Here is a 72,089-nt window from a genome sequence, read left to right on the forward strand (position 1 = left end):
ACAAATGATATCCCTTTGTTTTACCCATGCTGATGTGTATTGAGGTATACCGCCCATTTGAAATGGCGCTCACTGCTAGAGATTCGATATTTTCAGACAGATAAATCATGTTCGATGCCTGCACTTTGGAAACTTTCGGTGGGAAAGTGGGTATCAAGAGAGACCTTTTCAAAATGTACCCTTTATTAATTATCAGTCGTTCGCCGAATTCGAAAGGCGATTACTGGTCAAGATTAGTTTTGTAAAACAAACTTCAGGTTAAATTCTTACGTTTTGCAACGACAATTAACCTGCGTTTTATGAACATCTAAATGTCCTTTAAATATAAATTGAATAAAATGCATTTTTTCATTTGGATCTGAAAATACAGGCGTTGTAGTTTGTTGCAACTAAAGAAAATAATGACAATATTTGTAAAATATCAAAGTACGGATTTCTGAGACATCCAGTGTATCTGTTGACTTATACCATTTAAACATAAATAATTTTAATTTGCGCATTTATGAAATCTTGACTAATTCAAAAAGAATCAAGACACTCTATAATCAAAGATGTCAATAGTTCAATTAGCGGTCAGTTATTAGGATAAAATATCTTTTTGTAAAGATTTCTTCTATCTGATAGGTCAATGAATGGACATTGTAACTTTAACCCAACTATAATTAAATAATTGGACATGGTCAGTCAAATCTTTTAATAAAATTATGCACTAAATAATCTGTATATTCCAAAAATGTGTACAATAAGAGAGAAGTACACTAACTTTTATCATTCAGGTTCGTCTAGCGGTCAGTTCCAACAGTAGAGTATATCCCATTGTTCTAAACTGTCAAAAATTAGAACGACCTAAGTGCATATGCTCGTATCTCTAAACACAAAAAAAAGCTACATGTAATTTTCCTGTAAATGAAAAGTCATTATAAATCTTATTAAGTCATTTTTCATTTTATATTCCAATTATAAACGATCCGATTAAGAAAACATTTTGTTTCAAAGAGCTCAATTTTACTACTTTTCGTGTTAAAGGTATAGATAATTAAAAAGATGACGTATTCTTTATTAAACTAAAATAAGATTTAAATGATATGGTTAATCATATTATTTTTTGATGACAGTCGATTATTATTTTGACACCCTAGAAGGGGTAAACATCCAGACATGAACTCAAATTTCTAACATTTTAATTTAAAGATGAAAAATTCATAATTAATTTTTCTCCCATAAGTCGATTACCACAAGTCGCCAAGTTTTTCGTGAGAAGATAGATTTGAGAACGGGCATCATGCTTGTAGGGAAAATATAACAGCGGTGAAAATGAAAATATATTTGGGAATTATTTTCACATTTCATTTACAATTTGTCGACGGTAGGTACATTACAGTAATTAATAAACGTAGGTGTCAGTACACAAAGTTTGCGTGCGGCCGAAAATTGTTAGATTTATTCAATTTTTAAGGTTTTTTTATACTCAAGATTTGACTTTTTGTATATCCTCTAGATTAGTCCATGTTAATAGTATAAATACAATTTTACCCACTAACCCTTACTTTTCTTTTCATAATTTTTGTTACATATTGTTAAAAGGACATGTTTGAAAATCTTAAATAAACCTTGTTATTTGAACATAGTTTTAGAAGGGAAAAAAGGTGTCAATGCTAAATATAAGAAAAATCAGAGGAAAAATAGTTCCCGCCAAATTTCCGAGAGAGATTTTATTGTTTTTCATTTTCTTTAGATTGGTTGTATGTTTTTTGTTTGTTTTAACTACATATTTGAGCGTATGACATTTGCGTCAATGTTAAAAAGATTCGATCTTTCATTTGCGCCGATTTTTCACAGTTAAATTACAATTGAATGTTACTTTTTATTTATCAAATATTATACAAATCTCTTCTGTTAGCCAGTTGTTCATATGTTATGAACTGTTAATTATATCATGTACATGTACATGTATATAACTGTTGTCACCTGCACATAGATTGTTGCTGCCTTCATCTTGCCCAGAACTGATAGAGGAAAATCTAAGAACCGAGAATAAAGTGACACTGGAAAATGGCTTTTGCAATTTTTCTGGCTACCATAAAATCGAGGACTGCTTCACGTTTGTAAGAGGACAAATGACGGTCTAGAATCGTGTCTTTCTCATCACAATAACATACCATATATTTTGCGTAAAGGGGGGTCGGAATATCTTCTATTGATGTTAAATCCTGCATTGATATTTTTTTATGATTTGTTACATTTGTTCTTTAAATGAAAGGCCGGGAATAGTAATTTTTAGGGCCCTGTACTCCATGTTAAATACCGTACTTTGACCTATAATGGTTTAATTTTGTGACTTGGATTGAGAGTTGTTTCATTGACACTCATACTACATCTCCTTATATCTATACATGGATTGATTGATTAATTGTATGTGTTCGGCGCCACCTTCTCCTGTCTTGTCTATATTATCGTGGTAAGTTGTTTATATGTTGAGAAAACCGGAGCACCCGGATCTAACCACCGACCTACAGCAAGAAAACTAGCAATCCCAGTCAATAAATATCGAAATTGAACGCACGTACGTACCACTGACATGTTATATATGTTTTACATTATTTGATAGGCCAGAGATCGCTGTAGATGTAACATATAAAGCACTATCTGGCACTATCTGGACGATCTATTATAACTCATCTTGAGCTGACCATATTGTATCGCCAGTTGCCGGTTGTTGCAGACTATATAGTTCTTTGAACTCTTATGCACTTCGGTTATTTGCATTGATGGTTTGCTGTCTCTTTGACACATAACCAAAAACTCATTTTATTCGTATCAATTAAATTTAAATCTAAGATTTTAACGTGTATTCCTATCTAGTTATTTTCTTTAGTTTTTTTTTCTTATCATTAATTAGTATATTATTTGAAAACTTAAATGATTATTCAAAGCCGTGTTCACGTATGATGATCTTGAAACACAAATATATGTATATCACCGTGTATATTTACATCGAAAAATTTATAGCAGTACTACGAAGTTTAGATGAGTATCATGACAAATTCTAATGCAACAACGTTTGTAACGTTCATTTTGATTGGATAACGTCACTTTCTTACATGGCATCAATTGACAATTTGATGCTATTGGACGTACGCGCAAGCGCAGACGGAATATGACAGATTTTAAATACATGTTTTAACGTTGTTTTCTGTCAGTTTCATTAGAATGGAGATAACAATATTGTATTTTAAGCTCCGACGGCATCAATTTGGGATTTGATGGTCGCAAATACCCGTTTACTGTCTCCGCTAACGCGTCGCCAGTAAACTTAATTTGCGACCATCAAATCCCCAATTGATGCCGTCGGAGCTTAAAATACAATACAGTTATCTCCTAAATATATAAACAATAATAGTGCATTGACTTGACATATCAACGATATAAGGATGAGGCTTAGAAACGGGGAAATGCGAGGCTGTGCCGAGCTTTTTCCCCGTTTCGGGCCGAATCCTTATATCGTTGATATGTCAAGTCAATGCACTATTATTGTCTTTATACTACAATCTAAAAATTTCCAATTGTTGTTTAGTGCGTTAATGTTATTTATTTGATTTAAATATTGGGGGAAATCCCCCTTTAAAAAGGCCTCTTATCACACAGCCGGAGAAATATACAACACGATGAAATGTACATCATTACCTGCTGAAAACCGCAATCAATGGTGAACGAATTCGTTTGTTTATAGACAAAAATATCAACAATAAACATAAAACATAATGATTTATAGGTTGCAAACAAAAAATACTAACACGTAAAATATGTTTTTTTTCAAAAATTGTAAAAGAAACAAGTGTAAGTCGTTAAACGCATCGTTGTTTACATTGGAAACAAGAACAGGTTGTAGAGGTCGTATGAGTAAATAAATATAATTTCGACAATTTCTATTTTTAAAATATTCATGCGGAAAAGTGATATCAGGTCAGTGACTGTATATGACATAGAAATATACGGTCAACGCATTTTGACTGCTCAAATAAAACGAGTGCAGTATAAATTGAATTTCAATATTTACTACAACAATGGTTACACAGTTTTTGTTCACATTCAAAATAATTGATTTCAATTTTAACTTAAAAATATGTCTTATGAAAACCGATAGTTGTTAAAAGTAAAGTGTAAATTAATTTATTGATTGATTTGGTGTTCAGCCCCAGTCCCACTAGACCACGATTGCACTACGCTCACCGATATCTGAAATAAATTCAGATCGTGGTGAGCTCGCGGTATGAGCGGCATAATAATGTAAATTTTCGTTGCTTTCACGTTGCTACTACGTCCTCATTACGCTTCTACAACGTACCCTCTACGATTATACCATGTTCTCACCGCGCTTATTCTACGACCTCACTACGCTTATCAAGATCTTTCGACGCTCATCACGTTTACCAAGAGTTATCCGATTGCAACACGATCTTACCACGCTTTTACTGCGATTATAGTATGCTCTTACCACGATTATACTCATTTGTACGTTCATACCGCGATCTTCAAATGATATTACTACGTTGTCAGTAATAACGTCAATATCGTGTTACATATCAATACAATTCCATTTCTTCTATTTCTGATTGATACATAGGTTTCTCATATAACAATACAGTCATGCCATCAAAATCTTCTATAACACGTGGGCGTGGTGGTAGGGGTTGAGGTAAAGGCAGAGGGATCTTTGCTTGTAACGAATCCTGATCAAACAGAGATTGCGGACCGACCAGTCCAATCAAATTACAACCTTTTGCTGGTCCATAAAGCTCAGATGACAATATTTTTATGAACGATAGAAGAGATGACACAAATGTGTCAATAGATTTAGTAAGATGTGGTATGAGTGCCAATAAGACAAATCTCCATCAAAGTAACAATTTCTAAAAATAAACCATCATAGACCAAGGTGCGGCCTTCAACACGGAGCCTTGGCTCACACCGAACAGCAAACTATAAAGGGCCCCAAAATTACTACTGTAAAACCAGTCAAACGGGAAAACCAACGGTCTAATCTATATAAACGAGAAGCGTGGTTGAGAAAATGGACAAGAACTACATACATGTACAGACAAACAAAACCTGGAGATATATAATATATTTTATGTGAAAATGACAATAAGAATAATGGTCGTGGTTTGAACGCAGTCAGGTCGTAAGAAGAGCGTGACGAGGACGGCAATGGCGTACTAGAATCGTACTATGTACTATGGTCTTGCACAGCGTGGTGAAAACATGGTATAGTCGTAGCGGAAGAGTAGTTGGGTCGCGGTGAGAACGTGATGGTTCTAGTGAGGTCGTAATAACGTAGCTGTGAGATCGTAGTGCAGTCTCTCCGAATAGAATCACGCTTTCGCTACGATGGTACAGCCAGCGACCTTTACGATCTTACTGCGACCTTATTTTGCTCTCACTACGCTTTTACTACAACCTGATTTCGCCAAGACCGCACCACGACTGTTTTGAACATGTTCAAAGTTGGCCACGCTCATCACGATGTTGAAGACCCCACTACGAACGTGATACGACCTTACTGTAATCTACACGATCGTACTACGATAATCAAAATTTGCATTTTTTTCACAGATCGTAGTGCGATCGTAGCCTAGTGGGACTGCGGTATTAAACGTCACTTATGGCTATTGCGTGGTGGTCAGTTCTTTTTTTTTGTGTGAAGATACAGGAAAAGTGCGCGGAGACAACCCCTGATCTCTGACAGAAATACCCGGGTACTCGAAGGTATCAAAATTGAGTCATTTAAAGCGCCTTTACTATGTGCGAAGTTTAAACTTAAAACTTCAGTGTTGACAGGCCAATGCTACAGTAGTTGGAATACTTAGATCACTCTGCTACCAAGGTCCCTTAAAAGGTGCCAGCAATATAACTACATCTCTGATGTCTTACTAAAAGAGTGATATCAAGACGCTGTCAACTTGAAACAAATTGAAAGTATCAGAAATATAACATAATTATTATAATAAATCATATATATAAATTGGAAGATATGGTATGATTGCCAATGAGACAATTTTCAACCAGACACGAAATGACACAGAAGTCAGCAACTAGTTCCCTGTTATAGTCTATAACTGGCTATCAGTAAATCAGGTAAACTGAGATCAAGGTCCCTGATTTCGAATAAACAATAATTTAATACCGTCTATTGTAGTTTCCGATGGAATTTTATACAAATATATCATGCTTACAGGGGGTATTTGCCAAAAATACCGGTTGAGAGGTACAAATTTCCAGAGCCGTTAGGTTGTAGTAAAAGCGTAGTGAGAGCGTACTGAGGTCGCAGTAAGATCGCAAAGGTCGATGTATCATCGTAGCGAAAGCGTGATTCTATTCGGTGAGACTGCACTACGATCTTACAGCGACGTTATTACGACCTCACTATGACCATCACATTAACACCGCTCTGGAAATGTGTACCTCTCAACCGGTATTTTTGGCAAATACCCCTTGTAAGCATGATATAATTGTTTAATTCCACAGAATGTTTCACCTCAGAAAGTTTATTATAATCAGGTATCATATGAAATTTCGACTTGAATGTATAATTTTTGTATACACTGTAGCTGTGCTCTTTGCGCAGACAAACAAAACCTGGAGATATATAATATATTTTATGTGAAAATGACAATAAGAATGATGGTCGTGGTATGAACGCAGTCAGGTCGTAAGCAGCGCGTGATGAGGACGGCAATGGCGTACAAGAATCGTACTATGGTCTTGAATGGTTACAGCGTGGTGTAAACGTGGTATAGTCGTAGTAGAAGCGTAGTTGGGTCGCGGTGTTACGAGACTCGTGTTGACTCGATATAATTTAGCTAAGTCTTGTTGTATTCTGATCTTTAGTCGGATTTTTTTTCTCTTTGATATATTCCTCTTTCCATTCTCAATTTTATTTTTATTTCTATGATTTTTTAATTTAGGTTACACACAGTGTACAAGTACTGATTATGCGGGTGTTGGTGACCCTGCAAGTAGGACACAAAAATACAATGACAAGATTGGTATGTTAAGTTTCAACTAAATGGTGAAAGCTTTAAATTTGTGGTATACAGATGATGCTCCCGGTTGCATGTAATGTTATAAAGGGGCATAACTGTATACTAGTACTTTTTGTAAGTGAGGACATCTGAATTAGAACTTGATCTGTGTTTTATGTTTGATCATGTTCTGTATTACTATAGTACAAATTGTGTGTCAAAAAATTGGCTGAGGCAACTACCTACAGTATGAGAATGGACACTGATATTGGGACGTACGAACAAACAGGCGAACAAGGGTTAAACGTAATGTATCCTCCGCTGCAGTACCGGTGGAACATAACAAGGGCTCACCAAAGATAATAGATATGTAATCTTGTACACCGGGTGTGTATTTTGTCAACAAAAACTCATCCTTGACGCTTGAATAAAAAAAACTGAAAGGTTAAATACAGTAGGAAGCTGACGATCATTGTACCAAAAATTCCATACAAGCGGGAGGTTCAATCTACCATTATTTTCTTATCCTGTACCAAGTCAGGAATATTGCAGTTGTTACCAAAAAGTCCGTTTCTGTGTATGTTTATTTGCATTTTTAAGTGTTTAGGCACCTCAGAGGTTCTGTAATGTCGTTGATTTTCTCGTATAGATGACGTGTTTCTCTCAGTTTTTATTTGTTACCCAGTTTTGTTTTCTCTCATGCAATCGATTTATGACTTTTGAACAGCAGTTTGTTATTTATAAAACACGGATAAGTGGTGCATATGGTGAAACTACACGTACATGTAAGAAACAAAAAAAAAAAACATAATTCAACGTTATCACTTCATATACATTTTTTTTGTACATTGTAGCAGAAAAAAGGGTTGGGAACGATGCATATTAAATCCATCATGTACATGTATACCAGGCATAAAATTTTGACACACTCGCGTTTTGTCTACAAAAAGAACTAATCGACTAGCTCGAATAAAAAAACAGTAAAAAAGGCTAAAAAAGCATGAATATGAAGAGCACTGAAGACACAAGACACACATATATGTGTGTCCGTGTTATTTGTATGACGATATTCATTTCTTCTACCAGGACTGACAATGGAACTAAGATTCAATAATAAAGAATTGAGATATGCCCAAATGTGTATGCAAATTTGCATTTCTGTAACATTCATACTACACAAAAAAATAATAATTAGAATGAAACGAACAGATGAAAGTCTATTTTGTGTCTAACACTTTCTATTTCTGCTTCAATCTAATTAAAATATAGTTCTCTGAATTTGTTATACATGTACCCATATGTATTTACGAGCACGTTTTTAGAGGTCTGAATTTCAATTTTTTAAAGCTTTTATACGTTTTATTCTAACTCTTCTATAACGTTGAAAGGCTGGGGCTATGTGATACGTCTGCCAGATTTTGTATTTCCTTGTTGTGGAGTTGTTGAAAACTGGGAAGTTTTCGTCGAAGATGCGGGTGATCTGCAGATGCAAGTATGGCGTACTTCCGGTTCACAAGAACAGCTAATTGGAGAGAATGTGCTAGCTGCTACAATAGGTATGTATTATTCACGTATAATACGGTATCTGGAATACACTAGTTCTTGATATAATGGTTATCAAAAGCGTTAACAAAGTTTAAAAAAAAATATACATATATCGCCCAGAAAGAAAATATGTCATCATTTTTCGTGGAATATGTAAATCTTGGTAAATAAGCTCTTTCAATCGGTTGAGCTACTAGTGATTGCTTAATAGGACATTGGATTAATTTCAATATAGGCTTATAGCATTTAATGAATAAAAACTTCAAACTTTAAAAATAAGATAATTTAAAACTTACGTTTCTATTTTGACATCATATTTGCATACATTCGTGTACATATAATTATAGACATTCAATTCGCGTGTAATGCTGATTCAAATGGTAATTTGGTCAGATGGAGGGAGAACTTCGTGTTTAAATTCATTATCAATTGTCTATTCATCTGTATTATGTTTTAGTTTGCAATAACCATCTTTTAGTGAGGACATGTATTTTGGCATTTTTAACATCAGCATTGTTTTACGTTTTCAAGACTCGCAAATTTAGTTTTAAGATGTTTTATTTCAATTTGTAAGAAAAGATTTGCAGCAACATGTACATGCAGTTGATAACTTTACAAAATTTGTATCTGCATGTCTAGTCGTTTCAGCTTTTTTCATGGTTCAGTCTTATATGATGTTCAAAATAACAGCTGTATGAAGACTGTAATATTTTTTAATACAGGAACATGTGTTTGCTCAACATCAGCCGAGTGTAGATTATGTAGGTTAAATGCAATTCCAAATATATTTTCATTGCTTCTTAGTACATACTATAATATACATTGTATGTTAGAAATTAGAATACGTCGAGATCTTTGCATATTTATTTTTATTGTAAGATGAAAGTAACTCCCGTGTAAAAAAAAAAGATTCGAACATTCATTTTGACTATGTTGGATAGCTGTCTCATTGACATTCATTTCACATCTCTACATTTTATGCAAAGATTCGAGTTCTCCGCTAGCTTAATGCGTATTCCATAATACTATCTTATCAAAAGAAATGTGTTAAAATCAAAAGGATTTTCCTATAACGATGTGTCTCGAAAAATTCACTGCTGTGCCTATACAGTAGAACAAATCCAAGGTAACAAAAACACACTGCACAGATTGGTCGGCTGCAATTTCATAGGCGGATCCAGGGAAGGGGGGGGGGGGGGGGGCGCCCCTTACGTGAAAAAAAAATCGATTGATTATTGATTATATATGGAATCACTGAAGCGTGACTGGAGCGCCCCTCCACCCTTACAAAAAGTTCTGGATCCGCCACTGATTATTTGCTTAAAAAAATAATACATATCAATTAGTGGAATTAGACGGTTTTCTGGAATACCATTAAAATTCAATTAACTAATGCAATTGACAATTTAGTGGTATACATTTTAGAACATTCATTTGGAAAATATTACAAAGTGGATTCAACCTTATCTGCTTACAGTGACACACCTGCAGTAGTTTATCCTTCCTTATGTACATGTACAAAGAATTTAAATATACCATTGAAACTTCACCCTTTGATTAAAAATCACCGAATTTGCGATGCAAATTTCAAATTTCCGAAACTGATTCACCATGTATGTCACTGGTTAATTGTTTCGCGGCAGCAGTAGTTCAACCATGTCAAATATGAATTCGTAGGAATAAGTTACATTGAAGTAACGTGTGATTTTTAGTTAGCTGATGGACTTTCAATGGTTCAAAACTACTGCTTGTATAGAATTTAGAAATATGCCAAAATATAGTGTTGTTTGTTCAACTTTCTGCGTTTTAAATTGTTCTAACCATGCATGTATGTTGTATCGTAGCAGTTGCTTTTATTGTTTCCTCTGTTTTGTCGGATTATTGAAAGAAGCATTACCAGTATATTAACTGTATGATGGACTGTTCGTAAACTAAATGTATCGAAATATTATTCAATTTACACCAATGATGATTATGTATTCATTCTTTATTATACAAAACAATTACTTCATCTTTGTTGCAAAATATCCAAGCAATATCATTAATTAGGAAGAACTGTTTGAGGTTTTCAGCTACGATAGAATTGAGAATGTAAAAGGGGAATGTGTGAAAGAGACAGCAACCCGAGCACACTTCAAACAATAGTCGAAAGCCACCAATGGGGTTTCAATACAGCGAAAAATGTACATTTGATACTTAATATGCAGGGGCGGATCCAGGATTTTGGAAAGGGGGGCGAAGTTTTGAAAAATTTTTGGGACCTTTTTGGGGCTAAAAACATAAAATAAGTGTAATATGCACTTTTTAAACGGTTACTGGCGTGGGGCATGTATATTTTGTAATTTTTGTAAAGTGTAAGGGTTCATATAAGGATACCTACATCTAATGTAATTATATTGATATAATTAACAGGTTCTACTGCCAACGAATTATTGTTCAATATTGCTGTTCCAGAACAAATAACTGTAGTACCAGGAGATGCTATTGGTTGGTATGTAACGAAACTTAATGATGTTCACTTCTCTTTTTGAAATTAATAGGCTTTTAAAAAGACTTTAATAAATTGGAAGAAAAAAGAGGTACTTAAAAAGCATGAAAATGAAAGGTCCGTTGCCTTGTTCTTGAATTATTATTAATTGAAAAATTGGCGGGAAATCATTATCTCTTAAATTTTCAAACATATTTTACATTGGCACTTTTTCTTTTAAAAACTTTTAGATTTTTGCATCGTATTTTGCATCGGTTATAATAATTTTTAACCGCCTGTCTGTCCGTCCGTCAGTATACCAGTCCTGTTCTGGTAATCGCAACTACCCTCAAACCACATAACAAATGTTCATGATTCTTTATAGACAATAAGGACATACTAAGCAGATGTACATGTACATATCTACAGAAAATTATGATTCAATTTATAGTAATGCCCAATTGCATTTATGTGGGGAAATGGGGTATGTGAGCTCACAAAGGTTATTTGATTAAATATAATTTGCGCTGTGTCTTGAAAGATGTGATCAGTTTATTATGATGTTTAATATATACATTAAGCTACAAATGTTAGGCAGTTGAATTAAAAAAAATAAGAAAAAGTTATGCAATAAAGTATAGCATTTAGAGAAGTTGTACGTGATAACAAACACACTACTTGTAATATGTGATCACAGCGCACGTCCTTCTATGGGCATCAGAAGTAAATTAACTATGCATTGTTGGTTTTGAAAAGCATTTTCTGTCTATATTAGAGGTGAGTCTAGGGGCGGGATGTCCCCCTTATGGAACTACATTTATGCTTAATCCAGACATATCAACTCCAAACTTTGAATAGTTTAGGTTCCCCGTCCCCTTTTCCTTTCTTAAAAATCCTGGATCCGCATTTATATATATTTAATATATGTTCTCACCAGGCAGACAGCAGGAGTAGAAGTGTTAACATATGAAGACACAGAAACACCAGATGAAATGATTTGGCACGATGAATCCATGCCTGATGTTCCAGTTCCTGGGAAACATATGTTCCCTAAAAATTCTTTGAGAAAAAGAATGTACGCTGTCAAGGCTTATCTATCAGCAGGTAATGTAAAGAGGAAAACACATCTTTTAATTACGATTGAAATATGAACTGATTAAAATCACTACAACATTGTAATCATGTATTAGCTGCTGTAGATGTAGTAATATAATGCTTTAGAGTCTGTCAGACTCCGCCTGCATGAGAACAGTATATTTACTGGCATCTATGTATATATACAATGGCAAACTGTATCTGTACCATTAGTTAGTCTTAACACAGAAGTTTTAGGCTTTAGTTATATCTAAAAATACAAGTACATGAATATAAAATTATGATAATGGAGAATTTAGAAATCCGGATCAGGCACAGATTCAGGCGGGGGCTTGGTGGGCATGCACCCATTGCCCTAAAATTTGTAAAGCATTGGTTGTCCTCAGCTTAGTATTAAAAGAATATTTGGATAATTTTACCTCATGAAAAAGTTGCGCCCCTGCAGCCGTCGGCTATAAGTTGTGTAACTGCTTCGGTCTCACGAAATGTAATAAATTTAAAGTAATTTTGATTTGAAACAGTATTCAATTTGGGTTATCTCCCTTTAAACATAAAAAACACAACTGAAAAATTGTAAAACAGAAAAAAAAATCCGGGTAGAATTACATGCATCTAATGCTACGCAGCATGTCAGACAAGAACAAAAAACACATATCACTGAAAGATGCATATGCTTGTATGGCCGACCATACGGCATGGATTATTCTCATTGTTGAAGGTCGCACTGTTGCCTATAATTGCTCACATCCATGTCAATTTGAACTTCGATCGGTGGATAGTTCTCTCATTGGCAAATCACATCTCCTTATTTTTATATTAAACATACTTGACGTTAAATGGAATATTTTGATTTGTCAAAGTGGGAGAGACTTTTTACTCTACCCCTATCCAAATTGCCATGACTTCGCCTTCGTGCCGACGATTGGTCGCTTGACTTTATTGCCGGCTAACCATTGTACACTTAAATCAAATATGAATTGTTGTTGTACATGAAATGATTAGATTATTACTTTCAATTCAAAATATAACGATAACAGAATATTTAGTATACGTTAAAAATCACACAGCTGAGAGTGTGATAAAGCAGATTGTTACCAATGAAAAAAAAAACCGTGTCAACGTTGACTTCGCCTCGGATTGCAATGGTTTTATTTTTTTTGCCGGCTAACTATTGTACATTTAATCAAATATGAATTGTTATGTACATGACATGATATATTGTTATTTTCAATTCAAAATACAACGATAACAGAATATTTAGTATAAATTAAAAATCACATAGCTGAGAGTGTGTTAAAGCAAATTGTTACCCATGAAAAAAACTTGACTTTAGAGGAGGATTTAGGGGGGGGGGCAGGGGGCCCCCTTTTTTGGAAAACATTTGGTTGCTTATATAGGGAATCACTGAAGCGTGACTGGAGCGGGCCCCTCTTAGGTCAGTCAGTGGGCTCCCACTTATGAAAATTTCTGGATCCGCCACTGGACTTCGCCTCGAATGACAATGATCTCTCCGGTTGACAATCTGATCTGTCACCCTTACAGCTACGTGGTTGTGATATTCATATAATAATGCAATAAAACATTTACAAATATATCGTGAAGATGCAGATGCATTGATGTCATTGATACATGTATGTAAACTATATTATATTTGCTTTAGCCGTTTTGTTCTAATTAATCAATTCATATATATTATATATATTTACAGGTACATGTAAGATCTAAATATGCTTGTAAATTTGAAGTACTAAATGTATTTGAACAAATTTCAGGAACACCTCCGCAGTTCACTAATCTGCCAGCATCACTCTCAATCACAGACGCGGTCTTTCCTGGAGCTACCGTGTTCGTCCCAACAGTGTCTGATGTTAATGTTGGTGATACGCATAATTACACGCATGCCGGAAGTTTGTCGACTTACTTTTCCATCGATCCAACATCAGGTAAAAAAACCAATTCAAAACACATAAGTGTGTGAAATAGTTGGATAAGAAAATTACTGAATGAATACATTGATGAAACAAAAGGACGCTTTTATTTTAAGTCAGTTGGCTATTAGAGCTTATTGTGTTATTTCTTTACTATTCGACCCTCTGGTCGTCTGTCCAATTTTAGTCGTTTCATCCTATTTTGTACATCATTGCGATGTCTCTGTTTTATGTCTTGTTTTTCTATTTGTTATCCTCTTTTTATAAATTTTAATCACAACATGTGTCATGAAAATAAATGCGTAAAGAAAGTTACTTGATGACGCCTGTAAAAATGATTTAATCAATTGCCATTAAAATTGATTGTTCTTCTTAAAAAAATAGTCTGGGTAATTTCATTCTTTTTAAAGGTGTCGTGAAAGTGGCGAAGGCGTTGGTACCAGCAACTTTTAATATATATATGGTTGTAACTGATGTATGTGGACTGGAAGATATACAACAATTAACTGTAACAGTAATAGGCCCTAACCATGTAAGTAATATAATAATTAATAAATCTCCCTCCTCCCCCCCCCCCCCAAAAAAAAAATATAAATCATTATTGTAGTTTAGTTACTGCGAATAATTTGACGATTAATAGCCTTCAGGTAAAAATGAACTCACAAAAACTTACAAAAAGAAAGTTTGTGCGAAACATAACAAAGCGAGACCAAATAAGAATTTTAAGACTTACATGTAGTCGGTGAATTTACGTATTCTGACTGCTAAATGGCTAAAGAACGTACTACTACCTATCGAGGGAATAGCATCAACACATTTATCCTTTTGTTGAATATTACATTGACAGTTCTTACTAAGATTGAAAAATAAACAATATTATGCATGCTAACATATTGAATCCTTGTTAATTGACAGTAATTTACAATTTTTATTTCTAATAGGCTCCAACACTTGAAAACATGCCAGGCATAGCCCACGTGGTGGAGGATGCGGTTATAGAAACACTAGTATATAATCTGACCGTTACTGATAGCGATCCTATCACTTGTTCAATTACTGATACAGTTCCAAGCAATGCACCCTTTCTATTCAAGATACATGGTACAGCGTCAGGTAGGACACTGCTGGAATCAAAATGTTTATTTGCTATCCCCTTTTTTAAATGAAGAAATGACGAAATAGCAAAATACATTCTTCAAACTTATCTATGTTCGAAAATTTGTTTACATGTAAAACAAAGGCATTTTTGTTTTATTACTGAAATTTCGAATGCAAATTGGGAATGTGTCAACGAGACAACAACCCGACCAAAGGCCAGAAAACAGTCATTGGCCACCAATTGGTCTTTAACACAGTGATAAATCCCTCACATGGAGGCGGGTGTAAGCTGTTCCCTAACAAAAGTGTGTACCAGTTCAGTTAAAATGGACGTCACGTCACATTAAACTCCGAAACATATAAATAAACTAAGATTTAAAAAACAAACAAGACTAACAAAGGCAAGAGGCTCATTGATTAAAACAGGCGCAAACACGGGTACATTTACGTATAATTCACATCTAACTCCAGTTGATATTATAGAAGTCGTAATTTGCCATGTCTACTCGAAACACAACATTTCGAGAGGAAGAAGTTATACGTTGATTAAGGGTGATTAAAAAAACGGACGGGATATAGGTTTTAATTAGGTCTCTAATTCCAAAGATACTGATTAATATAATCACTGAGGGAATGTTTCGTATGAAATTGAACCATTTACACCAGAATTGTGTGAAGCAGATTCTGCTTACCTTTCCGGAGCACCTGAGATCACCCCTAGTTTTTGGTGGGGTTCGAGTTGTTTTCTTTAGTTTTCTATGTTATTTCATGTGTATTATTGATTGTCTTTTTTGTCTTTTAATTTTTAGCTATGGCGTTGTCAGTTTATTTTCGATTTATGAGTTTGACTGTCCCTCTGGTATCTTTCGTCCCTTTTTTACCCTATGTTTGTTCTCATGTGGAAATGTTTTAATGTGGATGTTTCAAAAATTTCCTGAAATTGATAAAAGATAAGAAGGAGACAGAAGATAACAAAAGGAAAATAGAAGAAAACCCGACAACGACATTACGGCAAACGACGGGATAAAACCAAACACCGTATGTACATGAACATCTAAAGACTATAAAAGAAAGTACCGATTAACATGTGACAACAACCGCATTGCTCGTTTCAGATACACATTCAATGATGAATATCATCTGGTTAATATGTAAACATAGAGAAGTCTATTTTCGTCTGTGACACAAAGATTTAACCCATTTAGAAAAACCAAATCTGATCATGTTGATGGCGTTCCGTATATTCTGGAAGGTTATAACAGGGTAACAACAAGAAGTTTTGTTTTTCTAGGGAGGGAGACTTGTATCGGGTATTTTTGTTATGTTATATAAAATGGCTGTTATCTTGAATTTACTGCACTTGCTTTATTTGAAATCATATGTTTATAGTGGTAATAAACTCAACAACCCAGTACACTTATGGTAAGTGATTCCAAGCTTCAATAACTGCTTTATAAGCGTGGATTCTAAACTATTGCAATAATCATGTGTGGATTTCTACAGAGTTTTGTCTTTATACACATGTTGCACAATTGCACTGACTAATAATGCCTGTTTGACTTCATATACGACACTAATGTATTTTCTATCTTATGTATTGTTTACATCAATTTATTCACCAATCCTATATTTTCATTGATTGATCAAATATATATCATCGTAGTTCAATTGTTAGTGTGTGGATCTTTCTCTCAAGTTTTTTTTTATGAAAAAAAAATCTGTTACTTTGCATTTTGAATCTTTACAATGCTCCTTCTTGCGAGTATTTTGTCTTACGTACATGAATTTTTCTTATTTCAAATACATGAACATTTTCCGAAGATGTCCCACGTTCCACAAAAATAAAAGATAATATAAAATCATAGCTATGCATGTATGCATGTAAATACTCTGCTCATAATGGAATATAATCAATAAGCATAATTTATTCTTTTAAACCACTAAATACAGATAATTTTAATTTGCAATCCAAGTAAAGTAGCAGCACATATGGAATGAATATGATCAAGATTAAACAATAATTAAATATTATTACATGCTGTTATGATAACTTTGAATTGTTTTACAGAATATGGCATTTACCTGCAAGGTGGAGCCAATCTCTCATACAGTTTACAAAACTCGTACGAATTGAACATCACGTGTGACGACAGTACGTTATGGTCTTGGGGCGTAGTTTATGTTTATGTACAACCAAACAGTCCTCCAGTATTTACTAACTTACCAGGTAACGTTAGGTAGTAACAATTTAACTTCAAGAGGTGGGGATAGGTTTTTAGCTCACCGGGCCCGAAGCTCCAAGTGAGCTATTCTCATCACTTGGCATCCGCCGTCATCGTCATTAACTTTTTACATTTTGAACATCTCCATTGAAGGGAATAGAGCCAAACATGACATGAATGTTCCTTATGATGTGCTGACCAAATGTTATAACTTTCACGCTGATCCATCATCCAAACTTAAGATGGCCGCCAGCGGCGGACTTAGTTTAACATAGGACCCTATGGGAAATACATACAAATGTCTTCGTTTAGAGAACCACTGAAGGGAATAAAACCAATCATAGCATGCATGTTCCTTGTGAGGTGCTTACTAAGTGCTGTTACTTTGAAGCCGATCCATCATCCAAGATGACTGCCAGTGGTGGACTAAGTATCTAAATAGAACCCTACGGAAAATGCATACAAATGTCTTCTTTTAGAGATCCACAAAATGGAATGAAACAAAACATTGCATGAATGTTCCTTATGACGTGCTGACCAAGTGTTGTTACTTATAAGCCGATCCATCATCCAAAATGGCCACAAGAGGGGACTTAGTATTACATAGGACCCTATGTGAAATGCATACAAATGTCTTCTTTTAAAGAACCAATGAATGGAATTCAGTTTAACATGGGACGAATGTTCCTTATGAGGTGCTTACCAAGTGTTGTTACTTTGACACTAATCCATCTTCCAAGATTGCTGCCAGTGTGGACTTAGTTCAACATAGGACCCTATGGGAAATAAATACAAATGTCTTCTTCTTTTAGAGAACCACGGAATGGAAGGGATGCAACCAATCATAACATAAATGTTCTTTTAGTTTCTTGTGTACAATTTGGAAATTAGTATGGCGTTCATTATCACTGAACTAGTATATATTTGTTTAGGGGCCAGCTGAAGGACGCCTCCGGGTGCGGGAGTTTCTCGCTACATTGAAGACCTGTTGGTGACCTTCTGCTGTTGTTTTTTTTTATGGTTGGGTTGTTGTCTCTTTGGCACATTCCCCATTTCCATTCTCAATGTTCTTTACAAGGTGTTTACCAAGTGTTGTTACTATGATGCTGATTTAGCATTCAAGATTGCCGCCCGGGGGATACTTAGTTGAACATTGTAACCTATAGGAAATACATACAAATGTCTTCTTGTCAGAACCACTGAATGGAATGAAACCAAACATGTCATAAATGTTTCTCATGAGATGCTGATGAAGTGTTGCTATTTTCTTGTTCATTTACTGTTCAAGATGGCAACAAGGATTATATTTTTATTAAATTACGGGGCCAATATACTTCGTCCCTCTTTTAAACCAAATTTTGCCTCAATCATTATTTGGGTATCTGTTATGATCTTTATCTATTTTTACATGATTTTCAAAACCAAAGAAGAGTCAGTTGAGCGATACAGACGCTTGAGAGCATCTAGTTTTTGTCCTAGTCAGAACCTTTTTTTAATTTTTCGATGCTTTCAACCAGTTTTGTTTTCTTCAAAATTCAACACTATAAGGCAGAAGGAAAATATGGATTCAGAATATTTTTTTATTTATTCATCTGCTTGATCACAATTTTTGTTTTCATTAAATATAGGATCAGAATATTTTGTTAGGAAAAATACACACCCTTTCTTTCGAGTTAAATTGTCGTTCCATTAAAAGGTGCAATTTTTTCTATGATATAAATATCGTAGACTAAGTCTAGTTCATAAGGAAGTATTCTGATGTTGTTAGCTGTTTTCCAGGGCAATGTATTTTAACTAAGTTTCCTCGTTGATTTTAGAAAGATGTAAGACCAGAAAATCTTTGACGACAAGATAAGACTCACTGAACATATGTTTCAAATGGCAAGACACAATGCAAGAATTCCTTTAATGTGCACGTGATCATAGTCTGGCTTGTTAATTCATTATCATTTTTTTTCTTAATTCTGAATTTAAGTCATCATGTGTTAGTAAAACAAAACATAAATACACGATGAGATGCTTTAATGTGGAATTTTAAAGTAGCTCTGATCGTTAATAACAGTTTACATGAACAACTCGCGTATTGTGTACGTACAAAAATGATATTATTGAATATTATTTTCTTGAAGTTAAATTTCTTCACAAACATGAGAATAATTATTATATTCCTCCTTTGTAGGAAATACAACAGTATCTGCCCTCCTAGCTACAGGAACACCGTTCTTCGACGTGGTTGCTTCAGATGCAGAGGATACGTATTTGATATATACAATGACTTGTGGATCATCATCATGCCCATTTTCTATTTCAAGCGGTGAGATTATTTTGTTAAACAACTAAAATTGTACAAATATCACTACATCAATTAATATAAAATATATTTATTATATATAATGAATACACATACGATATATGTGTCAGCTGAAGTTGGAGTTTAACTAGAGTTGAACATAAAACTGGAATATACATCAACCATATAATAAAATTATGAAAATAGTATGATATAATTTAGATTTCAACAACGCACTTTTCTTGATAAACTTTTATCAATCGTATGATCAAAACGTAATCATGTTATAACCATTGATGTATACATGTACAAAATGAATCCAAAATATTTGGAGAATTATACGACCAAAAAGGGCAAATAAATAAAAGTCAAATTCAAAGACCTATGGTCAACGCTGTCTGATGGAGATGATATCTTATTTCTTAATTATTTCTTAATTTTTCAATGCTCAAAAGACTTAACAAAGGTTTTGTTATAAGTCATGACGGTACTGACGCACTGCCTTTTCCCTTTAACTTACTTAAGGTGGTACCCAACACTTTCACTAAAATTAATTTGGCTCGTTTAATTTTCATAAAATTTTGTCAAAGTATTTACTTTGACCCTTTAACAAAAATATAAAAATTTCAAAAATTTTGAACCAAGCGTTTTGTCAGAAAAATTACACTGGTTATATATAGCAGTTTGACCAACACCAATTTTGATCATTGAGAAGCTTAATATTCCTTTTACAACACAACGTAATTAAAACGTTTAGCCGACTTTACAGAGTTATCTCCCTGTAGTGTTAGGTACCACCTTAAGGTGAAAGTAGAAGTGTAGTAAACACCATCAATATTGCAAGAAAACAAACAAATAAAAAGACGATATGTGGGCAACATATTGTCCTAGATATAGGAAATGTCCTGTACCCCAAGTCCTTGTAAAGTGTGACCATTACAATTACCTTCGGTAACTTGTCCACATTTCTGATATACAAATTTGTGTTACTTTCCAAAGTGTCAATATAGAGTTGTAAGGTTATAATTAAATGAGAGACAACACTAATTTACCGATTTTCAAAACTCGTAAAGTCGTCTTAACGTACAATTTAAGATAAAATAGTAAACATGAGGGTAAACGTCTCATTCAATTTTAAGGAAGACAATCTCTACCATAATCAATTTTGTTCAGCCAATTAGTAGTTTCTGTACATTTATAAAAAGTGTTTTTTCATGTGTAATAAGTATTCTTAGTTCCCACTTGTTTTAACCATGTGTTTTGACTTGGGTTGTAAGATTTATTAAAATGTTCTGTGTTTTTCCGTACAATTTTAATGCTTGGCGAAGGCGAAACTGTTAGTTTTTATGAGAAAAAAAACCAGTTAAGGCCACGAAGTTTTATTATTGTAATATTAAATGATGAGATTAAAGTCTATTGTAAAGTCTTATATACAGAACACTATAAGGTATGCTCTGAGGTTTTCCTTTATTTATTTTATCATAGGAGGTAAGGTGTTTTCCACATCATCTTTACTTGATTCAGAGTTTCTTGTATATGACATTAAAGTATATGTAACAGACGGGAAACACAACGTTGGACCTCAACTTTTAAGCATACAAATAAAAGGTATGGAAAATTTAAAGATTAAAAGTCAAGTGATGGAAGACACATCATATTATATGTTAATTATATACTACACAATCTGACGTATTACGGCGTATACATTTTGAACTGTAGTACCATTGAAAATTACATGGTCTAGTATGTTAAACATTTAACTTATTAAGTAGTATTTCAAAGCATACAGAAATAGGCTATTGCGAAATATGCTCAAAATTTGACTTACATCTAGAAATTCACAATGTTGGTCGGTTGAAAACAAATCATTACGACGAAATAGTGAAGTTCCATTGATATGTAGCAAAATTCCAGCTGCGCCTGCATATAAAGTGTATATCTCCCAATTGATATGATATGCTGGGGTTTGTATTCCCTATCCTGGTTACTTTGATTGAGGGTTGCTGCTCACAATGAAGCTACTAAACAAAAATGTCGAAGTGATCAAGTTCAAATGATCTCTTCGTAAATTATACGAACACCATCACGAGTTGGATGACTGTTATTAAGTATTCATGTCATAAATGGCAACGGGAATATCTTCCAATTCGCCGTTTCAGAATGTAATGCATTTTGTCATATTTTTAAAAACGTTCACCAGAACGTTGTGATTGGTTTAAAATGTTCTAAACAATGAAAATCCATCCAATGACGTGACGTTCTTTTCATTTTGGTGTACGAACAATGAGATTACCCTCCGTCCTTTAGATTCTGAAAAAACAAGATGTTGTATCTTCAATCCCTTAAAAATTCTAATTTTACGGATACCATCACCAGTTGGTAGACCTAATAATTATTTGTTTCATAAATGACAACGGATATGTTTTAATTGTTGTGACTTCAGATAGAGTCCCATTTTCTCTGAAATCATCTATCGAATTTGGCTTAACACCGTGTTTGTACTTACACGAGCAATACTAAGGGTGCCACAATTGAGGAGGATTTGCTTACCATTCTGGAGCAGTCCCAGTTTTTGGTGGATTCGTGATGTTCAGTCATCGGTTTTTGATTGGTGTGTGTTTTGGCCTGTGGTGTTTCTGATATTACTTTTCTATTTAGCCATGGTGTTGTCCGTTTACTGTCAATTATGAGTTTCAAAGCAACTTTGGTATCCTTTGCCTTCCTTTTAATAAATATAAAATCTTGTTTTATCTCATGTACTTAAGATGGGGATCGCACAGATCTACCTTTATGGAATGCTAAAGATAATTTTTCTATTTTAACAATATAAACATAAAACAATGTTTGAATATGTCCATTTACTAAGACATTTATTGTTCAATATTGTCTGAAGTTTCCAAGAATATGCATGGTGTATTCTTCATTTTTATCTATAAGTTACACTTTATCAATGTTTGTAATAAACATCGGTAAGTTATTTGTACTAGTAGGCAACATCAATCTTGTTTCAATACAGATCCTACATTTTTGTATGTCCACACGTTACCTTTATACGGTTCTGAAAACGATCTTATCTGGATTTTGTTTAACGTCTATTTTCTATCAATTTATCCCTTCTTGTAATAAAGCACGCATTCAATAGTTTTGAGGCACAATTTTTTCCTGGTTAATATAAACGTTATCATAGCAGATTGTAGAACAGAGTATTCTCAGATCCTTTTTAGCGAAGAAAGAACACATGATTTCTATTTATATCACACTGCAGTGGCATAGGTTTTTAAAATTGCACTTTAAAAACAAATATTTTGCTTAGTACGTAGAGAGTAACTTGTTTTGATTTTAATTTATCCACATTCAGAATAAACGTTTGTTTGGTATAGAAATGTTTGGTGTGCAAATTTATTGGATGTGTCAGTATTGTTTTTTCGTCATTTTTCCATCCAAACGGACGGCACTTCGCATGGGTCTAACTGTCGGACATCATGCAACTACATACAACCACATGCAACCACATCTTTCACTTATTCACGCTTAAGATTCTTAGATTCTCTTAAATTCAGTAATCTTTGTTTTTCATACTTCATTCAATTTGAATATGTGAAAGACTTTATTATATTATAGTTCGTTTCTGTGTGTGTTACATTTTAACGTTGTGTTTCCGTTGTGTCGTTTGTTTTCTCTTATTTTTGAGTGTGAATTCACATTACTATAAAACGTGTCACGGTACTTATCTATCCCAAAGTCATGTATTTGGTTTTGATGTTATATTTGTTATTCTCAGGATTTTTTCTAATGCTTAGTCCGTTTCTGTGTGTGTTACATTTTAATGTTGTGTCGTTGTTCTCCTCTTATATTTAATGCGTTTCCCTTAGTTTTAGTTTGTTACCCCGATTTTGTTTTTGTCCATGGATTTATGAGTTTTGAACAGCGGTATACTACTGTTGCCTTTATTTAATTCAGCATATACTGAACCAAATGTAATTGTGGACTGAGATCGAGTATTATTAAAGATAATACTATTGTACTGTCTTGTTACACAGTATCGCACATCTCGCGAAAAGACGTATAAACCTGATATTTTTGATGCGTTTTTTTTTTATAAAACATGACTGATATTTTTCGGTCAATTTAACAACTGAAAGTTAATATAAGTAATCGTTCATTTGTTTGATTGAATAGCTTGTAGCAAATTTATATACCGATTGAAATTGAACACTCAGTAGTGTATGTCACTGCTCAAGGCAAGCAGAAGTTACTAATGATTAAACTTGTTTCAAAGGAACGATGTTGTAGGACATAAACTATTTTGTTCTTGTATTCGTCAGAAGTTTGCACGGAAAACATGATAAAAGTATAATGAATACACAAATAAATTAAAAAATTTAGAATGTAACGTTTATTTCATTAGATCACAGAAAAGTTGTAACGCTATGTCCTCCACATAATCTAATTTTAATATGCTGGTATTCCAAGGAATATTGCACAATTGCTTGTTTGCAAATTTAACTGTCCAATGTGAAGGCTGTGACGATAGTCGATGGTAATCCATAGACGAATTCAAGATGTAAAAAAGAAGCTGGTTTTGTATTCCCGAGTAGGGTAGTAGGAATCGGTCATCATGTACTCTTGTTTCTAATGCAACACCGCTAAGTATTAAGAATGGTGGTATTGCAACAATATGGTGTACTATATGATTGAGCATGATGGTTTTCACTCTTCCAGCGTTCTTGTTATTTGACTCATGGCAGAACGTTTAGCATCTGGGTTTTACCACTGATAGTTTTGTAGTCGCCATTTGCAACACTTGCTTCTCTTCCCTGTAACATTTTTAAATTTCTGCTGTTGTTTTTTTTTTAATCATTTGGTCCCAACTCCCAACTGATACAAGCATACTCCATAAAGGGTTCACTTGTGTGGTATAACATTGTTCCTGAGTGTGATTTGGACAGTAAATAACTAATGATGTATGCCTACATGGTTACTATACGCATGTAATAAGTTGTGGCCGATGTTAAGGTAGTTTGAGTTCTTTATTACTTCTATTGCAGGAGATATTTGTCTGCCAATTACTGGAGTAAGATTGTATCTACCTCTTTTCATATCTTTCTCTTTAGTAAGCAATCATCTGCGAATATCCTATGTAAGTTAAGAGGCAATTCGTTCTTACTGTTTTACATGGTACTTTCTAATTTCTTCAGTTTGAACAATATTAATCAAACCAAACCATTTACTTAGGTAAAAATGAATACATTCCATCATCGGTATGTGTATCACCTTTTCCCTTCATTTATTTAAATGTAAAAACGTGTATTTCAGATCGGAATAATCCTCCTGTAATTAACAATCTGCCAAGTTCACTTTTACTTCCGGAAGACACGTCACCAATGACATCGATTTTCAGTTTCATGGTTACAGACAGTGACGTCATCGATAGTTTGAGTTGTTTAATTGACGTACAACCAACCAGTGGTTATTCCCTGTTCACTTTCAATTCCACATGTGAGTTTAATTTAGATTGACGTTTTACTCGTATAAATATATTTAGGATATTTGCTACTCTGTTTCAAAATAACAAACTTTTTAACAAAACCTGTTCTAAAATGATAGTAGATAAATAAAGAAACTAAAAATGTTTTGAATGGCAATACATGGATAAAACCAGAGAATTCCGAAAATCTGGAAAATTTCAAAACAAGAAATTATTATACTTTAACATGTGAGCGACAGATGAAATCGACCTTAGGTAGAACTCTCGTAAATTATGAACAACATGTATTTAAATAATTTATAAAAAAATATTTTCGACTCGTTAAGTTCTTACATAAATGTTCCCAGATCTCGAAAGAGATGTTATGTCTCACAAATAAGATTGACTACAATAATTAAAAAAAAATACAATAATATAGCAAATAGTTATTAAAGGTACCAGGATTTTAATTTAGTACGCCAGACGCGCAATTTAGTGTTCATACAGCTGAAATCTAAACCATATATCATTACGGCGTAATGCATATTTATTATTTCAGCATTAACACTTTACATCAAACATGGTGCAATATTGGATTATGAGTTGTTAAATGACAAAACATATAACATCACATTCACAGTATCTGATAACACTGATACCGTCTATGGGTCGGTTGTAATCACAATTCAGGATGTCAACGATGCTCCTGTATTTCAAGCGTCGGCGCTATATCTATGGGTAAATGAATCACAGGTAAGTCACTTAACTCACAAAAAAATAATTTCAAATATAAACTATACTATATAGTTAAACTGTTTTAGAAATACACCTAATCGCTATTTATTCCATTCCGGATAAGTTCTAAAATAACCCAACTTTTTCATCCAGTTGACGCTATCTTGGACCCTGTTTAAACAATGCACCATGCACGATACGTTTTAATGAGCTGTTAAAACTACCGTAAATACTTCAAACAAAATATTTTTTTACTTCAATTTTAATTTCGAAAGGTGGATCATACTCTATCAATGTTTCTTAATGGTCGCTTTCTTAAGTTTTTCCTCCCACAGCTCACTACTGATGACCTCTATTTTCGGCGGCATGACCCAAACAGGAAGTTGTGTAAATGACTGTTTTTCCCGGATTGGACTAAGTAGCGATAAGGTGTATTGAAATATGGGATTACTTATATGAAATACCAAAAATAACAATATAAGAGTAATTACCATTAGAAGAAATAAAAGACACTTTTCAACAGAAAAAAAACACAGACAAATGTAAAATGATTGAAGTATCACGTTATATGGTAACGTAACTGTATACAACAAAATTAACGTTAAAAAAAATACTGAAAATCCCTACGCAAATGGCAAAATAAAAAGCTCAAACATATCATTCGAATGGATAATAACTGATATATTCCTGGCTTACTAAGGACAAGCTACAATTCTATAAACGATTTAGTTGGTTATCTATTTATATTTAGTATTTATCAAATAGCAGAATAAAAGATTATAGTGCAACTTGCATCAAGAATAACATTAATGGTAATGTTTAGAATATTCTTAAGAAAGTATGCTCGCTTTTTACTAATTTTAACACGCTATGTTTGTTTTTACTAAGGCGCACACAATAATTGGACAGCTGCCACCATATGTAGACCAGGACATTGGCGATAGCATATTGTATCGAATGACCAATGGAAGCGGAGTAGGATATGTTTCAGTGAATGAGTCAACTGGAATTCTTTCCTTTCATTTAGATTATGATTCCGACCAATCGAGTATGCCATCTGAAATCAATATAAATATAGATATTGAAGACAATGGCGGCTTAACCGACACGTGTTTTGTAACTATATACATACACGATATAAATGACAACGCCCCAGTGTTCAGTAGTACTGCATATGTGTTTACAGTTGATTCGAATACGCCTTTCGGTTCTTCGATTGGGAGTACAGTTGCAACAGACATTGATGAAGGAAGTAACTCAATGATTTCGTATCGAGTAGATCCGACCTCATCACTAAATAGTTCTTTTATTGTCTCTAACGATGGATTAATTGTATCACTGACCTCGTTTTCAACTTTGCCTGCCAATTCTATCCTAACTTTTAAAGTCATTGCTGAGGATGACGGTTTACCGAGCCTCTCAGCAGAAGTAACGGTCACAGTTATTGTAGCAAGTCCAAATACATCACAGCCAATATCACAGCAAACAAATGTTTCCTACCAAAACAATTTGATAGCTAGTGCAACTGAAACAGGGAATCCTCAAAACTTTACAAATACAACCGAATGGACCATTCTTGTTGTTGTTTCTGTTGTTGGTGCAGTGTTGTTATTGATTTTAATTGCTTGTCAATTTCATCAGTGTCGGAGTCGGTCTAATGACCAAAAATACCAGGAAATCCCGCAAAAACAACAGTAAGTTTCAGTACAATAATTCATCATGCAGTACATTGACCTATAATGGTTTACTTTTTTTTTTAAATTGTTATTTGGATGGAGAGTTGTCTCATTGTCTCACACCACATCTTCCTATATCAATATAAGATAAAACTAAATCAAATTACTATTTTGTTCATTGTGTATTAAGATGAAAAAAATATACATTTATCATTTACAACTTGTTCACCAGACAACTCTAATGAAAAATGTTGTATACGTATTATTGCTATTTTACGAAATGTTCATTTGATCTAACTGACTGATAGTTTTCTTTCTCAGTGGAGTCTAATGATATGAAAACTATCGCTAAGGACGCACGTGCCCGTTGTCATGAAATTAACATCGTCGTCATAGGTAAAATAGCGATTAACAGATTATCATTGGTCATCTCAACTCGATTGCTTTTCTCGCTTTCGCCGTCCCGTCTCAAGCGAGAAAATCAATCTCGTTGAGATGATCAACGAAAATCAATAAATTCTAAAAATTAACTAGTGTGATACGGCGCGTATACTAATCCTTTCTAACAACTGTTTAATTTGAAGCTGCCTGTACTTTTGTATCCCCCACTGAGCCGCATTAATTTTTCAGTCTTTGCATCCGTTTGTTTGTTCGTTCGTTCGTCTGTCTGTCCCGCTTCAAATTAAAGTTTTTGGTCTATGTAGTTTTTGATCAAATTAAAGTCCAATCAACTTGAAACTTAGTACAAGTGTTCCCTATGATATGTTCTTTCTAACTTAAAGGTCAAATTATAGTGCTGACCCCTATTTCATGGTCTCCTGAACATAGAAAATTAAAGTACGAATGTGGCATCCGTGTACTATGAACAAATTCTTGTTCCAATTTATAAATCTTTGATTCCTTCTCCGGCTATTGTATTGCATTTTAGTTTTGATTAACTCTACAACCTTTTTTCTAATAGGTTTTGAATATTTAAATATTTTAAGGTGAGGCTTAACTGAAGAGATATTGCTTTTCACAATGTTAATCTTGTGCAGTAACATTGTTATCATTAATGTTATGGTAATGTTCCTCCGATTTATCTATTTTTACATTTCCCAAAACGCAGGGGGATGTTAATAATAATCACGGTTGAGTATTATACACTCTGTTTATGTTGATGTGTTTCTCACGGTTTTCTGTTTGAAACCCGGATTTATTACTCTCAATCGATTTATGACTTTTGAAAATCAGTATACATGCACTACTGTTGCCTTTTTCAACTTGTAAAACATAAGATTGTACTATTTATTTCAGAACACCAAAACCACTTCCAAAGTTACACAGGGTGAAATCATCTTCAATGAGAGACAACGATTTTTGGAATCAAGGTAAATTAAGAACAGAATCTATAAGGTGTGTTCAATATGGTAGTATAGCCAACAGGAGTGTTAACGATGACGTATACATAGCGTCGGTTTCAATGCAAGCTGATGGAAATCACTAGACTTTTCTCCTATACTTGAAATATTGAACACTTAAATATATTATTGACAGAAAATTTATATATGAGGTCATTATTATATCCGTTTTTTTTTTAATAAATAATAAAGTAGAAGCGATATATGTAAAAGGGGCATTGAAAAATTTTATAAATAGGAATATATGGTATGAGTGCCAAAAAAGACAACTCTCCCTCCAAGTTACAATGTGTAAATAAATTATAGGAATTAAAGGGCTAAAGTAATGCCTTCAACTTCATTAGAATGAAACAAACTAACAACAACATAGCAAAACAAACGCCAAATAATAGTAAACAAAACACAGAACCATTAAAACCCAAATTGAGAATTGGCAACTAACACTATAAATTATACCACCAACCAGTCGTAGAGAATCCATAATTTACATAATAATATTGGTCGCTTACAAAATATGTATGGCAAACCGAACACAGCCAGTAGTTTTCAAGTAACGAAACAATGAATTGTGATCTCGATAGTATTCACATAAATGAGAATATCGACAAACAAATAGAGACTTTGGAGAAATCAAAGAATGGTGAGAAAAAAAAACTCAAAATAACGATAATTGAATAACGGGGTGCTAAATTATAAGGAATATTATATCGTATTGGATAGTGGATAAAGAAATATAGAGAAAAATTTCAAACAATTTAGAGAATATAGATGTGAATACCAAATAGGATTAGTATTTGTTATTCGTTGATTATCTTCTCTTTTAGGACAGCAATATTGATTAGAAAATGTTATTCCTCTTTTTTCTTAACTTTTTCCCATGGTTTTACTCTAGACGTTACTTCTATTAAAAGGGACATCTGTGGCCGAGTGGTCTATGTAGTTACCACTGTAATCACTAGTCAGTCACCTGAACCCCGCTCGTGCACTCAACTCCAATCTTAATAAACTAGGATTGTCAGTTTCCTATCGAAGGTCGATGGTTTTCATGGCTACCTCCGCCAATAAAAACTGACCGCCACGAAATAGTCTAAAAAGCGGTGATTCAAAGAGGCATTAAAAACACAAAAAAATAAAAATAAATGAATAAACCCCCATTTAAGAAATACCATTATTTTATGTACATCGTCTGACATTGTGAAGGCCGGACATTTTTGTATTGACGGTGAAAATGCCTTATAAATAAAATGGGAGTCATTGTTACAAGAAACTCAGATTTTGAAGTTTTAAATTACGTAAGACACTTTCTTATTCAATTAAAATGTTACATCACTTTTTTTCATCATGCAGGTGCTGAAGGAAATGAACATCCACCAGTCAGAAGAGCAATGTCACAAAAGATGTTATCACTAACTGCTATCAGTAATGGACACTCACGAGTGTCTAATTTGAGGACGGTTACGGAAGACTACGATAATATGCCACGGATCATAAAGACAACTGGAGTGCGCGAAAGTCCAGGATTTAGAGGCCTTGCTTCAGATCGGACGAGTCTTCGCTTTTAATGGTCTACAAAAAATGCAATCTATCAAAATTAAATGACAATATATAATGAAACAATAGATCTTAAAGTCCTTCCACTGTCTATGAATACCTCATAATGGATTGAAAAGAGCACATTTAGTTTGTTATTGTACATGTTGTAGGAAGTAGATCTATAAGCTAAAACGACTATTCTACATTAGTAGGGTGCCCAGTATCGAAAAAGACGTCTAGTTAACGAGTTTAAGTTAACGGAGAACATACGGCTAAATTTAGATGCAAACTGTTGAAAAATCATTATATTTTCCAATCATGAATGTCGTCGTATGCTGCCGTGGTCACGTTTTTCAAAATTTCGTTGTTTCTTATGGTACCCAAAGATACTGTACTGTACAGGTCATCTTCAACACAAAAAATAAAATTATTCCTCTTTGTTTTATTTGTTCAAATTGTACTTATCATTTAGCTTAAATATCAAATTATTCATATAAAGAAAGCTAAAAAATATTTATATAATTTAAGTATAAGTATTTCATGATTTTAGTAGGTCTATTTTTATAGCTGAAATTAACAACATTTTTAACGAAAGCAATTTTATTACGTGTTACTTTCACGGGATTTTTACTCTGATTACATCAATAAGACATGGTTCATATGTGTGCCAAATATATTTCGTGTAATGTTAATCGGTGAAAAGAAAATAGCAATTAAAAACACAAATTTAGTGATAATTTTTTCTTGATTCAAACACGCCTTTTCTCGTGCCGTTTATCGTTTTGTAGCTTACACTATTAGGTCATTAACTAGGACAATTGTCACTAACTTCATTTCTTTTTTTTTTGCTTGTTGTATGGCCAATTTGTTTGTTTTTGATAGTCCAGTTTGTTTGAAGATCGTTGTTTTGTAACTTGAAATATCATTTTGTTGGTTTTTATAACTTTAATTGTTTTCTTTTAATTGATAGTTGTGTTATAATTGTAATATACAAAACAAATCCTTCGGTCACGTTTCGGACACGGAATATGGCACACATTCACAGTCCTGTTACCTAAACTATGCTAATCAAACCCTAAGCTAAGTAGGACTGAAATACAATGGGATAAATGTGTTATAACTTATATGTCATGGTTCTTCTACTGAATTGCCTATTAATATGCGAGGAATTGACACTAAAGCTTTATCGAGGCTATGGGAGGACGGAAAGATCATGTATATTTTAGTATATTGCACGATGCTTCAGACCTAGACTATCTTCGTACTGATGATTACAAAATGTTGTACCATCATTCTTGCTATAAATCTTACACTAGCAGACACAACTGCAGTTATTTTAAAGCTTAATCAAGTTCTTGTTCGTCTGTAAAGTGTTCCAGGGCATATATAGAAGGTCGTCAAATTCCTGACTGTATAAAATTTCTTTTGGTCAGTGAGAACCAGCAGGCCTTAATCAGATTTCTTGGTGAATTGATTGTTCGGCATCATTGTATATCAACAGTTACTATAACACATGAAGAAGTCATATTCTATTTAACACTTCCAAGGACCCTAAATCAGCTCAGACGGAGTATTCAGGTTTGAAGAATTATTTTGTACGCCCGATGAAGTAGATATTCGCATAATTGTACATGCTATACATGTAGAAAAGAGTTCGGTGTGAAAGGAATCAAGAGAAGGCTATTAGTAAAAAAGTCACAAGATACAGATGTTGTTATCTTATGGGTTCATAAGTACAAGTGAGAGGTTTAGCGCTATGAAACCAGGTTCAATCCACCATTTTCTACATTTGAAAATGTCTGTACCATGTCAGGAATATGACAGTTGTTGTCCATTCGTTTTTGATGAGTTTTGTAATTTGATTTTGCCATGTGATTAGGGACTGCCTGATTGAATTTTCTTCGGAGTTCAGTATTTTGTGATTTGCATGAGCTATGGTTTCAAACTGGCAATATAGCTTGCACACAAGATTTGCTCCGCTATTTACCTGTCCATGACACATGTAAAAGTATCGGGTTTGCCACCTGTAACATGGTACCAGCCGCACATGATGTTACATGATGCGATACAATGTAATCGGTCCTGTTTAGGATCGATAGGCGCACTGTTTATAAGTCTTAAAGGACAACCAAGATGATTTCACCGATTTGTCAAACCTTTCTTATTGTGACATCGGTGAATCGATTAATGCAGCTCGAGATCTTGTTGTTAGGTTGGATGATCTCAAGTAAAAACTAAAAATAGATCATTATGCTTAAACAAATTGAGCGTAAAATTGGCTACAATTTTAAATTTCTCCCTTGTCAAATTTCCTACTTGTGAATCTACTTTTAAACAATATGAAATAAGCGCTTCACTCCATGCGATCCAGACGTAAAGATATCTTCCAAAATAGCAAAACTAACCTAGCATTCTCCTCTTCAGTTCGAATGGGAAAAGAAAAATGACTTGTCTATCTCAAAGGTCAGATGTCATCCGAATTTCTGTAAGATTAGTTTGTACTTGTGAGGGGGAATCTGTGTTTTCCAAGGGTTGCATTTGCGTCGACAAAATCTATCCTGTACAGATGTATGCCCATGTCAGGCAAATGACATATGTCAAAATGTAAATACTCATCTGGTTGCAGTAAGAAACATTGATGACGACGAAGATGACGATGCATAAGATTTCATTTTTCTGTATGTACCTTATAAATCATTGTTAGTTATCGAATGAAAATTAAGAAGTCCATAATATTTTCTAAACAATAAATAAAACATATAATGAATCTTGATATCGTTGGAAATATAGTAATAATCTTTCTAATGGGGATTCCGAAAGATATGTAAATTAAAAAAAAAAAAAAAAAAAAAAACCTGCCATATGTTTTCTGACCTTGGCATGGTTGATGGGCTAAAACTACAGGAGACCATAGAACGTAGTAGGTAATTCTAGCCTCGATCATAATTTTCTATTTGCATTTGATATTTTTTGTGTGTGTGTTTTAGCAATACTGTTGTCTGCTTGTTTTCATTTTATAAGTTTTTAATGTTCCTTTGGTTTCTTACGCCTTTTTTGTTTGCATTTGTTTGTAAAAACATCGGTGCTGTACATAACCCTCTCCCTTGTTACATTTTTGGAATACTTTTAAACATTATAGCCAATTGTTGCTCATTTAGTATATGTAAGAAGGGGTGTTTTACCTGTTCTAATAGACGTTTTGTTTTCATAACTTTTGCCCCCCCCCCTCTTTTTCTCTGTTTGCATTAATTTTTACTTCTTCAAAGCAAAGTTATACACAGAGCTTTAAATTCAATCAAGTTCGACGTTAATTTCGGAACAAATCATTTATATATACTATTTCGCACCCAATAACAAAAATTTGATATTTACCTTGAAATTGGCGAACACCTTACTATTAAAAGACGTGAAAAACACGTTTTGTTTTCAACAAAAGATTAAAGTTAAGATAAAAACGTCTTTAGATATTACTTGTAACGAATTGAATACAAAAATAACAAATTTAGAAATTGAAATAGGTCAAGGTCACTGTTATTTAACAGCTGTTTGAAAATTTCAAATTTGCACCCTACATGCCAAAAAGTCAATCTAAAGTCATTTTTGGGGATAAAAATATAAAATAAGTTCTAAATGTAGACACAAAAGATATTTTTCTATAAATTAATTGTTTTTATTTTGCTCCAAACGCATAGATCTAGGAGAATCAAGCTATCTAAATGTGCATTTTCCTTGAATTTTTGCTCTGACCTTTGACCCTGATTAAAAAAAATCGTGACCACGGTAGACAGCGACGACAACGCTATTTCGATGAGGATTGTTCTCCTCTTTCCAATGATATAAAATATAGTCGTATGTTATTCCGTTAAGGCAAAACGATAATATTTGTTGATTGGGCACCCTACTACATGGGATATATGCGTATGTACATGTTGTTATATTGTTCTCAGAAGAGTGGTTCGGCATTATTCAACATGTGGATAAAGACAATTACAACTTTAACTATATTAATTTGAGATGTCCTTCTTCCTATCTCCAAAACTTGCTGTTATTTTTTTTAGCAGCTACCATTGGGTCATCGCAAAAAGAGAAAACGATCACTCTGCGAAAACAACACAAACAGATAGGTCAATGTACGGCCTTCAACACGGAAACTCTGTTTGAAACTAAATTCGTCCAGGAATATTCATGTGTGTCAAGTTCCCTTAAAATATGTATATGTTGAAGTATCGCATTATCAGACAGAACTATTGTATCCTTGTTACAAAGTGTAAATTCGTCCAAATAAAGATTTCTATATTAGTGAAATTGTTTCGGTCACATTTTAACCAATTGTTGTACTTTATCTGACAATGGTTCATGGTTCATGCAATCCCCTCCGTCAGTTTTTGTTATGTGACATGAATTTGTCTCTTTATAAATGATATTTGTTGATCAATAAACTATTGTCATTTTATTTTTTCTTCCCTCCTTCATTTGTGTGGAAAACACTCGGTGTTTTATAAATTGAAAATATCTAATCGATGATTGTCACTGTTTAAATTTACATCACATGATCCAAACAGTTATTAATATGGTTTACACAGAATGTTACGAAACATTTGATTTGGAATGAATCATCCGAGTTTCAAATTCGCTTGCTTTTATTTTAGAAAATGATTTTCAATAAACAATGCCTGATACTACGAGTTCAACCGATAATCGCCATTGTAAGAATAAATGTCCAAAAATAGCGGTTCCATGCGTATTCGTGACTTGGTAAATGCATTTCCTGAATACAATGATAGGTTAAAAAAAACAGTTAATTTATAAACTGCAACTTAAGACAACAATTACAACAGAAATATATAGAAAATAAACGATTTGCAGCGATATAATATGACAGGCTTTAAATCTCAATTTAGAAAATTAGAAATTAGAAAATGCCTGTACCAAGTCAGGAATATGACAGTTGTTATCCATTCGTTTGATGTGCTTGGACTTTTGATTTTGCCTTTTGATTTTCCTTTTTGAATTTTCCTCGGAGTTCAGTATTTTTGTGTTTTTACTTTTTAGTATAAGTTTTAATATTTCTGTCCAACTGTTTCCTCGTTTAACAATATAAGAAATTAAAAGCAAGACGATGATCAATAAATGAAAAAAGAGTGCAGTTGAAAGGCCATATGACAAATACACTGAACGACTTCGATAAATCAAAACTAGAAATGAATATTTCCTTAATGTACCTTCTATTTTGCTCGTTGGTCTATAACCGAAAAGGAAGAAATTATGTTTCTATTTTTATTGTACTTTCTAAAATATAGAACTAATCATTGAAATCACTGAAAAATAATCTTCAATTTATCTTAAACTCACAAACTCTCAAATTTAAAATCCATAATCTCAACGTTTTGTGTTATGGTTTTACCTAAAATACCACTTTGAATGATGTATACCGTAAACATAAAGTCGGTTACTCTTTGATTGACATTGATGTTTCAACAACTGTGACACATTTTATTTTAGAAAAATTCATGATTTTAAAATTGATGGTTTCATCATTAATCTTTTTAGAAGATTTTTGCGTATGTTATGTGCTTTCTATACAAATGTTCGCTCATTTTCAATTAGGATTATATTTAAGAAAATAAAAGAGATGAATATATCGTTATTTCAGTTCTATTCAAAGAGCCAATTTTGTTTGCAAACTTTTACTAATGTATGTGACAAGGCTCATTTGCTGTAACTTGATCATTTTGTTGATAATAATTAATTGAGATAGATGGCTTTTTGTTTAAAAGAGGGACGAAAGATACATTTTTTTATACCAGAGGGACAGTCAAACTCATAAATCGAAAATATACTGACAACGCCATGGCTAAAAATGAAAATGACAAACAGACAAATAACAGTAAACAAGACAAACTAGAAAACTGAAGAATAAACAACACGAACCCCACAACAAACTAGGGGTGATCCCAAGTGCTTCAGAAGGCTAATCAGATCCTGCTCCACATGTGGCACTCGTCGTGTTGCTTATGTAATAACAAATCCGGTAAATAGTCTAATTCGGTAGAGCACATTCATGAAAGGGAAGGGGATTGCAGTTACGACGCAAGGAACATATCCGATAACAATTTTAAAACGGTTATTCTATAACGGTCAACCAACTCGTGATGGCGTCCGTAAAATTTACGAAGGGATGATTTCAACTTCATCATTTGGAACTCTTGATTTAATAGCTTCCTTGTGAGCAGCAACTCTCTACCAAGAAAATTATGACAGGAAAATGCAAGCACGGGAATATCGTATCAATTGGGAGATCTATACCCCGTATGCAGGTGCTGCTGGAATGTTGCTACTTAGAAATGGAAAGTTCACAATTGGAAAGCTGAAATCATCTCTTTTGTCGTAAAGTTTTGTTTTCAACCGACCCTCATTGTCAATTTCTAGATGTAAGTCAAGATATGAGACCGACTTAACTGTATCTGTAGTATCCCTCATCTCTAGTTCGATGGTATAGATGCGTTCCACATACATGTAGTCACCACATTTTGAATTATTTAGTGAAAGAACATCATCTATAAAGCGAAAAGTAAAGTTAAAGGATATCGCTAACTTATCTTTCTTCCTAAGAAGTTCCTGTATGAAGTCTGCCTCATAATAACAAAGAAACAATTTGTGCTTCAGAAGGCTAATCAGATCCTGCTCCACATGTGGCACTCGTCGTATTGCTTATGTAATAACAAATCCGGTAAATAGTCTAATTCGGTAGAGCACATTCATAGTAGGGAAGGGGATAGCAGTTACGACGCAAGGAACATATCCGATAACAATTTTGAAACGGTTATTCTATAACGGTCAACCAACTCGTGATGGCGTCCGTAAAATTTACGAAGGGATGATTTCAACTTCATCATTTGGAACTCTTGATTTAATAGCTTCCTTGTGAGCAGCAACTCTCTACCAAGAAAATCATGACAGGAAATGCAAGCACGGGAATATCGTATCAATTGGGAGATCTATACCCCGTATGCAGGTGCTGCTGGAATGTTGCTACTTAGAAATGGAAAGTTCACAATTGGAAAGCTGAAATCATCTCTTTTGTCGTAAAGTTTTGTTTTCAACCGACCCTCATTGTCAATTTCTAGATGTAAGTCAAGATATGAGGCCGACTTAACTGTATCTGTAGTATCCCTCATCTCTAGTTCCATGGTATAGATTCGTTCCACATACATGTAGTCACCAAATTTTGAATTATTTAGTGAAAGAACATCATCTATAAAGCGGAAAGTAAAGTAAAAGGATATCGCTAACTTATCTTTCTTCCTAAGAAGTTCCTGTATGAAGTCTGCCTCATAATAACAAAGAAACAATTTGTTCTTGTATCTACGTTGGCCATTCTCTTTTATGAAACAAAGCAATACCAACTCTTTCAATTTGTCTTTTAGTTTGGAATGTGGAATACCCGTGTAAAGTGTAGAAAAGTTAAATGTTTTAATACTATTAAAAGATAAAAGAGAGTTAGATTGTAAGTACTCTAAAAGATCTTTGGAATTTTTAAGTATCCACATCTGATTCCCAAGAACAGATAGGTTTTTGCAAGAAAAAAAGAACAAGTGACCATATATGTTTGTTCTCAAAAACATTAATAGAAAAATATACTCAAATGGGTCCTAAGCTTCAGATCTCTTTTTGTTTTGTCGATTTCAAAAAGGCATTTGATACAATTTGGCATAATGGGTCTCTTCTATAAAGTAAGACAATATGGCATCAGTAATTTATATTATAATGTTATTAAAAGCATGTATAAAAGGACTACTAGGTCACGGCCGACACTCGGCTAACCGAGAGATTGGTCGGTTAATCTATATTGAGTATGCGGCTATATGGGAGATTGGTCTGTTAATCGGGTTGGTTATAGGTCTGTTAAGAGTAAAACGCCAAATTTAATGGTAAACTCTATTAAATATACAGATTTTTGGCATTTTATAAGAACCAAATCAAAAAAAGAAAAGTGTCTGACAAAATGATATCTATCATAGATCATTTTGCACTTGTAAAAACATTTCTTAGACTACGCAGTTTTCAGTAAGACTAAAAGGCGTCTCGCAAGTATGTAGTATTTATGCTTATACGCATAGCAATTTTGTGTGTTAATAAAAGGCGAAACAAACAAATTTAGATATCATTTAAAGGACAAAAAATAGTACTGTGGTTCTAAAAAATAAATTGACATTAGTAAATATTTCAGAATTGTAAAATAACGTGAATAATACCACGTTTTAGTGAAAGTTATGGGAATAAAGTCTGTTAATGGGTTGGACAATTGAAATTGTGTCAGTTAAGAGTTATTTAGCTACGACAATAATTTTGCTACCTTTATATTTTCCCCTTGAAAAATTTAGAATGAGATGTTCCTGAGTTAACAAAAATGACAATACGGTGCCACAGTATCCTAGAAAGAGCATTTTTATTTTGACTTTCTTTGCATTTTATTGAAGAGTGTGTCACTTCAATAAAGCGTGATATGGATTGGCATCTGGAATATGCATGAATTTTTAAATGACGTTTTCAATCAGCCTTAATTTTTGTGTCTGTTCGAAGTAGCACGTTTTCAATTCCGACTGAAAGTGTCTTTCTAATGCAACATAGGGTACATATAATGTGTTCTCGTTCACATATGCACATGATATTTGTCACTGGACGTTAAACCCTAATTCGTCAGCATCATCTAATTGGTTCTTTTCTTCTATTACTTAACGTATGTTGTTTACAAATCACTCTAAAGAAGTAAACGAAAAGGAGCTAATGCAGCTACATTTGGTTATTTTAAGTTTCAATTCATTTTATTCCGTTTAGTTCCTTTCTACATAAGTGCAGAGGAGAACTACAGTTGTCTACGGTGGCCGGTGAAGTCCATTTCGCGTTTTTCGCGATTTCGCCTTTTATATTCTATAGGGCGAAAACGCGAAGTCGAAAACGAGAAATCGTTTTCGTTTTCGCGTTTTCGACTTCGAAATTTCGCGTTTTCGCCATATAAAATATGTAAGGCGAAAACGCTAAAGCGCTAAAACGCAACATGGCATTAACCTGCCACCATAGTTGTCCGCATGTAAACTTCTATAATTTGTCACCAATATAAGTACATCGCCATCCGTTACTGTTTCAACAGCCATTGGTGTTTCATGTGTGTATTCTTAAACAAGTATTATTTTTCTCTCCTTTTTAGCAATGTATCACTCTCTACTGTCCTTATGTATTATTCTATATTCTGCGTTTCCATCCAGATTCTCGTGTATACCATGAGGGTCCGGATTGGAGGTATTGTTTATTTCTGTATTTCTGTCATTTTTTTCTACATTTTATTTATCTTACTCATGATTATTCTTTCTTTATTTTTCATATTTTGTCATCCTAATATATTTAATTACTGATGTTTAGTTACATTACGACATTTATCTCTGATTTATATACTGGTTACCAATGTAGATGACAAATTTGTGTCATTCATGACAATTAAACAGAATCAACATGATATATTCGATCATTCTTGGATGAAATTATTAATATTACTTTAATATTACACTTTTTGAAACCATTTCATGTGTTGTTTCCGTATATGTTATGTTTCATTGCTCGTGTGTTGTTTTCGTATATTTTAGCCACTCGTCTTGAGCCTACTCATTTGATCCGATAACACCCCATATAGCAATAAAATTATACTTTTATTGCCATTCATAACTCTTAACAGACCAATTAACAGACCGGGTTTTATACATCCGACCCATTAACAGACCAGGTTTTAAATAAAGATTAATTTATGTCACCAAAATACAGATTTTCGTGTAGATTTTTCACACAATGATATCAATATGGTTAACAAACATAATGCCTTTCTTTTTTCAATGTTCAAAATATTGAATGCAAGTAAATTTAACCAATGTGTCATTTTGTGTACATTTTATGTGTGTAAAATGTGTATAAATTTATTGATGAGTAACCCGCCTTTTCATTTTATAGATCGTACATCGCAGCTAGAAAAATAATAATTACACCATTGAATGCAGTACATTGAATTGTTTTGTTAGACATGAATACTTTTTATGATGAAAATATGTTTAGAAAGTTATACAATGAAACATGCTGAACTTTCAATGATTTTCTCGATAACACCTGATTAACAGACTTTAGCCAACCCGATTAACAGACCAACCGCCGATATAGCCGCATACTCAATATAGATTAACCGACCAATCTCTCGGTTAACACAGGTGTATGTGCTCCTGGCTATAATGGACTTCAGATATTTTCTTAGCAACTATTTTGTTTGCTCTGACTTGTTGTAAATATTGTACATAATTGCATGTCTTCTCTATACCTATGTATATGGTTTATTGAGAATAAAGATATATAAGGTTAGCCGAGTGTCGGCCGTGTAGGTTGAATGTGAGAATTAGCGAATCTCACGCGACAGACTCCTTTTCATCTTATATAGGGGTTCGCCAAGGGGATAATCTCAGCCTTAACCTTTTTAAATATTCATTAATGACCTCCCTGAAATATTTGATAAAACTTGTGACCCAGTTCAACTTGACTTAATTCAGTTGAACTGCTTATTGTGTGCTGATGATGTAGTTTTGCTGTCTGAAATGCAGAAGGCTTACAAAATAGTTTAGATAAGTTATGCCTGTACTGTAATAAATGGGGATTAGAAATTAACCTTAAGAAACAAAACGTTTGGTTTTCGATTGTACAGGAAAAATAAATCACACATCTTTTAAATTAAATAATTGTCCTATTGACAAAGCTAGACGGTATACATACTGATAAATGGATAGTTTTAGTAAAGTTTGACAATGACGTTTAATGATTTCAAATATATAAATAATATTTTTACAACTTCACATCAAAGGAAACGAATTAGCAATTAACGATTGATGATTACATATTGTGTATTTTATAAAAATTACTTGTAAAGAACAGTCATGTTTTTGCCTTCAGGTTTATAATCAATTGTATCGGAAATAAAATGACATGTTAAATGTACATGTATAATTATCATTAGTGATAGAGTAATAGGTAAATTAATCAAAATTTAAATTAAAACTTTTAACTGACTACCATCCCCTTTTGATCACGTGCATTAACTGACTACCATCCATTTTGTCACAGCCTCGCAGGCTATCTCAGTCGTATTCGGCACAGCTTTTTTTTAATTTTGGGTCCTCAATGGTCCTCAACTTTATACTTGTTTAGCTTTCTAACTTTTTTGATCTGAGCGTCACTAACGAGTCTTATGTAGACGGAATGCGCGGCTGGCGTATTAAATTATAAGCCTGGTACCTGTGATAACTATTTTACATAGCCTTATAGACCTAAATGAGCTGTAGTAATAATGTATATTTTAACTTATTTTTAAAGAAAGCATCACTATCATGCGCGGATCTAGAAATTTTCATAAATGGGGGCCCACTGACTGCGCTAAGAGGGGGCCCACTCCAGTCACGCTTCAGTGATTCCCTATATAAGCAACCAATTTTTTTCCCCAAAAGGGGGGGGGGGGCGGGCCCCCTGGGCCCCCCTCTAAATCCGCCTCTGACTGTGAAAGTAATAACTCATCCAATATACCAGACTCTCAATCTTATGCACCTGCAGACGCAAATTTTGTCTACATACAATTCGTCTTTGGCCCTCGAATCAAAACATTCTAACGGCTTAATAAATTGCAATTTGAAAGGAATGCTTATAAACATGTATGTCTGTCTGGTCTAGTCTATTTTCAAACACATGTTTACTGTTAGAAAAGATATAAATGTACATATTAATATTTATTGAAAACTTTAAAACTTCATTGGTTGTTAGCCGCATTCCAATTTTAAATTAAATTTCAAAACACGAACAATAAAACATTGAAATATTTTTAAAATTTTAATATTGTTTAAACATGTCTCCTTGTAAAAACGATATACATCAATGTTTTCCGGCATGTGACATTGTGTATTGGGAACAAACGAGGTAATAATGATCTATCAAATGATTGACAGGTTTATGTACTGTCTAGGTATATAATGATCAAATATATTTGTGACGATCACATTATATAGAAAACTTACATGGACATACATTCAATTTGACAAGAATTGTGATCTAATTTGTTTTATAAATTGTTTTCTTTTTCTTAATTGGAAATAGCGTCAGCGCATTTTAATTGAATTTTCTAAGAAATAGTTTTACTTGGATTTACAAATATGAGCTTTCGTTCATTGAAAGAGGACAGGGAGCATACGAAAGAAAATGTTCGAATTCACAGAAAAGCGGGAAAACGGAGATCAAACTCCGCACCAACTATTCATGCTGATAAAACAAAGGATGTTAATGCAACTGACAATAAAGGAAGAACTTCTTTGTACTATGCAGCAAAATATGGTGAAATTGAAATCGTCAGACATCTTTTGAATAACGGAGGTGATCCAGATTTACATGATAAAGTATCGAATTATCCGATACACGAAGCAGTGGATAATGGCCATGTGGAAGTTTTGGAATTACTGATATACAAAGGTACGCATGCTTTAAAAATTTCATTATACTCGAAGAAATAATGTTATATTCAAAGTTATATATAATAATGATGATAATGTAATGATTGCATCATAAATTAAAATAGTTACTACATTTGTATTAAATCTTCGATTAGCGTTGATTCATTTAAAAAAAAAACTAAAACACGAACAAAATATGATAAACATTCAAAAGAATGCAGAAAAAAATACTGTAAATTCCTAAATTATTTCGAGGTTTTTATTATTGCAAAACATGCGAGAGTTGTAAACGCAATAATTTAAACTCGCATTTTGAAACATTTTATATGAATTAATGAAAATTAAACGCGTTTAAGTCTAAAATGACAAAATCGCAATAATAAATGCACGCAATAATTTCTGAATTTACAGTAAACGAAACAATTTTTTTAAATTTTATTTTTATAAACCAAATAAGTTAACAAACTCATACTTTCTACATATTTATAATTCGCTTCTTTTTCTTTTAACAGGTTGCAATGTAAATGTTCAAAATCTGTCAGGACAGACTCCATTAATGAGAGCAGCCCTTTTTGATGATTTAGAAGCTCTTAAAGTGCTGATTAAATCAGGTAAATATATTATGCCTTTTCGTTTAGAGTTCAGTTTTCATCAAATTAATCTTCTGCAGATTTAAATAGTTCTTCACCGAAGAAATATGAATATGATTTATTGAGGAAATTTTCATTTCAAGCAGTTGAATGTAACATAGAGCAATATATTTTTTTCTGTGTTAAATATAACTCGAGATTTAAACAGACGTAAGGGGGGAGGGGGGAGAGATATACAGAGGTGTGGCCTCTACGTCAACTAGACACAACACAATTCATAAAATTGCCTGAGAGGACAACACCTGGCCTTGAAGGCATAAAACTTTGCTCAGTGCTCGGAGCACAAAAATCATGCTCGAAACATGAAATCCAGCAATTTTATTGGTTGCTTTTCGAGTCTGAATACAAAAATCATGCTCGAAAGTTTTATGACCGTGAGGCCAGGTCTTCAACAGTTCTATATATTTATAGTTAATACTCTTAATCAGTCATTGTATAGACCATTTGAAATGAGGAACACTACAAATCAACTAAGAAATAAGCTTCCAATTTATCTCTGCAATGGGTATAAGAATAAATTATTGGTATTGGAAGACGCGTTCACTTCGATCATCATCTATAATATTTGTTTTCAAATCATGATTAATTGTAAACTCTGATATTAATCAATTAATACCCATTAGTAATGGTTCGTTATGTTGACATACTTGTATATGTTGTTAAACAGTTTTATAATTTTTGTTTTTCTCTGTTTTAACAGATTGTAATTTGAATGAAGTAGACTGTACCGGCAAAACGGCTCTATTGGTTGGTTTACAAGAAGGCCATGATGTTGTGTCTAGATATTTGATCAAAAGCGGATGTGACGTCAATATGGTCGATCGACTTGGACAAAGTGCTTTATATTTCGCTATCCACAGATCCTCAGCTCCGTCTGTGTCGATGTGTCAAAAACTTTATAGAAATGGATATAATGCAGAAAATGATTCTGAATGGTTAACGAAAGACTTGCATCAAAAATTGACTCAAAATGGCAATGGATTATTTTCTCGCGTTATGCGTAAATTGAGAATACAAAAATCAAAAATAGACCTTTATAATATTGATGACTTAATTTCTGATGACTATGTTGATTTTGATAATTCAAGAAAGTTGTAGACACTATTTCGAAATATATATAATTATTATGTCAGTCTTTTGTTTTTTGTTTTCGTTTTCGAGACTATCTCTGACAAAAGACTTGTTGTTTTATTTATTTCTTGAATAAAATTGTTACACTAATGAGTTTTACTTATTAAGCAAAATAATACTGTATGATGCAACTAAGCGCTTATCTTACTTTTTGGGATATAGTGTTTTTATCATCCAAATGTAACATTTATGTCAGTTTAGGTGTCCAAACTGAAGCATATTGTGACAGCACTAAACAGTTAGGCGTATAGAATGTCGTTCAGTTCCTCTTCTCATAACATTTTCACAGTAGCATTGTATATAAGTCCACGGAAACAGCCCTATTATTAAGTGAAGACAGTGACCTTTTTTTTCTTTCTTTCTTTTCGTTTGAATTATTTACCATTTTCTCATATTGAGTTTTTTTTTTTAATACTGTATGGGTTTAACTCACTTTTAAAGGCCGAATGGTTACTTATAGTTGTCCTTTGGTCTTGGATACTGTATATACATTTGTAGTTTCAATCGGAACATACATATTTTCTAAGAAACTTTAAGAAACAGTGATTTGGATATAATCCTTTTGTTTATAACATAAACAGGATGCACAACAATGTCCAAAGAGACGGTGCATACATGTATAACTGTCTAATTGTTAAACTTTATTTGAAGACCTGTATTTGGATATAATAGAAAATGGCTGTTTATATGATGAATGGTATGACAACTATGACATGATATTTTAACGGACTATAAAATCTTGTCAAACCCTATATTGAGATTTATAAATCGATTGATTGATAATAGGTTGATTTTGCCCAGTGGCAAATGCTACAGACATGTTTATGACGAAAACAAATTAACATTAAATTTAAATACAACAGGAAGGTCTTTTAATAAGGGCCGTCTGGCATGAAGATCACGCAATTTGGATTGCTACAGTAACTGGAAAATGAGTCTAAAATATCAAATACTACAAACCCCTCCACAAGTTTATATAAGGTTTCTTAACGAGCAGATTTAATGGCACTCTATGTACACGAGGCATCGAATTTAAAGTTCCCTTTCTGACCAGACGTTGCTGCGTATTTGTACATCCCGCACTGTCAAACGGACGCCCCTAATTAACCGTCGAGCAAGGCTTTAACTGCCGGTTGATACAAGATTAAGAGTTATCTATTTCTATTCTCCGGTCACCCATGGGTCTTTTATCTTGGAAAAAAGAGTATATAGCTGCGAAAGTGATATTTGTATATTGATCTTTTATAAAGAATGATACATTTGTCGGTGATTTATTTTATGCTTTTTCCCATTGAGGACCTGTTTTTATTGATATTTACTATCCACCGATTTTAATTATTAATGATTACTTCCAAATTTACCTCAAATAAAAATTAGAAAGGATTTGGGAATGTGTCAAAGAGACAAAAACCCGTCCAAAGAGCAGAAAACAGCCGAAGGCCACAAATAGGTCTCCAACGCAGCGAGAAAATGCCGCACCCGGAGTCGTGCTTTAGATGGCCCTTGAGCAAAAATGTGGACTACATTTGCAACTCCATACAGCTTTATCGTTCGGGTCATACTTCCCTTTCTCAACAAAGTAAAGAAACGAAGCCAGATATCACCAGTGTTTCGGAGTTTACTATATTTGTAGTTCAGTGATAATGGACGTCATACTAAACTCCGAAATATATAAATAGAGATTAAAACATGGTCTTTTCCATATCGGTTCGGGTATCATCCCGTGAGCCCGAGACGTAGTCGAGGTGCTGATATGGGTCGAGGGATTATACCCGGGCCGATATGGAAAAGGCCATGTATTACATGTACATGTAATCTCTTTATCATATACTTCCGGCAATTGTTTTATGTAAGGCAAATAACAAACGAAATAACTAAAACAGTCAAAACGTTTTAAAGACGTTCAATCATGAATCCAACAAATACACTATAATTGCCCAAGAATAACATCACTACCTCCATATATATTATGGTACCATTTCCTATAGAGCCATTTTGAAACATAGAAAATTTGGAAGCTGGAAGCATGAAGGAAGTATTTACAGTTTTATGATCTATATCATTGGATTTAGCCATGTTAACATCTGTTTTTCAATAATTAATGGTTCTGTACAAACAGATTTACCACTGGATCCGATAAACCTTATCGCTATTTGTCCGCCATAACTGGACATCACAAAAATTTCCATAAAAGTTTGACGTCATAATAAAAAATATCTGACGCCACAATGGAAAAGTAAACATACGATACCGGAAATACCGGAAGTAACTTGCACGAGAGACATTGTTATGGGTTTTTTGCACGAGACGCCTCTGATATGGGTTATCAGCCCGGTTGGGAAATTATGGCTTGTGTACTTCCGTTCATTAGACATATGCAAAAGCGATCATATTAATGCTAAGTGTATGATAAATAAACTTAAATTAAAAATCATACAAAATTAACGAAGGCAAAAAGATCCGTTGATTTGGGACATGCGCATGGATGCGGCAAGGTTAAACATGCTATGTGAGAGGTAAATTAGATTTTCAACATACGATACTAGAGACAACCACAGCATGCGGTAAATGAAAGTTATTCTCGGGTGGGCTTTTGATATGATACATTATTAACTTTGTAGCAAATTACCTGACATGTTTGAAATGTTTATGAAGCAAAACCTTCAACGTTGTGCGTACATTTATTTGGCTGCCAATTATTTTATAGTTTTGGAGCGTGATTAATAAACGTGTACTGTATCATTCCAAAACTTCGGCAGACACATTAAGTGGGAAGAAAATATATACAATGTATGTTTGCTTGTCTTTTGCTGAATGTGTGGTGTTTTGGCTTGCTGTCTCATTGTGAAAATGGTCATGATTATCCCCTTTTATGATTTTTTATTCTGGGATATCTGTTATATTTTCTATTTTGCAAATTGGAAATATTTTGAAATTTCTAATTTGCAAAATAGGAAATATAACATATTTATCTATTTATATATTTATTTTGTCTGATATTTTCGTTTGCCTTGCAATACAGAATAAAATGAAATTCATCTTCGATGTCTTTGCAGGTTTTACACAGTCTTTGTTGTCGAGGAATTTTAATGTAACGACCATTATCTATTTCAAGACCATGGTCACTTATACGAAGTTTGGTAAAAATATCCCTGATAGAAAAATCATTAAACAGTAAGTAAAAATTTGCTTCATAATAAATCATCTTGTTGTGACCAATACTGCTAAGGAATATAAAATAAAATCATTTTGCATTTTCCTTTAATTTGTTGTAGGCATATAAAGAGCTTCCTGTTGACCAGTACGGAATTTTACTAAATTTTGTGTACATGTAGTAAGTCTTTCAAATTCTACTTGTAAAACAATAAATAAACCAACACATAAGTATTCATCGTTGAAGGCATTAAACCAACCTTTAAAGAAAAGAAATGGATATGTTCAACAATGTTTTCTTCTTTTTTTGATAGATCATTTTAAATATGAAGTTTAAAACAATTCAAACGGGAAAGGCAAGGGTATAAATTATTTATTATATAAAGCTAGAAACGAGAAACACCTATGAACCGAACCAACAAACAACAACCACTCAAGAACAAGCTCCTGACTGAGGACAGGTGAATAAAAAATGCATCTGGTATCAACAACACATGGTTCCCTGTTCAAGCATAATTATGGTCAATGATTATACAAATGTACATGCATCTTTCGAGAAGAAAACTGGGTTACACCTTGTTGTATAACATTTGTTTACTGTAACAGTTTCGTCAAACATTGCAGCGTATGAGTTTCTGTGTAACCGGATACGCATCCTCCTGTTCAAAACATTCAACAACCGCACTACACAGTTTTAATGCTGTTTGTACAGCAAACAGTACAAGCCTATAAACTTGTTTGTACTTATGACATTTGTCAAATGACCAAATTACTATAGGCAACGAAATTCCAAAGATGTAATTATTATTCGTGGGTGATATACGAGGTACAAACAAGTCATGACCAATATAACACAGTTCTGTTAATGTTAACATGGTAGACTTTCGGTCAAATATAGTTGTTACTCACATCTAACAGAGTATTCGTTGTAATAATTGTATGTTAGGAAGAAAAACCCACACGTTAATGTACATGTGACATACATATACATGTACATGTTGTATAAAAGCACAAAAATAATGCATTGCACTGTATAAATAAAAACCTCGAGGTTGATAAGAGAAAATAATCCTTAAAAAATAGTGAAAAACTAAAGGTCTTTTTGTTGATTTTATCTGGCCGTGATACATGTATTCTTGTCTTGGCTGTGTCCTTTCTGTTGTTACATGTAGCACGACTACATACCCGTTAATTCTGTAATGTATGACAGCGGAATGTTTGAATTAAATTATATGGGAAGGTGAAATCACGAGGACTTTTTGAGGACAGACTTTTCTTAATTTTCAAACAAACAAGATCATGTCGAATTTTGCAACATTTTACTTGCCATGTTACCGGATAAACATTCGTGTAAAACAAAACCCACAAAAACTGCAAAACATATGTTAATCAGGTGTATTCAACAAACAGTATACATGTTTGTACGTAATAAATAGCTTGTTGTACTTATATAAATGAGGCGAAAGATACCATAGATATTCAAACCCGTAAGTCGAATAAAGCTAGCAACGCCATGACTGAAAAAAAAAGACAAACAGACAAACAACAGTACACAACACACTACATAACAAACGTAAGACTGAGCAACACTAACCCCACTAAAAACTAAGGATGATCTCAGGTACTTATACCAAATGTCAAAAAAACAAATGACTATAAAAACACAGTTCCGTATGGTTGGTATGGACATTATAATAATGTCAAATATTTCATTCCAGACCCCTCACATTTAAGCCAATTGAAACATTCACATGTTTAGTATACATAAGCATATTGCCTTGTCGAATTTTAAGTCTACGTTTTAATAGTCAATGACAAAGTATTAAGTAATACCAGGACTGTATCTTAACAGCTGCCAACGTCCAATTCATAATTGACGGTGGTCCTTTTCCAGAACTGCGGTTTCGTTTCTGATGCAATTCTCTTCTACCACCGTCAACCGTTACATTGTTGCAAACGTCGTTCAATCAAAATTGGCAAGACATGCCTACTTACTTACCTACTTAATCCTGCTATGCCTTATGGCTTTTCGAAGAACAGGTTTCCTCCACTTTTGTGGGTTGTTTGCTTTTCTTTCCACTGTGCCCAATGTAAAGCATCATTTCTTTAGTTCATTTTTTATGTTGCGTCTACGTGTTTTTTTTTTATGTCTTCCTTTTTTCTTCCCCCCTCCCCCATCTAAAGGCTACCTTTATCATGTCTTCCTGTGGTTTTCGTAGAACATGACCAAGCCATCTCATATTTTTGTATCAGCAAAGTTGTGTACAATCTATACTCCTATATATCTCAAGAGTGCTGGAGAATGAGAAAGATATCAACAGACCGTCTAGCTTATATAACACATGTCTGAGGAAGATAATGAAAATATTCTTGCCAAACAAAATCTATGCTTAATTGGATTAAATACGATGGTATGGTCATTTCCCTATCCAATTACTAGCCAAGAAAGAGCAGAGTCTATAATAATGATAAAATAATTATACACAATATTTCTGAAGCAATTTTTATTGAATACCTTTTCTGTTGACAGATGTACATTAATTTTACATAATACCTCAATGATCAACTCGTGTATAGAAACATCCAACGTCTAATCAATCCGGCTTATATCAATGCTAAAACGGGGAGTAAGATTTGACGTCAGTGATGTATAAATTCACCGCCAAGACCTGCAGAATGAAGAGTTAAAGTTCAATGACTAAGTAAACGTGAAAAAGGTGTCGTGACACTGATGGTGGACGTTTTGTCCCCGAGTGTACCACAAGCCCAGTAGTCAGCACTTCGGTGTAGACATGAATATTAAGTGCATGTATACATATCGTCATTTTAATTAATTTCCTGTTGTCAAAACTTTACATTTTTGAAAAACTAAGGATTTTCTTATCCCATGAATAGATTACCTAAGCCGTATTTTGCACATCTTTTTGATATTTTGGGCCCTCAATGCTCTTCAACTTGGTACTTGCTTGGTTTTATAACTCTCTTGATCTGAGCGTCACTGGTGTAGACAAAACGCGCGACTGATGTATTAAATTATAATCCTGGTACTTTTGATAACTAATCATGCTCTCTTTACATTAGACTCAATTAGATGACGTATGTTAAGACTAAATGTTTGTCCCTCTTCAACGATCCTTCAGTTTCCATTTGCAGTAAAAATGCGTGTCCTCTTTTTCAGAATATATTTTTTTGATTTATTGATAATTTGTTGTCGTTCAGAATATTTGAGTGTGTCAAAGAGACAGCAAATTGACAAAAGAATAGACAAGAGCACAAGGCCATCAATTGAAATTCAACACAGCAAGACAATCCAGCACCCGGAGGTGGGATTAAGCTTGACCCTTTAACACAACTGTGCACTAGATCAGTGAAAATGCACGTCAAACTAAACTCCGGAACATATAAATGAACTAAAATTAAAAAAAAGTAGACAAAACAAACAAATGATAGAGGCTTCTGACTCAGTAGAGATAGGTGCTAAAATGCGGCGGATTAAACATGTTTTGTGAGATCTCAACTCCCTATTACTCCATCCAAATTGATGTAGAATACACAAACAAACACTGCAATACACACAGTAAACGTCGTGCAGTTCAAAAAGAGTCTAAGTCAAAAGTTTCTGGCATGCTTGCACAAGACCTCAATAAACTAATTCAAATAGTTGTCACTGGCTGATAAGCCAAAAAAAAAAATCAATCAAATCAGCATTCACATGGTGTCAGCAATAATGCCTTTAAAAATAACAATCTGCACTGAAAGCTAAATTGAACTAGGTATGAAGAAAATACTTGTAAGTAAGTGCGTGAAGCCAGAAGTATCTTGGCAGTGTTCAGTAAATTGATTGTCTAACATGATCGAAATAAAAGACACAGGTTTGATTGGTTGTTCCCTTGTTAGTGTTACATGTAGATGCCACTTTCAGCAATATTGGCGTCATCATGGTGGTAATGTTATATTGTCAGAAGAAGCCGTGGACTCGAAGAGAACCATTTCTTACCTTGGGTAAGAAATTTAAGAGTCCTAATCAATTAGGCTGGGAGTCAACACAACTGCCACATGGAGGGTACGAACTCGTAGTCGCAGTGTTGACAGGCTATTAGTGGTAAAGTAGATGGTTTATTTGACCATTTGACTACTGAGGCACCAACAAAGCCTTCAAATATTTCGAATACGTAGAACAAATATTACATCCAGTTCGATAACAACATAACATATTTGTACATTTATGTATCACGGAGTTTAGGTGTTGTATTACTGATAGACAGACATTAAATGACCATGATTACCATGTTAATTATCATGTAAACATGGGCTACTACTGACCATACAGTTTGTACATCGTGACTCAGTAATTGACATCTCAATTCAATTACATATCTAAATCTGCGATATTGTAACGTATATGTATTATGCATGTTTATAGACAGTATAATAATTTTACCCCAAATTGTATACTGGTTAAAACTTTATTAGTTTTATTATTTTGTTTCTCGTCCCGTTTATACGTTCAAGTAAATAGAACATGTTTAAACTAACAAGATAGCAAATGAAAAAAATACTTTATAAATTTCGTGCATCCGAGGCACTGGGTTTTGGTACTTTTGCTATATAGTTTACAATGATTGTCGGAGTAACGGAATGCCACTCAAAATTATACCAGCGATAACGTAACAGCTATGCAAATGAAAGCAATCGATTCAACTCATGGTTTCGCGGTTAAATCATCAAAATGTAATCATAAGATCTTTATGATACTTTCTACATTGTGCAAATGTAAAGTGTTGTAACCGGTTTGATCATCTTAAGTCTCTTCAGCTTCCGCACTTCAAACAAAATGTGCTGCGTTCAACGCTTTTACATCCCAATAAAAGTACAAAAAGAAGCATTCGGTTATTAATTTTGTTTTTAAGGAGAATTAAATGCCTAGCCAGACAACCTTATACCACGTAACGTAGTAAACAAGGAAGCAGTCATTCAAATATCTGTGCGTGACTGTCAGTCATAAATTTAAGGTAGTGTCAAGGAAATTTGATTCGGAACAACTCATTGATTATTGTTTATTTGTTTACGTTATTATAACACAATAAAAACAGAATAAAGTGTATGTATCTTGTCAAATATAATAGGTGGTTTAATTTGTAAGTTATATAAACTTCTAAAAGATTTTTAACTGAAATTTCCTTGTAAAATATTACATCATTTTAATGTCAATACGAAATCGTGCCTTTTGTATACAATTATATGTAAACAATCTATCAAAAGAAGCCCAATGTTGATTTATAGCTCTTTGATTCACGTCTCTCGCACAAAACTTAATCTTAACAAGTACATTAGATACTATCAAACATAGTTTATGTTTTACTAATCATATCGGATCAGAGATCAACAAGCTAACACAACATGAGAAAGACACGTGGTTTGAACTAAAATGTTCCACGTTTCTATGATTATGCAGTGTTCGGGTTACAAGAGCGAAATCATTTAGTATTCGTCCTGAATGCATTTCGCATATGGCACCAATGGTATTCCATATCTTGTTTTTATAGCCCCGCATCGAAGTTGTCGGTGCCATACAGTTTTACCCTTGTCCGTCATTCCGAAATTCCGTCATTCTGCAACAAACCAGTATACGGAGGTTTTTTTTCTGAACGCCTTCAGATATTGGACTGATTTTTTTGGTATGTGAGTTAACCATGATGAGTTACAGATCAAGCTGAAGTTTTGTTCCGCTCGGCTAATTTTTGCCGAAATTACGGGCTATAGACTTTGATAATTACATATCTAAATCTGCGATATTGTAACGTATATGTATTATGCATGTTTATAGACAGTATAATAATTTTACCCCAAATTGTATACTGGTTAAAACTTTATTAGTTTTATTATTTTGTTTCTCGTCCCGTTTATACGTTCAAGTAAATAGAACATGTTTAAACTAACAAGATAGCAAATGAAAAAAATACTTTATAAATTTCGTGCATCCGAGGCACTGGGTTTTGGTACTTTTGCTATATAGTTTACAATGATTGTCGGAGTAACGGAATGCCACTCAAAATTATACCAGCGATAACGTAACAGCTATGCAAATGAAAGCAATCGATTCAACTCATGGTTTCGCGGTTAAATCATCAAAATGTAATCATAAGATCTTTATGATACTTTCTACATTGTGCAAATGTAAAGTGTTGTAACCGGTTTGATCATCTTAAGTCTCTTCAGCTTCCGCACTTCAAACAAAATGTGCTGCGTTCAACGCTTTTACATCCCAATAAAAGTACAAAAAGAAGCATTCGGTTATTAATTTTGTTTTTAAGGAGAATTAAATGCCTAGCCAGACAACCTTATACCACGTAACGTAGTAAACAAGGAAGCAGTCATTCAAATATCTGTGCGTGACTGTCAGTCATAAATTTAAGGTAGTGTCAAGGAAATTTGATTCGGAACAACTCATTGATTATTGTTTATTTGTTTACGTTATTATAACACAATAAAAACAGAATAAAGTGTATGTATCTTGTCAAATATAATAGGTGGTTTAATTTGTAAGTTACATAAACTTCTAAAAGATTTTTAACTGAAATTTCCTTGTAAAATATTACATCATTTTAATGTCAATACGAAATCGTGCCTTTTGTATACAATTATATGTAAACAATCTATCAAAAGAAGCCCAATGTTGATTTATAGCTCTTTGATTCACGTCTCTCGCACAAAACTTAATCTTAACAAGTACATTAGATACTATCAAACATAGTTTATGTTTTACTAATCATATCGGATCAGAGATCAACAAGCTAACACAACATGAGAAAGACACGTGGTTTGAACTAAAATGTTCCACGTTTCTATGATTATGCAGTGTTCGGGTTACAAGAGCGAAATCATTTAGTATTCGTCCTGAATGCATTTCGCATATGGCACCAATGGTATTCCATATCTTGTTTTTATGGCCCCGCATCGAAGTTGTCGGTGCCATACAGTTTTACCCTTGTCCGTCATTCCGAAATTCCGTCATTCTGCAACAAACCAGTATACGGAGGTTTTTTTTCTGAACGCCTTCAGATATTGGACTGATTTTTTTGGTATGTGAGTTAACCATGATGAGTTACAGATCAAGCTGAAGTTTTGTTCCGCTCGGCTAATTTTTGCCGAAATTACGGGCTATAGACTTTGATAAATTGTTGAAAATCACAGGCATACGGACTTTTTTCTAAACGCTTTCAGATATTGGGCTGATATTTGGTATGTAAGTTACTCATGATGAGTTACAGATCAAGTTTAAGTTTCGTTCCGCTCGGATAATTTTTGCTGTAATTTAGGGCTTTGGACTTTAATAACAAAATTAAATCACAGTTATACGGACCTTTGTTTTAAATGCTTTCAGATATTAGCTGATTTTTGCTATGTGAGCTAATCATGATGAGTTACAGATCAAGTTTAAGTTTCATTCCGCTCGGCTAATTTTTGTCAAAATTAAGGGTTTATAACTTTGAAAATTGTTCAAAATCAGTTATTCAGACTTTTTTTCTATACGCCTCCAGATTTTGAGCTGATTGTTTATATGTGAGACTACCATCATGTTTGTGTCCACATGTGTTACTGAAATTGCATATTTTTCAATAATTTGAAACGGGCCATTCGTGTCGCTTTGACACATCTATTTGTTAAAAAAAAAAAAACAAGAAAAAAATTGGTAGCAGTTCCAGTAACAATATATCATTATTGTTTAACAGCGCAAAACATTGCAGGATCATGTGGCAAAAGTAGATTTAAATGTTGAAAGAAAACTATCATTCTTCGTGTGAGTAAGTTGTTCGGAATACTCTGGTTTTATGCATATAGTGCCATACAAAAAAACATTTGACCTCTAACCACGACTTTTCTTTCATAACTTTAAAACATATAGTTTTCAAAGCCATATTTGAAAATGATAAATATTTTTCCGCCCATAAATGTTGACTAGCGGTTCGAATCATAATCATTTACCAGCAGTAAAACCCTTGCCAATGAGGGGCATCCATTTGGTAGTGCGGGGTGTACAAGCACCATACCCGTAGCCAGGAGGTTCGGACGACCTCCCCCCCCTCCTTGAAAACAAATAAGCACTTTTAAAGTCAATGTTCTGTTCGCCGATTGTGACTGTTAAAGTCGAGTTTGTGAGTCCAACGAACCCCCCTTGGAAATTCCTGGCTACGGGCCTGAGCACCTACATGTAGCTACGTCCGGACATAATGGGAACGTTGAGTTAGATTTTTCTCGTATGAGGCAATATCCGTCCCAATCTAATATACCGGCATTTCCAGTGGCAGTTCAAGTTTTACCAATCAGTAAACTTCTGCTGTTTTTATTGTTAATCAATACAATATTTTATTAACGTCTCACCTTTTACAAAGCAATACATAACACATTGACTAAAACAAAATTCACATACGTAAAAGCCATTCATATAAAAATTATGAGAGACGTTAATCTGTTCTCGTCCTGCAACGCATGAAATGTTTGCCACTGGACTTTAAACATCCAACAAGAAACCAATAAAATAATCCGCTCACTAAAGACAGTTGTAACGAAGCAAAACATAATCCGGGAAGTATTTAAATCAATTCTAAACAAAACATGCACAGATGGTACATTTATAAGTAACAAAAAATGGTGAACAATAATTGAATTGATTAGATTTTTTACATTAAAAAATTAATTTTAATTAATAACTAAGTGTCTGTTAATGTAAATTTTGTAAATAATAGTTAACATTATAGCTTATGTGAATAAGTATTTCAATATAATCGTGTCTTTCAGTGATAATGTTTCAATTTAAATAGATCCGAAATTTTAACCACAATAGATTGACTCGATGTTTAGTCGAAAAACACCAATCAGATAATAGTAGAACAATAAAGGCAATAAAGGACAAAAAGACAGACATGAACAATAAAATGGTTTTACTGTTATTACCTTGTTAGTATGACCATATCATACATGAAACAGGTGTAGACGAATAAAGTAACGTTTATATAGAATATATTAACAGAGATATTGATTTTAATAATTTATATTTTGTCTATATTAGTATATTTTACGATAAATACTTCTGGTTTTATATCATGTCGATACTTATAAATTGGCCTTGCAGAATGTAAATGCTATTCTCAATCTTTTTATGGCTTGTTTAACTCCGTTCGATGATGTGTACTGACTGATATTTTAGCATTAGGAAGCTATGATGTGTTTACTGTATCAAGAATGTTCAGCGTGCCAATTTGATGAGTTTGACAGTTTGTTTGTATGTGATGATACATCACTGTCCCATGTTAGAGGAGGGTAGAGCGCTTAAACACATGTTTATTCCCAACAAAGTTTTGTATGGGACTATCTTATGCCAGGTGCCGATGATGCATTGCTCATTGTTGAAACCCATACGGTGACCTTTAATTAGCTGTCTCCGATATACGATCTTTACTTGATCATTCTGAAAAATGATGAACTATTTGCCACTGGACGTATGTAACCAACAATCAATCTTTCATAGATGTTTCACCTTGTTTCATTGGCACCCATAAATCAGCTACTAATAATTAGATTAGATATTTACAAATATTAATTATTTAATATATAAATAACGATAAATTATAATAGATAACTGTCGTCACAACCCTTGATTCAGGATTGCGTTCAATATCTTAGCGGGTACAAAGGGCAACGTACATCTTTGACTTTTGAACGTGTAGCTAGCCAATCTGCTACATAGATATTGATAGCAGCTAGGCTAATTACTCGTTCAATAGTCATAAATCTATATATCTAGTATGTAATTTTTAATAGAATATTTTGGATGATAAAGGTCGGCGAACATTAATTTTCTTAAATTTTTAGGTGAAATCAGTATATACTTTTACAACACAGCAACTGACTGCTAAACATACCAGTACTGTTATTGTTTTTTTTCTTTACTTTGAATTAAGGCTTTCAAAACATACCCATTTAAAAACCAAAGTGTAACTTTTTCGATATCTTATGACGAAGAACAAATCCCAGCAAGCAAAAAGTTAACCCCCTCTCTTACATGTATGTGTATGTTAATCATTTAAAAGGAAAACTTAAAATAAGATACAAAATAATTTTAAAAACAAATGCTCTAGATGTGGTTTACTAATGTCTCCCGAAATAAAAAAAAATGTTTCTAGAAAGACACAGGATTGAATATTCAACAAGACATGAATGGAGATGCAGGCTAAAACATCATCCATGTTAACTGCATGTATGCAAATTTAAGGATACATGTACCAAAACACTATGGAATCGATGCGTTTTTCTCAACATTTTTTATGTAACTCCCAAACAGTTGACTGTATATACATGTAGACATATATATCACCTGGAATTCTCCCGTCCTGCATTTAGACGCATATACGTCAGTTAAAAGTGGGGACTGTTAATTGGATGTCTTATTTTTGGAAAAGTTACATGCTCAGAAAGACAAGAACCATTGAATCAAGTCTTTGATGAATCCTTACTTAGCATGGTGGAAAGCTACAGTAATGTCCCGAATGAAAACAAAAAACATTTTATTTTTCTATTGACATCCGAAATGCATTTTGGCGGTCAACAATAGTTTACTAGAGCAACAAGACCATATAGAATCGAAAACATTTTTATTTACGAGGGTAATACTATGGTCACCTGTGGACAAATAGTTTTCGCGTCATATTATGATAATTAATAAGCTTGTTGTTCTCTCTTACTACGTCTGTTATTTATTCACAACGGTCAGATGACACGTTTCTTAGATTCCTAAATTTTCAGAATAAATATTTTCAAAAAGTATATTTCAAGCATGTTTAATGAAAAAGACACTAATGGAAAAATTATCAATCAAAATTAGAATCTAATAAAACCCCGGAAAATTCGTACATGTTTGCTATAACTTCTTATTAGAAACTGGGCAGTGGCGATGCAGTCATTTTTAAAGGGGTTCAAACCCAGGATAAAGGGAGGGATTCCAACCCTCAGTCCTCCTGGATCTGCCACTGCTTCGATTCATTTCTTTTATAAAATCTTTCCAGTTAGATATTTTTGTTCCATGTAATATGAAATTACGTTCTTTTATTAGAGAAATCAGGACGATTACTAATTTAAGACAAAGCAAAACGAAACAAACAAAAAGCAGGTGCGTGAAAGCATCGTTTACGTAAAATGATTTCTTGTCATACAAAATGAATGTTTGATGTAAGAACTGTTTACGATTTGGTTCCATTCCCCGTATATTCGTATCAATCATTATCAATATTTTACTACCATGTTTACCACCTTCGATTTCTTTTTATTTGAAACATATTAATAACAATAATCGTAGGGTGTTGACAACTACAAGGTACAAATAACATTAACAAACGCTATCATAATGGGCAATACTTTTTGTGGGAGGTATACATAATTACAAAATGTATGTTGGGTGTATTTTAATCACTCTTCCTTGTTTTTTTTTCTCTCCATCTTGACCAAAAACATATATCTTAAGACCGGCTTAAAACTATGCTATATAATATAAAATACGTTAATCTGTCGTAAAGGATACTATGGTTTGTTTTCTTTTCTGAACAATCATTTTCTTGACTTCACTCAATTTAGACTATTTTTTCAAAGTAATAATACCATATATAGGAGCACATTCTTTGGGGAAGAATCTATATCCTATTGTTTGTTCTATAAATTTTCAATGAAAACGCACTGTTTTGTATTCTTCACGAAAATTATGCTCAAACAATTTATTTAAAAAAAAAAAAAAATAGAAAAAGATAAATGATTAATGCTTTCGTACTGTTGCAGTGTGTTTAAGTGCTGAATATAACCATCATGTTGAAAAAGAAAAGTGACCCCACTCTGACTCCGACCATACAACATGCTCTGTTGGTATTTATCGTCAAAATATATGACTAGACAAACATACATAGCGTTAACGTTAGGAAAGAGTAAATCTACGCGATGTTTATTCGGTCAGATACAAGTAAAATAATAATGACAATTAACGACAGAAAAACAGACATGGTTTTTAAATCAATGTGTTGGAGAAGTGTAGACGTTGTCGTTTGTCAAAAGGGTCTAAATGGGGTGGGGTGGGGTGGGGTTTGTTCTTCTTCTTCTTCTTTAGGTTTCTAGCGATCCTTCAATTATTGAAGATTATTCGCCGGGGAGTATTCTTTCTATTTTGTTTTTATTTTTTGGGGTTATTTTCTCTATTTCTTTCATTTTTGTCCATTTGCCCTCTAGTCTTCATATTTGAGAACCCCAGCATTCCCTATTCTTTATAAATTGCTTTTCTTCTTTTCTATTTCAAATCCTTCACTTTTTCCTGTATTGATTAAACATCACTCATTCACTACAGGGGCGGATCCAGGATTTTGGAAAGGGGGCGAAATATTTAAAGATCGCCGAGCGGAGCGATGCGAAAAAAATTTTGGGCCCTTTTTGGGGCTAAAACATAAAATAAAGTAATATGCACTTTTAAAAAAAAATAACGTTCTTGGCGTGGGGCATATTTTGTAGTTGCTGTAAAGGTGTTTTAGGGTTGGACATTTTCGATGCTGTATTCTCCCTATTTGTTGTCTATCATATCAGAACATTCCGGTCAGACATTAAAACCCCTGCCACAAAAAATTATGCCCGTTTTATTCATCATGTTTATTTAATGCCGTACAATTCTGTTGGAAATATTCATTTCTAATAGCAAAAAGGTGGACAAGATTTTTGTTTTCAATCGAGATACTGCCAGAATTGTTATAGGCCACACCAAGCAGGCAGGTTGCAGTCTGGTCTTGAAAAAAGTATTCCATATATCAGTCAGCCGAAACAGACATTCCGGTCAGACATTACGGCAAAAATCAGAGTCAAATTTTCTCTCTCAAATATCTAAGACTGTCTCCTAAAATCCATTGGTTCGTACTTACGACTTTAAATCTATCTAGAGCTTAAAATGGCTGCCCCAGGGATCATTATTCAGCTATGTTATTTAAATAGGCTGAGGCGTTGGTTTTTTTTTTTCGTAGTTAGATGACTCCTTTGCTGTGGAGTGAGAGTCTATAGAGTATTACTTTCTGTTTGGTGGTATGGTGAAATAGAAGTCAATACTTTGTTGTTATGAAGTTGTCATGATTGTCATCCTCACTCAGCCTAAGCACTGTGTTACTGTAATTTGACAGAGCGACGCACTGGTCAACTCCAACGTAGCGAATCACATGACTTTGATAATCAGTAAATTTCAGTAAAATATATTTTTCTAAGTAAAGAATTGTCGCATTAAAATTAAATACTACAGTACTAAGGTACACGGGGAATGGCAAAGTCTGATTAATCATTTTACCAACCAAAAAAAAAATACTTTCTTGAATTCAGTGCCTGCTGGCACTGGCGATTTCAAAACAAAAGACGGTTTTAAACCTAGCATATGTATAGATACTTTTATTCGGTCGAAAATGTTTGTTGGCGATATTTGATTTATTTGTCATTCATTTAGATTGCTGTTTCATTAACGAGTACACAATAAAGCCCACATTTCCTCTCTTCATATAATTGAATAAACATTAGCAATACAATATGGGCTTTTCTCATTGTTGAAAGCCGTACGGTGATTTACAGTTGTTCATTTCTGTGTCATATTGGTCTCTTGTGGAGAGTTGTTTTATTGGCAATCATACTACAGCTTATTTTTTTTAATATATATTCGCAAATAGTTTGAATGATAACGGTTTTATCGGTGTTTAACAAAACTGTGTACTATGAACATACAATGTACATGTATTTATTAAGAAATCATATGAAAACACATGCAAGCAAAAACTTCCGTTATTCAGTTTCAGCTTCAAGAAACTATGCAGCAACCTTCAAGTAGTCCCTATGATAGAAGGCTGTATTGCTGTTTTGTCCCAAATACCATATTTTTTAAATTGACATTCTAAAGGCATTGTTGCGGTTAGCAATTATTCACTTAAGTAACAAGACCAATTAGGAAATGTTTTTGTTTACAAGGTTATGGTCACCTAGGAGTTGTCTTGCATATTTAGGTGGTCAGTCAGATTGCTTTTGTTCGGTTGTGATTGTAAATAAACATTTGACCATTTTTTCATTAAGATTAAAAACCCAGTTTTTGTTGGGGTTCGTTTTTCTTAATCTCATGATTTCTTCGTTGCTTTGATGTACTGTTATTTTTTTCCGTTAGCAATTCATGTTACCGTCTAGTGTATTTTTGAACTATCTCTTGTTGGCAACAAATAAAAAAGACAAAAGACAAACAACAGTTATACAAACTACAACATAGAAAACCCCAAGGACTAAGCAGCATGAACCCCAACAAAAACAAATAGCTAGAGTTATGATAGTCGTAAAAATAAGCAAACATACTAGAATAAAAACAACAACGGATAGTTACGTAAAACTATCGTGTACGTATAATAATTTCTTGTCATACAAAATAAATGTTTGGCGTTATAACTGTTTACATTTTGGTTCCAGACCTTTTTTGTATCAATCATAATTAATATTTTACTACAATGTTTACCACCTTCGATTATTGTTTATTGCAAAAATATCAATAACAAACACGGTCACGTGATCACAAGTACAAGGTACAAATATCATAATAATGTTTATATTTGTTATATGACTATACATTAATAAGTGCTATGGGCAATATTTGGTGGGAGGTATACATACTTATGTTGGGTGTATTTCAAGAATTCTTCCTTGTTTCTTTATTAATGTTGACCTTGACCTTGACCAAAGATGTGTCTCTAGACCAGCTTTTATATACATTTGTATATATATAAACAAAGTTACATATTAACCAGATACATTTTACATGTACAATTCGATGGCAAATGAGTTTTTATTTTACTTTAATGTTCTCGTATAAAAAGATCATTGTCCATCTTCCAAGTTTTAACAACTATGTTTTTATTTTTTGTTCTTATTTTAAGGGGAGGGTTGAGATTTTACAAAACATGTATAATTTTAATCCCGCCGCATTTTTGTGCCTGTCCCGAGTCAGCAGCCTCTAGCCTCAATAATTTATAAGTCTTGTATGATTTTTAATTTTATAAAAAAAGAAGATGTGGTATGATTGCCAATGAAACAACTGTCGTCAAGAGACCAAAATGACACAGACGTTAACAACTATAGGTCACCGTACGGCCTTCAACAACGAGCAAAGCCCCCGATAAGACAATGTAAAACAATTCAAACGAGAAAACTATCGGCCTTATTTATATAAAAAAATGAATGAAAAACAAATATGTAACACATAACGTGACAAAAGACGACCACTGAATTACAGACTCCTGACTTGGGACAGGCACATACTGAAATAATGTGGCGGGGTTAAACATGTTAGCGGAATCCCAACCCTCCCCTAACCTGGGACAGTGGTATAACAGTACAACATAAGAACAAACTATAAAAATCAGTTGAAAAAGGCTTAACTCATCAGATGGACAAAAATACAAGTGGACGTGGCCGGGTACTTGTACATCCCGACAACAAAAAGACACTAGGAACAGATCACAGTAATCTGACAGCTACATGTAGTTCAAAACCACTAACAACTAATAAAAAAATCATGCATTTAAGACTAAACATTCAATCCGTACACATCCAACATCCAATGGATTTAGTGTAAAGACGTCATAAACAGCCAGAGAAAAATATGACCTTGTGCAATGCCAAGTTACTGGTATCGACAGATTGTTCATTTTTATTTTTCGGAGTTTAGTATGACGTCCATTATTACTGAACTAGTATACTTTTTTGTTTAGCGGCCAGCTGAATCCCGCTTCCTTGTGCGGGATTTTCTCGCTGTGTTGTAGACCCATTGGTGGCCTTGGGCTGTTTTCTGCTCTTCGGTCAGATTGTTGGCTCTTTGACACATTCCCCACTTCCATTCTCAATGTTACTATTTTAAAAATAGGCAGTTTCTGTAAACTATATTTTAAATGTGATATTCCAGGAAACTTGCATGCGTGTCACATGAAATTAAAGCTACATACATGCCAGAAATGCATGTGAAATCAAATCAAAAATCGAGAATAAAAATAAGATGAAAAGTAGAATAATGCGAAAGCAATATTGTTTATATTTTATAATTTGACGCTAGTACCAATCTGTGTGTCAGGCATAACAAGAAGTCAATAAAGTTAGAACATGAAAGTTTAGATCATAACACTTCCATGTTTAGATGGAACAAGTACACACCCGTGATGTCGCGGGTCCGTGACTGAATTTATTAAAGTATATAACTATGCCTAAACCTTATTTTAGTAATTGGTATTGTCATCTGATAAAGTCATGTCGATTATAAGATACACAGTTTTCTCTGCTTTCAAATCTTTCTGTTTGAACCCGTCGACCTGGAACTTATCAATTATTGGAAATATTAATTATTTTGAAAACAAAAGGTCCAGGCTATCCAGGAATGGGGCATTTTTTTAATCAACAGCATTGTCCTATATTAGTTATCTTAGAAAGTCTTGCTGATTGCTGAATAAAGCTACAATAGGGAACAATTTGACAATGAATGAATTTAGTAGTGTCAGCCCTTTGATTATGACCCGTGTATATAGCAAAATCCTAAATACACCGTTTGGTGGTGCGCCTGTCAAATGCGGAACGTACAGATAAGGTAATAGGTAACAGGTGAATATACTATTGGTATCGGTATCGGATTAGACCCGGAACTTGTTAATTATTGGCAATATTAATTATGTGGAAAACAAAAGGGTCTGGAGTGGTGTAATTTTTAATCTACACCATTGTCCTATATTAGTTATATACAGAGTTGAATTCTTTGATTTGTCGTTTTTACCCGATGACGGCTGACAAATTGGACCTCGTAATTTTAGTATTATAGATGGGTGTTACCATATCGTTTACGTTCTTATAATCAAAACAAATCTATTGGACAGCATACAGCAACACAACGGACGCCTAGTAAAACATAGGATCTGCTTACCTGAGATCTCTTTCCATTTATGGTGGACAGGTGTTCTTGATGCACAGTCTATAGTTTTGTATGTTGTGTGTTGTGTACTATTTTTTGTCTGTTTTGACCTTTTTATGTTTTAGCCATGGTGTTGTCATTTTATTTTACTACATGATTACGTAGTATAGCGAGCTCATTAGATTGATGTCGAATTTTGAGTTTTGATGTCCTTCTGACATCTTTCACCTCGAGCTCTTATACAGTTTGCCATGATAGTCAGGGTGTGTACGTAATATATCAAGCACCACATAGTCCCAAGTCTATAAAATTACGAATAAATATAACATTACCAAATTGAATCATTGATTTGACATAACATGCAACACCCAAATTTCAAAATAGTGAAACCAGTCAAGTCAGATATGACACACAAATGTATAACGACTACTGACAGACACATGCACATGTTACGAGGTTAAGATTCAAGATTCAAGATTCAAAGTTTTATTTAGAGTCGATATTCAATAAGCTACATAACACAAGCTCTAGTGAGCTTTTCAAATCGACTTAATAATAACAAAATACAATACACACTGCAGGCGCGGATCCAGAGGGGGGGATTCCGGGGGTTGGAACCCCCTCTTTTTTTTGGACGATCAATCGTTTGAATGGGGACATGTAATTGGAACCCCCCTTTTTAAAATGGCTGAATCCGCCCTGCACACACACAATACAATGCAAACATACAAAAGTCCTGAAAACAACAAAATTTTAAACATATAATGCATAGTAAGATACCATAAATGACATATATAAGTTAAAAGCATATAGTACACTTAAAACATAGCACAAGTTAATAATAAGATTGCACAAATCATATAATCACACAAAAAAAAAAAGTAAAATAAAACAGGCATAAACACTATATGCATGCACTGCACTGGCATGAGCTGTTACTTGGATCCCATGTTTGTACCAATTTTTTGAATTGGTCCAAAGATGTCTCCATTCGACACTAATTATATTACTTAACCGTCACTCTTATCATTTAACAACACAACAAAAAAGGAAAAACTTTGAAAAAGGACTTAACTCATTGTGGCAGGGTACTTATACATCCCAATAATAAAAAGACACGGAGTACAGACCTGAGAGTACTCGCAGTTACTGTCAGCTAGTTCAAAGCCAATAACAACTTTAAAAAGAATCATGCATGAGTAAAGACTTTTTTTTTTAATTGGCCGCCTAGTATTTTTTTGTCTGCGTTTCGAGTTTTCTATAATAACAAATGACTTGATTACAGCTAAGATGATAATTTACAGACCACACCCTCAGTCAATGTCTTTCTATGTGTTTCTGCAATTTATTCTTGTAACCTGATCTTAGTTGATATGTTAGATTTGAACGTTACCACAGAAATTGATCTGGATTCACAGAACATGCCCATTGTATATTTAATGTTTGTTTTGCCAATTCTTCTATAAAGTATGTAAAATATAAGTAGATGTGGTATGATTGCCAGTGAGACAACTACATGTATCCACCAAAATTAAAAATGAAGTGGATGTAATTATTTATAGGCAACCACATGGTCTCCTACAATGATAAACAAGAATGTGTCCATAGTACACGGATGCCCCACTCCCACTATCATTTTCTATGTTCAGTGGACCGTGAAATTGGGGTCAAAACTTTAATTTGGAATTAAAATTAAAAAGATCATATCATAGGGAACATGTGTACTAAGTTTCAAGTTGATGTAACTTTAACTTCATCAAAAACTACCTTGACCAAAAACTTTAACCTGAACTTTGCACTATCATTTTCTATGTTCAGTGGACCATGAAATTGGGGTAAAAACTATAATTTGGCATTAAAATTAGAAAGATCATATCATGGGGAACATGTGTATTAAGTTTCAAGTTGATTGAACTTCAGCTTCATAAAAACTACCTCGACCAAAAACTTTAACCGGACGTACGAACGGAGGCGCAGACGGACGGACGGACGAAAGGAGGCACAGACGGACGGACGGCCGAACGGAGGCACAGACCAGAAAACATAATGCCCATCTACTATCGTAGGTGGGGCATAAAAACATACAACATTTAGTCGGCTTCAGATGTATTTTGCAAACATAAAGATAACTAACAATGATATTTATTACCTTTTTATTCACATAGCACACGATAGTACAAGTAGATCATATTGTATATATTATAAAAAAGATGATCATGAACTGAAATTGTATAAAAACACAAGAAAATAACAGCATATTTTGTAATTTGATCAATTTCACAAATGCAAGAAATATAACACTCTATCCAGTAAATATAATTATACGTTACAATATGATAATTCAGTATCTAAGCAAAGGTTAACTTGTTTATGAGCTTTAACTATTCGAAATGCATTTTTCCTTGCTGTTGGTAACGGTCCTGCAAGTCATAAACACACTTACGGTTATCGTATTCGGACTCATAAATCAACCAATCAAAACATTGGATCTGATATTTCGAGCACACACTTTGTTCTCCGAATACTGAATGAATCTTTATGAAGGAATGCACAAAAAAGATCCAAACAATCCTACATGTACATACAGATATGACTTATCTAAAACATTCATCTCTATCCAAATCATAAATTTTGTCAGTTTGTCAGATAAAATTACCCCTCCCCATTTTTTATATATATATATCTGGCAAAGTACATGTATTTATCAATAACAATCTTGTACCAAACTGTTAAGATTAAAAAAAGCTGATCATTGCCAATGTATGGTATAATCTGCTGACAAACTCCGACTTGCAATTGGCAACAAGCAATATTATTAATTAAAACAAATTAATTATATACATGTACATGTGTACAAACCAATAAACAATCTAAGGCAAATATTTCAAACTGAAACACTTCTTCAAAATGCAATGAAAAGACAAGAGCAATCATCCTTCACAACTCGGTTAAGATGGAGAGTGGCGGAGTCACAAGAGGTTTACAATTAGAAGACATCTTAATTATACACGAGTACACAAAAAAAAACATTATAAGGGAAATAACTTAAATTGCAACTCTTTAACATCAGACTTACACAATTGGAATCATACCAAAAGGTCTTTCTATAATAATGATAATAATCATGATAATATATATTAAACAAGTATTGTTTGAAAAATAAACTTCAACATTCTATACATTATACTGCGTCAAGATACCATAGAGTTGTACATGTGCTATAAAATTGAGAAAGGAAATGCGAAATGTGTCAAAGCGACAACAACCCGACCATAGAGCAGACAACAGCCAAAGGCCGTCAATGGGTCTTCAATGTAGCGAGAAACTCCCGCACCCGTAGGCGTCCTTCAGCTGGCCCCTTAAAAAATATGTATACTAGTACAGTGATAATGGACGTCATACTAAACTCCGAATTATAAACAAGAAACTAAAATTAAAAATAATACAAGACTAACAAAGGCCAGAGGCTCCTGATTGGGACAGGCGCAAAATTGCGGCGGGGTTAAACATGTTTATGAGATCTCAACCCTCCCCCTATACCTCTAGCTAATGTAGAAAAGTAAACGCATAAAAATATAGCATGTTTAAAACGATTTTCAAACTTTGTCATCAGTTCCTTTCGGAATTTTCACTTTGCGGTGATTTCTTTTAAAAGGTTTGTCTACATTATCTTCATCACTACTCGATACCGAAACAACATGTAGACTCTTTTCTCTGACACCAGCCGTAACTTTGTTTCCAGGTCTCCTCCTCTTTTCAAACATTTTGTCATTGGATATTTGTTGTTGTTTTTCAAGGTCAATTTGTTCAGTGCTTTCTTCGTTTATGATACTAGCTTCGGTCTCGTTCCTAGATTTGGGTTTAGATTTTGAAAAGCTTGCCCATCTGTTAAGAACTTTTTGTGAAACCTCGGAGTCCTTATTTTTTATATAATAATCCCCAAACTTCTTTTTATCTATTCCTAGGCTTAACTTTTTCTGGTTTTCCGTGACTACTTGGCGTAATATTTTCTGGTTTTCGTCGACTACATCACTTAGATGCGCGAATTTTGTTTTGTTTCGATCGGTGAAACTCATTATCATGGACCTATTTTTATCCAAGAGAGTTCTATCTTTATCTGACGTCATTACTTGTTGCGGTTGTGGATCGATCACGGATTTCGTCATCAAATCGGCCATTTGATTATGGAAGTTTGTGTTTTTAGTTTTTTGGCTGTCTTTGATATTCGTACTCGCAGCTATATGAACTAGTGTAGAAAATCTATGATACAGCATACAGAGAAACTGAAGTAATAAGAGCAATCCAAATACTACAGCGAATAACACAGCAATCGGAACGATCGTAGCGCTTTTGCCATCGCAGGGGAAGTAAATCGTGAGGGAATTCTTGAACGTGTTGACTTGTGTCAAGCCAAACATTACAGTGACAAGTATGGCATTCAATAAAAATACGAAAAGGCAAACTTTGTTCCGTAACTCAATTAAATCTTGCTCAATTGCTTTTTCTTTCTGAGGATTTTTCTCTAAAGGTTTTAGATATTGTTTGATAATCTTTTTCCAAAATTTTCTTTCTTTCTTTTCAATAACTGGATATTTTTTGTCGAGGCAATATTCACCATTGTTCTTGGTTTGATTAACATCTGTTGGTTGTATTTTGACTTCTTCACCCTTATTTTCTGTATCTGTATAAATATTAAAATATGTGTAATTTAGTCATTCACCTAATAAAGCCTCTAATTGGTTGAAAGGCAGTATTTGGGGCACGTGTTCTTGGAATACTTGCCACTGACATTAGAAAAAAAACCCTACTCCAATGACATTGATTTAAAAAAAATCAAAGTTAAATATGTAGTATATGGAAAAAAAACAAGAAAGAATGTACCCGTTTAATTTAGTAAAGTTTGGATGAGAGCATTGTCTGCAGATTTTCGTCTTAAGAAATGAGTTTTAGACTACATGTAAATATATACATGGCACATACATTTTGTATTTTAGAAAATATTTAGTTGTACATATATAATAAATCATTCATATAACCATCAAAATTAGAAATCTGACAAAACTAGTATAGTTTTACCTGCATTCCCTTCATTCTGAATGTCATCTGTTTCTTTATGTGTTTGTTTTAGAAAAGTTTGATCTTGGCTAACCTCTGACACACTGTCACGATTCTCAATGTTCATCAGTTTTTTCATCTTGTTCAACATGTTGTTATACAGAAAATCTTGTTGTGTATAATTATTGGTAGGACAGACAATACAGCTAGAACAAAAACAAACGCAGTCTTTTAATTATATTGGTATAGGCGTCAACTTGGACCATATTGTCAGCATCGCAGTTTGAATAAAAATAACCATAAAAATTCTTTAAGAGCATAAATTAGCACATTAAAGTATGCAAATCCGAAAGTACCTTGTTCAAAATATTCATCAGGTCGCATAACAGTAATTCAATGTTGGATATCGTCTGTGAGTTATCATATATAGAGAACAAATATGGAATATAACTTAGAATACATGCACGTAAAATTTGCTGTTGAAACTCATTATTTTATTTAGAGATCGCACCTCTAAGAGTACGTTTCCGTAATGTTATGTTTTGTAGGGGTCAATGGGAGCAGTTTTCATGGACATTAGTTACAAAAACAAAAAGTCCCTCTACTACCCCTTCCACTTCTACCCTTTCCCAAAATTCTACACCCTTACATAAATCACAATTATTGTCAAACAATTTTGTTATTGAATTTGACATGTCTAAAATTCCCCCACCACACCACAATAAGTTAATTTAAAACAATAAATATAGTTCCATTGCATTGATCGGCGGATTGTTGACTGCCTAATATAATCTTGAATTTGATAACCCTAAATATGCAATTGCTCATCAAATTTTTAAGTTACAAGTTTACCTTATTAATTGCAGTAGCAGGTATTGTCTGCACTGTAATTTAGATCATATTAAATCAACAATAAAATTGAGAATGGAAATGGGGAATGTGTCAAAGAGACAACAACCCGACCATAGAGCAGACAACGGCAGAAGGTCACCAACAGGTGTTCAATGCAGCGAGAAATTCCCGCACCCGGAGGCGTCCTTCAGCTGGCCCCTACACAAATATATAATACTAGTTCAACGAATCTAGTACAGTATTTTATTTATTACTCCAGCTGTTGGACCGATAGTTCCAGATAATTCCATTGACCTATGCATGGGCGGATACATTTGTACTTTAGGGCTTATTTGATTACAGGGTTAAAGAAGCAATTTTGGAGATTCACTAGCATTTCATGCTTCACAAATCGCAAGTGAAGTCCATCTAATGTTAAGAATTTAATACTAGACCATCCAGAACTTCAAACGTCAGACAAATAAAACTCTTATCAGCAAATACTGACATTCATTTTTTCCACAAACTATCATCGACTGGAACTTACTACCAAATACTGCCGTGAACTGTAAAACTGTGGAAAGTTTTAAGGCAGTAATATCGCCCGACTAGTTACATCAGTGGCGCACACACATTTCCTGGATAAGTTTTACTCAGTATTTGAGTTAATTTCTAGTATATTACATATACAGAAGAACTCTAAGTGCCTAGTGATTGCAATCTCACCTACAAAAACTACCTAACGAACAGAAATAACCCTTTTCATCAATTTCTGGAGTTTCTTTTGCCTTCTGATTTTTGGTATCTGGTTCCTGCTTAGTTTCTCTGGTACCCCATGATACCACATGTAGATTCCCAATGGAATACAGAAACATTAGCATACACATTGACGGTATAGCGAGAAAATAGAGTAGTCCTGGTATTAAACAAAGAAATTCCTGAAAATAGAAGAATAGGACTTGCAAAATGTAGAACATGAACTAAATGATATTCAATTAATCTTTGTATTCGTTATTCAATCCGTCTTTTTGAGTAGCTTTCGTATGACGTGAACACTTCTTTCATTGCTGTAGTTCCTATTAAACCATGTTGTGCCCATATTTTAATAATTTCGACTGCTTCCGTGTTTCTTTCCTCATAAGTCTTCGAATAACATTTGGAAGAACCGACAATGATGTCGTTGGCTGTGTCTAGAAATAAGGACACGCCTGTAAGCTAACTATAACAGTGTGAACTGGTACATTAAAATCTGGTAAACAATTTACCCGTCTATTACATTGTAGGGT

At 33.7% G+C, this 72,089-nt stretch overlaps 3 protein-coding genes and 1 long non-coding RNA gene across 4 annotated transcripts in view; 3 read left to right on the forward strand and 1 right to left on the reverse strand.

Annotated features, from left to right (window-relative positions):
- The first annotated feature begins 10,178 nt into the window (after nt 1-10,178).
- Nucleotides 10,179-30,601, forward strand: LOC139504094 (protocadherin alpha-1-like). The gene is made up of 10 exons (XM_071294154.1): nt 10,179-10,191; nt 10,980-11,058; nt 11,972-12,138; nt 13,902-14,072; nt 14,468-14,589; nt 14,999-15,170; nt 25,694-25,887; nt 26,758-27,563; nt 28,842-28,915; nt 30,293-30,601. Exons 1-10 carry the CDS (start codon nt 10,179-10,181, stop codon nt 30,505-30,507), a joined length of 2,013 nt encoding a protein of 670 aa, XP_071150255.1. The 3' UTR covers nt 30,508-30,601.
- Nucleotides 17,227-21,246, forward strand: LOC139502791 (uncharacterized). Its single transcript, XR_011658939.1, has 3 exons — nt 17,227-17,382; nt 19,557-19,691; nt 21,153-21,246. It is a non-coding gene; the product is annotated as an uncharacterized lncRNA (long non-coding RNA).
- Nucleotides 30,602-42,567: 11,966 nt separating the features above from the next.
- LOC139502459 (serine/threonine-protein phosphatase 6 regulatory ankyrin repeat subunit B-like) lies at nt 42,568-44,800 on the forward strand. The gene is made up of 3 exons (XM_071291934.1): nt 42,568-43,018; nt 43,512-43,610; nt 44,350-44,800. Exons 1-3 carry the CDS (start codon nt 42,706-42,708, stop codon nt 44,745-44,747), a joined length of 810 nt encoding a protein of 269 aa, XP_071148035.1. The 5' UTR covers nt 42,568-42,705; the 3' UTR covers nt 44,748-44,800.
- Nucleotides 44,801-68,132: 23,332 nt separating this feature from the next.
- Nucleotides 68,133-72,089, reverse strand: part of LOC139504095 (chitin synthase chs-2-like) — a 16,678-nt gene continuing 12,721 nt past the window's right edge. Inside the window, exons 13-15 of the mRNA XM_071294155.1 lie at nt 71,530-71,741; nt 69,994-70,178; nt 68,133-69,598 (exon numbers count right to left, since the gene is read on the reverse strand). Coding sequence (XP_071150256.1) covers nt 68,514-69,598; nt 69,994-70,178; nt 71,530-71,741 — 1,482 coding nt within the window. The 3' untranslated portion in view covers nt 68,133-68,513. The remainder of the gene's footprint in view (nt 69,599-69,993; nt 70,179-71,529; nt 71,742-72,089) is intronic.

Source organism: Mytilus edulis, chromosome 14, assembly GCF_963676685.1.
Source record: "Mytilus edulis chromosome 14, xbMytEdul2.2, whole genome shotgun sequence".
Lineage (NCBI taxonomy): Eukaryota > Metazoa > Mollusca > Bivalvia > Mytilida > Mytilidae > Mytilus > Mytilus edulis.

Coding starts and splice junctions, on each gene's coding strand:
- LOC139504094 (XM_071294154.1), top strand. Junction 11,059..11,971: donor CCAGGAGATGCTATTGGTTG/GTATGTAACGAA, acceptor TGTTCTCACCAG/GCAGACAGCAGGAGTAGAAG. Junction 28,916..30,292: donor CAACGATTTTTGGAATCAAG/GTAAATTAAGAA, acceptor TTCATCATGCAG/GTGCTGAAGGAAATGAACAT.
- LOC139502459 (XM_071291934.1), top strand. CDS start 42,706: ATGAGCTTTCGTTCATTGAAAGAGGACAGGGAGCATACGAAAGAAAAT. Junction 43,019..43,511: donor GGAATTACTGATATACAAAG/GTACGCATGCTT, acceptor TTCTTTTAACAG/GTTGCAATGTAAATGTTCAA. Junction 43,611..44,349: donor TAAAGTGCTGATTAAATCAG/GTAAATATATTA, acceptor CTGTTTTAACAG/ATTGTAATTTGAATGAAGTA.